The sequence below is a fragment of the Macrotis lagotis genome, chromosome X, assembly GCF_037893015.1.
Source record: "Macrotis lagotis isolate mMagLag1 chromosome X, bilby.v1.9.chrom.fasta, whole genome shotgun sequence".
Lineage (NCBI taxonomy): Eukaryota > Metazoa > Chordata > Mammalia > Peramelemorphia > Peramelidae > Macrotis > Macrotis lagotis.
In genome coordinates this window covers 288,035,471-288,107,559 of record NC_133666.1, presented here as the reverse complement: position 1 = coordinate 288,107,559, position 72,089 = coordinate 288,035,471, and the positions used below count along the sequence as shown (strand labels likewise).

The window sequence follows — 72,089 nt, the reverse complement described above, 5'->3', positions numbered from 1 at the left end:
TCAATACTAAATATGTATGCACCCAATGGTCTAACACCCAAATTCTTAGAGAAGTTGAAAGAGCTACAGGAAGACATAGACAGCAAAACTCTACCAGTGGGAGACCTCAACCTCCTGTTCTTAGATTTAGATAAATCTAATCATAAAATAAACAAGAAGGAAGTTAAGGAGGTAAATAGATTGTTAGAAAACCTAGATATGATAGACTTATGGAGGAAATTGAATGAGGATAGAAAGGAATATATTTGTTTTCTGTAGTACATGGCACTTACACAAAAGTTGATCATGTACTAGGACATAAAACCTAATGATAAATTGCAGAAAGGCAGAAATAATAAATACATCTTTCTCAGATCATAATGCAATAAAAATCACATGCAATACTGGGCCAAGGAGATATAGACCCAAAACTAATTGGAAAGTAAATAACCACATTTTAAAGAATGAGTAGTTCAAACAATAAATTTTAGAGAATTAATTATTTCATCCTAGATAAAGACAATAATGAAACAATATACCAAAACCTATGGGATTCACTCAAGGTGGCTGTCGGGGATATATTATATCTTTAAATGCTTACATAGATAAATTAGAGAAAGAGGAAATCAATGAACTAAATATGCAACTAAAAGATTAGAGAAAGAACAAATTAAAGACCCCCAATTAAATACAAAATTAGAAATTCTAAGAATTAAAGGAGAAATTAATAAAATCGAAAGCAAGAAAATTATAGAATTAATAAATAAAACCAAGAGCTGGTTTTATGAAAAAAAGCAATAAAATTGAGAAAACTCTGATCAACTTGATTAAAAAAAGAAAGAAAACCAAATTGCTAGTATAATAAATGAAAAAGGTGAACTCACCATCAATGAGGAGGAAATTGAAGTAATAATTTGGAATTATTTTGCCCAACTCTATGACAACAAATTTGACAATCTAAGTGAAATGGATGAATATTTACAAAATATAAGTTGCCCAGGTTAAATGAAGAGGAGATTAACTAGCTAAACAACCCTATCTCAGAAAAAAGAAATTCAACAAGCCACTATTGAATTCCCTAAGAAATAATTTCCAGGGCCAGATGGATTCACAAGAGAATTCTATCAAACATTTAAGGAACAACTGGTTACAATTCTATATAAACCCTTTGGAAAAATAGGTAAAGACAGAACTCTGCCTGACTCTTTCTATGATTCCAATGTGGTGCTGATACCTAAACTAGGAAGAGTTAAAACAGAGAAAGAAAATTATAGACTTATCTCCCTGATGACTATAGATGCAAAAATCTTAAATAAAATCTTAGCAAAACAATTACAACAAGTTATAACTAGGATAATACATTATGACCAAATAGGATTTATCTCAGGAAAACAGAGTTGGCTAAATTAAAACATTAGCATAATTAATTTTATCAATAACAAGCCTATCATAAATCATATGATTATATCAATAAATGCTGGAAAAGCATTTGACAAAATAAAGCACCCATTCCTACTAAAAACACTAGAGAGTGTAGGAATAAGTCAATTGTTCCTTAGAATAATAAGCAGTATCTATCTGAAATCATCAACAAACATCATATGCAATGGGGATAGCCTAGAGGTATTCCCAATAAGATCAGGGATGAAAGAAGGATGCCCAGTATCTCCACTGCTATTCAATATTGTTTTAGAGATGTTAGCTTCAGCAAAAAGAGAAGAAAAAGAAATCAAAGGAATTAGAATTGGGAAGGAAGAGACAAAACACTCACTCTGCAGATGACATGATGGTATACCAAAAGAATCCCAAAAAAATCATCTAAAAAACTACTAGGAAATAATTAGCAGCTTTAGCAAAGTCACAGCATATAAAATAAAGCCTCATAAATACTCAACATTTCCATACATTACTAGCAAGATACAACAGAAAGAGCTAGAAAGAGAAATCCATTCAAAGTAATCTCAGACAATATAAAATACCTGGAAGTCTACCTGCCAAGGCAGACTCAAAAACTTTTTGAAAATGATTACAAAACTCTTATCACACAAATAAAATCAGATTTAATTAGCTGGGCAAACATCAACTGATCATGGATAGGTCAAGCTAATATAATGAAAATAACAATTCTACCAAAATAAAACTACTATTTAGTGCCCTACCAATCAAAATTTCAAAAGAATTACTTTAATGAGCTAGAAAAAACTGTAACTAAATTCATATGGATAAATAAAAAGTCAAGAACTTCTAGGGAGTCAATGAAAAAAAAGTGCAAAAGAAGGTGACTTAGCCTTAAGACCAGATCTAAAATTATATTGTATTATAAAGCATCATTCATCAAAACTGTCTGGCATTGAGTGATGGATCAGTGGAATAGACTAGGTGCAACAGCAGGAAATCATTATAGTAATCTTCTGTTGGATAAACCCAAAGAGTCTAGCTATTGGGATAAAAACTCTCTCTTCAATAAAAACTATTGGGAAAATTGGAAGTTAGTATGGAAGAAACTTGGATTAGACCAACACCTCACAGCCTATACCAAGATAAGATCAAAATGGATACAGAATTTAGACATAAAAAATATTATAAGCAAACCAGAAGATCAAGGAATAGTTTACCTGTCAGATCTATGGAAAGGGAAACAGTTTAGAGCAAAGAAAAGATGGAGAACATCATTAAAAACAAACTAGACAATTTTTATTACATTAAATTAAAAATCTTTTGCACAGACAAAACCCCTCTAACCAAGATCAAAAGAAATGTAGTAAATTGGGAAACAATTTTTACAGCTAGTATTTCTGACAAAAGATTCATCTCTAAAATATACAGAGAACTGAGTTCTCTGTATATTTTCAAAAAAACATATATTTCAAAAAAACAAGCCGTTCTCCAATTGACAAATGATCAAAGAATATGCAAAGGCAATTTACAGATGGGGAAACCAAAGTGATCCATAGTCAGGTGAAAAATTGCTCTAAATCATTACTTATTAGAAAATGCAAATTAAAGCATCTCTTAGGTACAACCTCATACCTCCCAGACTGGCCAATATGACCAGAAAGGATAATGATCAATGTTGGAAGGGTTGTGGGAAATCTGGGATTCTAATGCATTGTTGGTGGAGCTGTAAACTCATACAGTCCTCAAGGAGAGCAATTTGGAATTATGCCCAAAGGGCAACAAAAATGTTCATACCCTTTGATCCAACAATATCATTATTGGGCCTATACCCTGAAGAGATTATGGAAAAGGGTAAAATCACTTGTACAAAAATATTTATAGCAGTGCTGTTTGTGGTGGCAAAGAATTGGAAATCAAGTAAATGTCCTTCAATTGGGGAATGGATTAACTAACTGTGGTATATGTATGTCATGGAACACTATTGTTCTATTAGAAACCAGGAGGGACAGGAATTCAGGGAAGCCTGGAAGGACTTGCATGAACTGACGCTGAGCAAGATGAGCAGAACCAGAACATTGTACAACACAACAGCAACATGGGGGTGATGATCAACCTTGATGGACTTGCTCATTCCATCAATGCAACAATCAGGCACAATTTTGAGATATCTGTGATGGAGACTACCACCCAGAGAAAGAACTGGAGGTTGAACAAAGACCAAAGACTATTACCTTTAATTTAAAAAAAAAAAAACATTATCTCATTATGTAATTTTGCTATCTCTTATACTTTATTTTTTTTCCTTAATGATATAATTTCTCTCTCATCACAGTCAACTTAGATCACTGTATACCATGGAAACAATGTAAAAACTAATAGACTGCCTTCTGCAGGGGGTGGGGGGAGGGAAGCAAGATTAGGGGAAAAATTGTAAAACTCAAAATAAATAAAATCTTTCTAAAAGTGAAAAAATTCGAATTGTGCAAATGAAAAAAAATAATTAAAAAGAGGGCAAATGAAAGCTAATGACTTTATGAGAAATCAAGAAACAGTAAAATAAAACCAAAAAAAAAATCAAAGAAATAATAGAAGTCAATATGAAATATCTCACTGGAAAAAGCAATTGACTTTGTAAATAGATCCAGAATAGCTAATTTAAAAATTATTGGACTACCTAAAAGCCATGATGGAAAAAAACCAGACTAGACATCATCTTTCAAGAAATTATGAAATAAAACTCCTCTGATATTCTAGAACCAGAGGGTAAAATCGAAATTGAAAGAATCTACCAATCACCTCCTGAAAGAGATCCCAAAATGAAAACTCTAAGGCATATTATAACCAAATTTCAGAGCTACCAAGCTGAGGAGAAAATATTGCAAGCAGCCAGAAAGAAACAATTCAAATATCATAGAGCCATGATCCATATAACACAATATTTAACAGCTTCCTTATTAAAGGATTATAGGACTTAGAACATGATATTCCAGAAGGCAAAGGAGCTTCAATTACAATCAAGAATCAACTACTCAGAAAAACTGAACACACTCTTTCAGTGTGTTTTAGATTGAGTGAAATAAGGGACTTTCAAACTTCACAGATGAAAAGTTCAGAGCTAAATGAAAATTTTGATTTTCAATTACAAGATTCAAGAGAACAATAAAAAGGCAAATAAGAAGAGAAAATAAGGGACTTAATGATGTTGAACTTTTTTATTTATACATAGGAAGATGATACTGGTAACTCATGAGAACGTTCTCATTTTAGGGTGTTTAGGAGTATATATAGACAGGAGACACTGGTGTGAGTTGAATATGAAGACTAAGAGAGGAATATGTTGGAAGAATGGAAAAGAGAAAGGTAGAATGGGGTAAATTTCTCATAAAAGAGATAAGAAAAATCTTTTACAGTGGAGAGGAAGAAAATGGAAGTGACAGTAGTAAATGAACTTTATTCTCATCAGAATTGACTCAAGAGGAAATAATACACACACGTGAGTATAGAAATCTATTTTACCTACTGGAAAGTAAGGAAAAGGGGATAAGGGAAGGGGGGTGATAGAAGGAAAGGCAGATTGAGGGAGGAGGTAGTCAGAAGCAAAACACTTTTGAGGAGGGACAGGGTAAAAGGAGAGAGTGCTAAAGAAACTAGGAGGGGGGAATAGGATGGAGGAAAATACAGCTATCAATATTAACTGTGAAAAAATTTGAAGAAAGTTTCTTGATAAAGGCCTTGTTTCTCAAACATATAGAGAACTGAATCAAATTTATAAAAATAAGAGTAATTCCCCAATTGATGCATGACCAAAGAAGTTTATTGGTTATCAACCTCTCCATACTTAGATTGATTGGAAAGCAAATTTTGTCATTTAGATTGATCAGAATGATAGAAATATTTTAACCTCGGATAGTCTTAAGAATCAAGGGTCGCCTCTCTGACATGGAATATCAGAATAAGATTGTGTGTAGTTAAAAACTTCATACTTTATACAGATGTGTCAACTCCTTCAGGACACTTACTGGTGCTCCTTTCAAGATTAAAAACATTAATATGACAAATTCATGTAAAATGAGCTGATGAAGCAAATGGCAACCAATTCATATCTTTACCAATAAAACCCCAAAATGGGGTCCTGAAGAGTCAGATATGTCTGAAAATGATACCAAACAACTTCCTGACTCCAGGCCCATCATTCTATCCAATGTTCCACTCACTAGTGTTTCCAGTCCTGTGGCATTATTCTTAATTATTTGTATCCCTTTAATTCACCATAATAAATAATTCTAATAAAAGTTCTAATAAAAGACATCATCATATAAATTGATATTAAAGCAAATATGTGTGTGAGAAGTGGCAGCATCTCAAAGAAATTTTTGTCACGATGGCCATCAAGTCCTTGGGCAAGCTTAAAAATGAGCTGCCCTTCCCGAAGGAAGATATGCTGCACAAACAACTCCATCTTGATGGGATGTTAAGTTGGGGAATTTAATTGGGGCATCTGAAAAATGTTCTTGATGTCTTTTTGACTCCTATACTTTTGCCACAACAAGAAAGAAAAACAAAAATATGTCTTTGCATCTATGGACTCAAAGGTACTCATTATTTCATTCAAAAATCAACCATAAGAAGAATAGCAAATGAGGGGAAAACAGTTTCTGATTAGTGCCTCTTTGAAAGGGTCAGAAATAGGTGTGTGTGTGTGTGTGTGTGTGTGTGTGTGTGTGTGTGTATTTGAAATGTATTTGTGTCTAATTATATAAATAGATAAATATAGATATGCATACACACACACACACACACACACACACACACACACACAACCATTCTAAAGTAGAGAGAAATTTATGGATGACTCATCCCTAGAGCTATGAAAAAATGTCCTGATGGGAATGAGGAGCCAATCATTGAGACCAAAGAAGAAGGAAAAAATGGCTAGAGTCCACATTAGAAAACTGAATAAAATTCCATGAGTGTTTAAGAAAGAAAGATGAGGTAAACAGTTTTGAAGGTCATCCTCTGGGTCCCTGGTCTAGATTCTTTTTTCCAAGAAGGTTAACACTCAGAGAACCTATTAGGTGAGATGATGCTGAAGACAGCAGTGTCTGAAAGTGAATAACCAGAAACAGATTTGTAAACAAGTGAAGATGGTGGAGAAAATGATCTCTTATTACCTAGAGAACAGAGACCTTTGGAGGCTCTGACAATAAGACAAACCTAAATGAAAGACTACTTTTTTGTCTATTTTTAAGATGCTAGTTCTAAGAAAAAGGTCTGCAAAAGTGATACCTGTTTCAAAGACCAGAGAAGTCCTTTTAACAACTCAGACCTAGTTTGGTGACCTTTCAGGAGTTTCAAAAGAAGAATCACAAACAAGTAACCAAGTGGACTGAAAAAAACAATTTGCCAGACATCATAGAATCTGAATTTGTACAGAAATACAGCTGATACAGTTGCTTCTCAGCATTCAGACAGGGTTACTCAAAAGGATAGTTATGCAGAAAAGCAGAGAGCCATGATCCTGGAAGCAGCTCAGTGGCTCATGAATAAAGTGATAAGCTTATTTGACCTCAGATATTTCCTAGCTGTGTGGCCCTTGGCAAATCATTTAACATCCGCTTGTCTTAATCTAATGGAGAAGGAAATGGCTAACCATTTCAATATCTTTACCAAGAAGATTCCACAGACAGTATGGTCCACAGAGTTACAAAGAGATGGTCACAAATGAATCATTGAACAACAACAGGGACCTTCCAATTTCAGCAGTATAAACAATATAACTGACATACAGAAAGAAGAATCAGACAACATACAGAAACTTTAGAATCAGCTCAAGGAGGAACAGCAATGCTAGGGACCCCAATGGGATACACTAAAGCCAGGTTCCAAGAATGGGAATATAAATTCCAACATCTTAGGGAATGACTAAGACAAGATGAAGAGGACTTGGACAAGTAATGGGACTAGGGTATGGGGTGAGGGCAGTGCTATTAGCATGGCCTAGTGAGGCTCCAGAAGTCTCAGCAAACAGTAGAAAAAGAAAAGGAACTAATTGAACTCCTAAAGAAATTGGGGGGAAAAACCATGTCTCTACTATTTACTCCCTGAAGAAGTAGAAATTCAAATCTCTGCGCTTTGGTGGAGAAATCCTTATCGGGACCATAAATTTTGGTCTTTGGAAATCACCTAAAAGTAGAAATTCCTTTAATTAACATTAGTCATATAACCAGTATGTGTCAGAGGTTGGATCTTCTTGGCTTCCAGACCTGCTCTGACCAATATATCAAGCTGTTTCTAATATGATAGCTTAAATTGTTGGCAATTTTTCAGTCTGATCTAGGAGCCAGAGCAAGATCAGGTAAATGGGTTTGAATCAGATAGAGAAAGAGAAAGTACTACTGCTAGAGAAACCAGCACATCACACAAACAGTGCTGTCAACTGTCTGCAAGCATTCTGAGGTGGGGGTCCTAATCCAGTAACCAAAGATCTTAAGCCAGGTCCCAACCATGGACCATCAAAATATAGCCAGGAAAGAACTAGCTCTCTTAGATAATTATATGGGAAGAACAGGCATGGCTATGCATTCCATGGAATACCAGGAACCACAGTATGAGACAGAACCAACTCAACAAATGGACATTCATGTCAGAGAACTGGCTATGCAGGAGATTTGAAACCAGTTTTATCTCCAGCATCCTAGTGGGGTTTGCCAGGGCCACAGTAAGGGACAGAAAGATCTCTCAATCAGAGATAGTATAACATCTGTCTGGCTAAAGGAAGAATAATCTGAAGGCCACCTGGACCTTGAGTTAGAAATCAAGCACTGCAACAAAATGGTAGAGTCAAATTCCAGTCACTCTATCTGGATCAGCAGAAGATTGTAGAAGACCTGGAACTAAGATCTTCCTAATTCATCCAAGAGGCCTCAAGGAGATTGGTCCAAGGACAAAATCCCATACCAATAACTTAAACTGCAAATGTCTTTAAAAGAAAAGAAATTTAACAAAAATAACAAACACATTGATGAAATACTATGAATTAAGAGAAGTCTAAGGGGCAAACCCCAGAAGAATAGAGTAACCCAACAACTACATGAAGCAAAATGAGACTAAAAAGATAAATAGTGGTCCCATTGTGAAAGGTTATAAAAGCTAAACTGAGGGTTTTAAAGTTTATGGAAGCAATAAGAAGCCCCTGGAGTTTATTAAGGCAGTGACATGGTCAAATCTGCACTTAAGGAAATACACATTAGCAGCAGTGAGAATGGACAGCCATGGAGAGAGAACGGAGACAAGGAGACCATGCAGAAGACATTTGCCATGATCTAGGCAAGCAGCTAGGTGGCACAGTGAAAAGAGCTCTGGACTTAGAATCAAGAATATTTATTTTTCTGTGAGTTAATATCTGACCTCAGATACGTAGTAGGTATATGACCCTGAACAAGTCACTTAACCCTGTTTGCCTTAGTTTCCTCATATGTAAAGTGATCTAGAGAAGGAAATGGCAAACCATCCCAGTACCTTTGCCAAAGCAATCCCAAATGGGAACATGAAGAGTCAGACACAACTGAAAACCACTAAATGACAAAAAGACAGGAATTAAGTCAGTAACTGATAATTGTTAGTGCTCAATCCCCGCCTCCTCCAATAGTCACATATCTACTTATCTATTTGTTATATCTTCCAGGAGAATGTGGGGCTCTGTCATAAGTCTGTTGCTCTTTTCTCTCTTTATATTCTCACTCAACAACCTTCTCAGTTCCCATGAGATCAATTATCATCTCAGTGTAGATGACTCCCGGATCTATATAGTTAGCCTAGAATCTCTCCTGAGCTCCATTCATTCACCAACACTTAACTGAACTTCTTTCTTTCAGGGGAGGGCAACACCATCCTCTTAATCACCCATGTCATCATCAACTCCACATCCTCACTTCACAAATTCAATTCATTGTTAAACTTTACTTCTCTCTCCTCAACATCTCTCACATATATCACTTCCATGGAAGCAAAGCTTTCACTTATGCTTAGAGAACTCAAGAAAATCATCTAAAAAACTACCAGAAACAATTAACAAATTCAGCAAAGTAGCATGATATAAAAAAACCTACATAAATGATCAGTATTGATGTAAATGAACAACAAAGCTCAAGAGTAAGAGATAGAAAGAGAAATTCCATCTACAGACAGCATTAAATACTTGGAAATCTACCTCCAAAGGCAAACCCAGAAACTGTATCAATGCAATTACAAAGCACTTCTCACACAAATAAATTCAGATCTAAACATTTGGAAAAAATGTCAGTTAATCATGGTTAGGATGAGTTAACATAATAAAGATGACAATTCTACCCATATTAAATTCCTTACTCAGTGCCATACCAATCAAAATACCAAATAACTATTTTACTGAGCTAAAAAAAGTAATAAAATTCATCGGGAGCAATAAAGGTCAAGAGTAGAAAGAGAACTGATGAAAAAAATGTAAAGGAAGGTGACCTCACTCTACCAGATCTAAAACTATACTATAAAGTGGCAGCCATCAAAACTGCTTGGTACTGATTAAGAAATAGAGTAATGGATCAGTGAATTAGGATAAGAACAAAAGAAACAGTAGTAAATGATTACAATAACCTACTGTTTGACAAACTCAAAGACATTAGTTTCTGGGATAAGAACTCATTATTTGATAAAAATTGTTGGGAAAACTGGAAAATAGTATGGTAAAAGCGAGACAGACCCACATCTCACACCCTATACCAAAATAAGGTCAAAATGGGTACAGGATTTAGACATAAAGTGTGACACCATAAACCAATTAATAGACTAAGAAATACTCTATCTTTCAGAAGTATGGAAAAGGGGAGAAATTTATGATCAAGTAAAAAGTAGAGTATATTATAAATTATAAAATGAATGATTTTGGTTATTTATAATAAATTTAAAAGGTTTTGCACTAATAAAACATATACTGCCAAATGAGAAGGAAAACAAAAGACTGGGAAACAATTTTCACAGCTAGGGGTTCTGTGAAGAGTTTCATTTCTAAATTATATAGAAAACTACATCAAATTTATAAGGTTACAAGATATTCCCCAATTGATAAATGATCAAAGAATATGAACAGTTTTCAAATGAAGAAATTAAAGCTTTATATAATCACATGAAAAATGCTCCAAAAAAGAGAAATGCAAATTAAAATGCCTATGAAGTGTCACCTCACACCTATCAGATAGGTTAAAATGACAAAAAGGGAAAATGTTCAATATTGAGAAGGTTATGAGAGGATTGTCACATTAATGCATTTGTTGGTAACTGATCCACCCATTCTGGAGAGCAATATGGAGCTATGCTCAAAGAGCTATAAAACTGATTCTTTGATGCAAAAATACTAATACTAGGCCTATATCCTGAAGAAATCACAAAAAATGGGAAAAGTCCCACATTATGAAATATTCATAGTAGCTCTTTTGTAGTGGCAAAGAATTGAAAATTGAATGAATGCCTATCAAATGGAGAATGACTGAATATATTATGGGTTGAACTTTAGAGAAGCATGGAATGAATTCAGGAGCTGATGTTGGGCAAAGGGAGCAGAACTCAGAGAACATTAACAACAATATTTTGAGTTAATAAACCTTGATGGATGCAGCTCCTCTCTGAAATTCAGAAAGCTCAGACAACACTAGGAGACTGGCTATGGACAATGTTATCCCCATTCAGAGGAAGAAAAACAATACAAAACAAAACAGTACAAAACCAAAAAATCCTACAGAATTTGAATGAACACTACATTCACTTTTTTAAAAATTCCTTTTATGTAATTCTTTCCTATCTCATAATTTTCTTTCTTTTTTCTTTATCCTGATTTCTCAAACTGAAAATGAATAATATGTAAACATGTTAAACACAAATGTGTATGTATAGTATTCACCTGACTGTTCAACTGTATGAGCTGAGAGGAGGGAGGTGGGAAGAGAGAGTGGAAAGAAATTATGTATGAATGAATTTTGAAAAAATTTCATAATATGTAATTGGAAAATTAAAATGTCAATTGAAAAAATTTTAAAAACATAGATCACCTCCTCTCTATTTACAAAGTCACAACCATAATTCAAGCCCTCATTATTGTAAACCTGGACTATTGTAATAGCCTTCTAATTATTCTCCATGTCTCAAGAGTCTTCATCTCCAAATCATCCTTCATGCAACCGAAAAAGTAATTTTCCTAAAGACTAGATCTATCTATGTCAATTCCTTTACCCCCTACTCAGCAACCTTCAACGGTTCCCTATTACCTCTAGGATCAAATATGGATTCCTCTATTTGACATTTGAAGCTCTTTGCTATCAGTTCCCAACCTTGTTTCAAATCAGTCCCCTGCATGCACTCTATGGTCCAGTCTCCTTGCTGTTACTCATAGACCTCTCTATCTACCATTTCCTTGCCTTTGCAAAGATAGTCCTCCATGTTTGAAATGTTCTTCCTCCTCTATTCTGCTGTATGGAATCCCAGTCTTCTTTTAAGATTCCTCCAAGAGCCACCTTCTTTGTGAAGCCTTTCCCGGTCATTTCCATGCAGAACAGTGGTTCCCCTTCTCACTGAAAACTTATCTCATATCTGTTTTGTATATGTTTGACTCTGGAGGAGAAGGTGAGGCTGGTGGCTTAGCACAGTAACCACTCACTTAAATCCAATTCACATGAATGTCATGGTATTCTTTAAAAATGAAGAAAAATGGGCCAAGATGGCGGAGAGAAGACAGGCACAGTTCTGAAGTCTCCTGATCTCTTCCCCATCTATCACATGAAACAAACCTCTTAAAAGAAATCCGAACCAGGAAATCCAGAAAGAAAAGCCAGGAGAGGAAAATCTACCTCAGGATTTGTCTCCCACAGCAGCCTTGACTGAGTACCGGCAGGTGAGGCTGAGCTCCGAGGGAAGATCAGCCCAGGATCAGCCAGACCAACAGCTGAATAGGAACCGGGAGTCTGAGGGCCCGAGAGCCAGACCTGCCGGATCAGCGGTGGGGCTGGATGAAGGCGGCTTGGGTCTGCGGGGAAGCAGTTGGTGCTGGTGTTGGTGCTATCCCCCTTGAGCTTGGGGAAGGGGCTTTGGGGAGAGGTCTGGTGCAGGAGAGCTGTGGACATCATCCCTGGGCTCCTCATCTGAGAAACTCTGAGCCCATGCCTCCATTGCACTGAGGCCTCCTCCCAAACAAATGCAAATTACTTCTGCCTCAGGCCCAGGTGTGTGAGCAAAAGAACCAGCCCAGCTGAGGAATCACCTCAGGCCAGGGTAAAGCCCACCATTGATTGAAGGCAAAAGAATTCAATAGCTCCAATTCCCTCCCTCAAGCAAAGGGAGAAGGCCTCCCAACCAATGTCACAGACACTCCAGAGAGGGCAACCAGCACCTCCTACTGGCCAGCCAGAGAAACTGCACTCAGTAAAGCCTTTAGAGATCCCAAGCCCAGGTGAACCAGCCCCACCCAACTCAAGGTCTTAGCATAATGAAGAAGGGTCAGGGAAAGGTGGATCCATAGAAAAATTCCGGGAAGGGAAAGAACCCAACCCAGAGAGACCTGGAACATTTGAGGAGAATACAATCTGGTCTCCAGCACTTAAAGACTTCCTTGAAGAAATAAGGAAGGAGTTTAAAAATGAACTGGAAAATTTGGAGGAGACAATTAATACCTTGCAACAAGAAAACAAAACCTTAGAAAGTAGAATTGGACAATTACAAAATGAGAACAATTCTCTCAGATCCTCAAATGAGCAAATGCAAAAAGAAATTAATTCTCTCAAAACCTCAATTGGTCAAATGGAAAGCTCTTTCAAAAGTAGAATTGACCAATTGGAAAAGGTTAATGAAGAAAACTCCTCCCCCCAAAAAATAATGGAGTCTATAGAAACTAATGACTCCACGAGACAGCAAAATTCAGTTAAACAAAATCAAAAAATAGAAAAAATAGAAGCAAATGTGAAATACCTCATCAACAAAACCACTGACCTCAAGAATAGATCGAGGAGGGGCAACCTGAAAATTATAGGACTTCCTGAAAACATTGAACAGAAAAAAAGCCTGGACTTAATATTACAGGATCTAGTGATGGAAAACTGCCCTGACATCATCGAATCAGAGGGCAAAGTACTTATTGAAAGAGTACATCGATCCCCACCAGAAAAAGATCCTAAAATGAAAACACCAAGGAATGTTGTAGCCGAACTCCAGAACTATCAGATAAAAGAGAAAATCCTGCAAGCAGCCAGAAAGAAACAATTTAAATATCAAGCAGCCACAGTAAGGATCACGCAAGACCTGGCTGCATCAACTTTAAGGGATTGAAGGGCCTGGAACGAGATATTTCGAAGAGCACGGGAGCTTGGAATGCAGCCAAGAAACTACTTTCCTGCAAAGCTGAGCCTTCTCTTTCAGGAAAAAAGATGGACATTTAACGAAATGGAAGAATTCCAAAAATTTCTGATGAAAAGACCAGAGCTAAACAGAAAATTTGGATATCAAACAGGAGGTTCAAGAGACACATGAAAAGGTAAAAAAAAAAAGGGGGGGCCAGTAAAAGGAAAAAAATGCAATCCAGCAAGTTGAAACTGGCTATATCCCAGCATGGGGGGGGGGGGGGGGGAAGGAGGGTAGAGACTCTCATAAATCCTGAGAAATGTAACTCTAACAGAGAGAATATACCTAGCCAGAAATAATGGACATCCATGACATATCCATGAGACTGATATCTAATGGGATGTAACTGGCTTTAACTCCACTGGGGAGAAAGACTCTAATAACTCTCAGGAATTTTGACTCTATTCAACAGAATATACTGAACTAGAAGGGACAGACACTCAGAATTTTCTATGACTTAGATAGAATGATCTAAAAAAAAATACACTACCTCCCTAAAAAGAGGGACAGGAAAGAGATGGGAGGAAGGAGGGGATTGAATGGAACAAATATCATTACACTAAGAGGTACAAAAAAGCTATGGTAATAGAGGGGAAGAAGGGAATAGAGGAGAAACACCTGAATCTTTTCATCAGACTTGGATTAAAGTCAACCTACACATACTCAGTTAACTTATAAAACATCTAACCTTTCAAGAATTAAAAGGGGAAAAGAGGAAGGGGGCATGGAGAAAGGGAAGGGAAGTGGGGGAAATAACAAAAGGAAGAGAAGGGAACAGAGAAAGGTGAAAGAAAGGGGAGGATGTGATATAGGAGGGCAAACACACTGCAGGGGGTGGTATTCAAAAACAAAATACTGGGGAATATGGATAAAAGGGGGGGAAAGGGGGAAAATACAAACAGAGGGAAGATAGCACAGAGGACAATAAAGAATTAGTAATCATAACCTTGAATGTGAATGGGATGAACTCTCCCTTAAAACGTAAGCAAATAGCAGAGTGAATTAAAAACCAGAATCCTACAATATGCTGCTTACAAGAAACTCATTTGAAGCAGAGAGATACATATAGAATAAAGGTAAAAGGTTGGAGCAAAATATATTTTGCTTCAGCTGAAGTAAAAAAAGCAGGGGTAGCAATCCTTATCTCAGACAAAGCAGCAGCAAAAAGAGATAGCATTAAAAGAGATAAGGAAGGTATATTTATCCTCCTAAAGGGTACCATAGACAATAAAGTTATTTCAATATTGAATATATATGCACCCAGTGGGACAGCACCCAAATTCTTAGAGGAGAAGCTGAAAGAATTACAGGAAGACATAGACAGCAAAACTCTACTAGTAGGAGACCTCAAACTCCCTCTATCAGATCTAGATAAATCAAATCATAAAACAAACAAGAAAGAAATTAGGGAGGTAAATAGATTGTTAGAAAAATTAGATATGGTAGACTTATGAAGGAAACTGAATGGGGATAGGAAGGAATATACCTTTTTCTCTGCAGTACATAGAACTTATATAAAAATTGACCATGTACTAGGACATAAAACCCTAATGATCAGCTGCAGAAAGGCAGAAATAGTGAATACATCTTTCTCAGATCACAATGTAATAAAAGTAATATGCAATACTGGGCAAAGGAGATATAGGCCCAGAGAAAATTGGAAACTGAATAACCTCATCTTAAAAAATGAGTGGACCAAAAAACAAATTATAGAAAGAATTAACCATTTTATCCTAGATAATAATAATAATGAAACAACATACCAAAACCTATGGGATTCATTCAAAGCAACTCTCAGGGGATATATTATAGCTCTAAATGCTTATATGAATAAATTGGAGAAAGAGGAAATCAATGAACTAAACATGCAACTAAAAAAATTAGAGAAAGAACAAATCAAAAATCCCCAATCAAATACCAAATTAAAATTTTTTTTAAATTAAAGGAGAAATTAATAAAATTGAAACCAAAAAAACTATTGAATTAATAAATAAAACCAAAAGTTGGTATTATGAAAAAAACAATAAAATTGATAAACCTCTCGTCAATTTGATTAAAAAAAAGAAAGAAGAAAACCAAATTGCTAGTATTATAAATGACAAAGGTGAACTCACCACCAATGAGGAGGAAATTAAAGTAATAATTCAAAATTATTTTGCCCAACTATATGCCAATAAATTTGATAATCTAAGTGAAATGGATGAATATTTACAAAAATATAAGTCCCAGGTTAAATGAAGAAGAGATTAAATACCTGAACAACCCTATCTCAGAAAAAGAAATTTAACAAGCCATTATTGAACTCCCTAAAAAAAAATCTCCAGGGCCTGATGGATTTACAAGTGAATTCTACCAAACATTTAAGGAACAATTGGTTCCAATCCTTTATAAACTCTTTGGAAAATTAGGGAAAGATAGAACTCTGCCTAACTCTTTCTATGAAACCAATATGGTACTGTTACCTAAACCAGGAAGAGTTAAAACAGAGAAAGAAAATTATAGACCTATTTCCCTGATGAATATAGATGCAAAAATCCTAAATAAAATCTTAGCAAAATGACTACAACAAGTCATCACTAGGATAATACATTATGATCAAGTAGGATTTATTCCAGGAATGCAGGGTTGGTCCAATATTAGGAAAACTGTTGGTATATTCAATTATATCAATAACAAACCTATCAGAAACCATATGATGATATCAATAGATGCTGAAAAGCTTTTGACAAAATACAGCATCCATTCCTATTAAAAACACTAGAGAGTGTAGGAATAAATAGACTGTTCCTTAAAATAATTAGCAGTATCTATCTGAAACCATCAACAAGCATTATACTCAATGGGGAGAGGCCAGAGGCATTCCTAATAAGATCAGGGGTTAAACAAGGGTGCCCATTATCACCACTACTATTCAATATTGTATTAGAAATGTTAGCATCAGCAATTAGAGAAGAAAAAGAAATTAAAGGAATTAGAATTGGGAAGGAAGAGACAAAACACTCACTATTCACAGATGACATGATGGTCTACCTAGAGAATCCGAAGAAATCATCTAAAAAACTACTAGAAACAATTAGCAATTTTAGCAAAGTTGCAGGTTATAAAATAAACCCCCATAAATCCTCAACTTTCCTATATATGAGTAGCAAGAAACAGCAGAAAGAGCTAGAAAGAGAAATTCCATTCAAAGTAACTTCAGACAGTGTAAAATACTTGGGAGTCTATTTGCCAAGACAGACTCAGAATCTTTTTGAAAACAATTATAAAACACTTCTCACACAAATTAAATCAGATTTAAATAATGGGGCAAATATCAACTGCTCATGGATAGGTAGAGCTAATATAATAAAAATGACAATTCTATCAAAACTAAACTATCTGTTTAGTGCCCTACCAATCAAAATTCCAAAAAATTACTTTAATGAGTTAGAAAAAATTGTAAGTAAATTCATATGGAGAAATAAAAAGTCAAGAATTGCCAGGAACTTAATGAAAAAAAAATGCAAACGGAGGTGGCTTAGCACTACCTGATCTAAAATTATATTATAAAGCATCAGTCATCAGAACTGTTTGGTATTGGCTAAGAAATAGAGTGGTGGACCAGTGGAATAGACTAGGTGTAAAAGCAGGACAGGATTATAGTAATCTGCTGTTTGATAAACCCAAGGAGTCAGGCCACGGGGATAAAAACTCCCTCTTTGATAAAAACTGCTGGGATAATTGGAAGTTAGTATGGAAGAAACTTAGATTAGACCAACACCTCACACCCTTTACCAAGATAAGATCCAAATGGTTACAGGACATAGACATAAAAAACAATACTATAAGCAAATTAGAAGATCAAGGACTCGTCTACCTGTCAGATCTATGGAAAGGGGAACAGTTTATGACTAAGGAAGAGTTGGAGAACATCACTAAAAACCAATTAGATTATTTCAATTATATTAAATTAAAAAGGTTTTGCACAGATAAAACCAATGTAATCAAGATCAAAAGAAAAGTAGTAAATTGGGAAACAATCTTTACAACTAATGATTGTGACAAAGGACTCATTTCTAAAATATACAGAGAACTGAGTCATATTTTTAAAACAAAAAGCCATTCCCCAATTGACAAATGGTCAAAGGATATGCAAAGGAAATTTACAGATGAGGAGATCAAAGCAATCCATAGCCATATGAAAAAATGATCTAAATCATTAATTATTAGAGAAATGCAAATTAAAGCTTCGATGAGGTACCACCTCACACCTCTCAGATTGGACAGTATGACCAGGAAGGATAATGATCATTGTTGAAGGGGATGTGGGAAATCTGGGACACTATTACACTGTTGGTGGAGCTGTGAACTCATCCAACCCTTCTGGAGAGCTATTTGGAACTATGCCCAAAGGGCAACAAAAATGTGCATACCCTTTGACCCAGCAATACCACTATTGGGTCTATACCCTGAAGAGATGAGGAAAAAGGGTAAAAACATTACTTGTACAAAAATATTTATAGCAGCCCTGTTTGTGGTGGCAAAGAATTGGAAATCCAGTAAATGTCCTTCAATTGGGGAATGGTTTAGCAAACTGTGGTATATGTATGTCATGGAACACTATTGTTCTATTAGAAACCAGGAGGGACGGGATTTCAGGGAAACTTGGAGGGATTTGCATGAACTGATGATGAGTGAGATGAGCAGAACCAGAAAAACACTGTACACCTTAACAGCAACATGGGGGTGATGTTCAACCTTGAAGGACTTGCTCATTCCATCAGCGTAACAATTGGGAACAATTTTAGGCTGTCTGCAAAGGAGAGTACCATCTGTATCCAGATAAGGAGCTGTGGAGTTTGAACTAAGTACAAGGACTATTCCCTTTAATTCGGAAAAAAAAACCCAGATGTCTTATTGTTTGATCTGGTTACCTCTGAGAATTCTGTTCTCTTTAAGGATATGATTTCTCTCTCATCACACCCAATTTGGATCAAGGTACAACATGGAAACAAAGTAAAGACTGATGGAGTGCTATCTCTGGGGTGGGGGTGGGGGGAGGGAAGCAAGATTGGGGGAAAACTGTAAAACTCAAATAATATCTTTAATAAAAATTTTTAAAAAATGAAGAAAAACAACAATAAAAACAATAATGATATATACTCAGATATGTTCGTGTTGTCTCTCTCCTTAGAATGAAAGCTCCTGGAAAAGAAATTAGTTTATTTTTATCTTTACAGCCAAGTGTCTATCATATCCAGGTGTTTCTGTTGCTTTGTGATTTGACTGACACACTCAGTTTTCTGTGATTTCTTTTTCTATCTCTAATACCTAGAATGGTGTCTTGTATCTAGCAGGTGCTAAATAAATGCTTGTTGGGGGAAAAAAATTGAAAATGAATACTGTTGAGACTATGTTGACTTAGTTTGACCCCAAAGGAGAATTCTGAGAGTGCACCTTCCTCTTTTCTTTATAAGGGCAGGTGATAACAAGTGCCAGAAACTACACATAACATTGGTCTGGGTTGGGATATTGATCAGTCTTAGTGAAATGACAATTTGTAACTTGTTTGTTTAATTACTTATTACAAGGAATGACACCTTGGGAAGGGAAGAGGAAGGAGATTTATTGGGAAGTATAAATAATGAAAAGCAAAATAATTCAATATAAGTAAATAAAAAATGTGTGCTAAACAGTTTGGGATAAAATTGACTTACCAAAAATGCAATTTATTGGCTGGAATCAAAGTCTCCAGAATCCAAATTTGTGCCCTTTCCATCTCTCAATAAATTTGCTTTCTCTACTACCCATTAGTAACTATTTTTATTCCTGCCTTCAGTTGCTACTTTCAATATACTTCTCCTTACTTGCAGAGCCTTCTTTACTTGTCTCCATCTAGAGAAAATTAGGCTTCACAGCCTCACCTCTCCTTTTTTTTAAAACAATTACTTGAAATGTCAAAGATTTCAGGGACATAAGATTCAAGGGAAGGGGAAAGGGAAAAGTAAAGAAAGGGTGTGGAGAAGACCAAAAATAGAAGCATTTATATGACAGATACTGTTCCAAGCACTTTTTACAAATATCTCATTTGAGAGGCAATCACTGTGTATGATCTCACAATCCTAAGGGACATTCTGGTCCTTTGAAAGTACACGTATAAGATACTGCTTATTTGTGATGTGACTAATGTATAGCAAGGAGCAGGAAAAACATCTCATCTGTGAAACATAATGAAAAGCAGCTTGAGGAGCAACAGATGCTGTTGAGAGAACCTAGAAGAAAAGCAACTTCTCAGAGTGAAAGGTATCTACTGCTAGTAGAGATGACTGCAGGACATTGTTTCCCAGAAATTAATTTGAATATGTTTTCAGAACTTTGAAGTTTTTTGCTGGGAAACTCTGTGGACTTGGGGTTCCTTGACCTAAGTCTGAAATGGATTGTCATCCTTGAAGAAGCCCTGACTTGAAGCACTGAGAGTCAGATTAGGAGTCAGTGACTGATGAAGATACTTAGGAAGAAAGACGAGAAAAGCCCATTAGAAAGTCATTTATAGAAGCCAAGACACCAGAAACCAGAACAGAAGACCAAAAAACTCATGGGGCTAAGAAGTTGCCAGCATTAAAAAGTTAACAGAAAATGGGTCCAGATAATTAGAGATTCTGCTTTTGATGAAGGGAGCTGATCTGATTGGAAGAAAGCTTTGTTATTTTTAAAAGAATTCACTTGAAGTGATCTGAAATAGTCATATTTTGGTCATAAACTGTACAGCTCCTAATTATTGTAATGTAATAAAGTTATTGTGACTCTAAAAAAAAAGAATTCACTTGAGGAAATAAGAATATTCTTATATAGATGAATGGTAGATTTAGGGAAAGGCTGTCTTGTTCTCTAGTACTATCTTCAGTTTTAAGAGAGGGGAAGCCCCTCAAAGGCTTATCCATATCTCCTACCATTGCCTCTATCTAGGTGGTTCAGTGGAAGGAGTACTGGGTTTGAAGTCAAGATGTTCAAATCTGATATCTCAGATACATATTAACTGTGTGACTGACCCTGGACAAGTCACTTAACTATTTTACCCCAGTTTTCTTGTCCGCAAAATGAGCTGGAAAAGAGCTGGCAAACTACTCCAGTAGCTTTATCAAGAAAATCCCAAATGGAGTCAAAAAGAATCAGACACCTCTGAAATGACTTAAGAGAGGAAAATCACCCTATCTATAGAAAAAAAGACCTGAATTATTTTGCCAATCTCAGAATTAAAGAAAATTGGTTTTAACTCAACATGTGTTAGGCTACCTAAGAGCTTAGGAATGGGAACAGACATGAAAAGCTCTGCAATAGCCTAACACTTCTTCAACAGTCTCAAGAAGAATAATAGAGAAGTCACTTTGTCTAGCAGAGTGGAGAAATTTTCACCCAGCTCATAGTGCAGACCATTTCCTAAGAGACCCCATTCAGAAACATGATTTACCTTAAAATCTCAGGTTTATGGGTGGATATTTTGATTATTCTTTTTTTCCTTCTCAATAGATCTTAAATGTTTCATGTTTAAGAATTAATAGATTAGTACAGTTTGGTACAGTAGGTTTGACATCAGGAAGACTCATGTTCTGGAATTCAATTCAGAAATTTACTAGCTGTGTGATCCTGGACAAATCACTTAATCCTGTTGGTCTCCATTTCTTCTTCTATAAAATGGCCCAAAGAAGGAAATGGGAAACCACTCCAGTATCTTTGCCAAGAAAATCCCAAAATGCAGTCATGAAGAGTTGGACAGGACTGAAAAATGGAAAATATTGGAGAGTGAGAGAAAAAAGAGTGGAGTAGTAGGAAAAAGTATAGCTGGTCTCATCCAACACAACACCTGACCAAGTCTTATTGGGCAATACAAGAAAAAGTGACAGTGAACTGCTTCTTCCAGACCAGCTCTGACAAAGAAATCAGAAAGAACTATGAACAATAGGGAGAAGTCTGTTAGAAGCACACCACAATGAATGTTCCAGAACCCAGAAACTTAAAGAGGCACCAATCTAGGTTAAGTGTAAAAACAGATGCTCACTGGCAGCTCTGTCAATCACTACTCAGTTCTTGTCTCCATCTAGAGAAAATTAGGCTTCACAGACTCACCAATCCTTTTTTTAAAACAACTAGTACTTGAGATGTCAAAGATTTACTTACAGGAAGGGGAAAAAAAGGGTGGGGAGAAGACTAAAAAGATCAAGGACTAACTGAGGAGAGGACCTGCTCCCAGGGGAGGTATTCTGGAGTAGAGAGTAGTAACAGTGTTACAGAGTAGGATCCTGAGCTAGGAAGAAGTTCAGAAGCCAGCAGTAGCTGAATGACTCTTACTCCAGGAGAAGAGCAAGGTCTCACTTTTGTTTTCCAGTCAAGCCTAAAGCTTGCAATGAAATAACTAGACTACAAACCACAGACCAATGCCAAGACTTTATTATTGTCTCTCTTAGCTTTCAGAGCTTCTTAGAGAAATGTAAGGGGTTGATTCCAGAAGCAGTTTACTACTGGAACTCCAACCAGGGGCAACAATAGTGTTGGTAAAGCACAAGCCCAGAGCTCAGACCAAGAAATTATCAGACTTTGCCTAAATCAGACCACTTTGGGAGTAAAAAAAAACCTGAAAACTGTCGTAATTAGCAAACCACACTGATTCCATCTTATGACTCAATTCTGAAGCTGGTTAAGTGTCCTATCTATTTGATTTTCTGTCTTGTGAGGAAATTTTATTCAATTTTTGGATTGTAATAAAACTTTATTACATTGTTTGAACCTATCCCTGAATAACTGGGAGGTTGGATTACTTCTACCTGTTGCTTAATGGGTCCTTAACTAGGGACCCAGCTTATGCAGCCCAGAAACCCAGACAAATCTGAAAACTGATGCAAGGAGTTTTCTCACAAATATATATTTAGGCACAACAAAGTGGCATTGTGGATAGAGCACTGGTCCTGGAGTCAGGAGGATCTGAGTTCAAATCCAGAAACAGACATATAATACTTACCCAGCTATGTTAACCTTAGGCAAGTCACAACTCTATGGCCTTGCAAAAAAAAAACAACAAAAACAAAAATATATACATTCCACAACTCATCTATCTTATCTGAAAACTGGTTTCATATGGGTCAATCAAGTACTGTTTCTTTGTTCCTTTGATTGAATACAAACAATTAGGTGGGGAGTGGGACACTTGTTTCTGGCAGGGAAATTGTACCTGTTTTCCTTTCCCTAATTGTAAAGCCCCTAATTAGTCTTTTAATTAGAAATCAAATTGCATATTTCTCTATCCTGGCTTACATCCTTTTATTTTGTTTCCTCCTGTTTTCAAAGTCCAGTGCTAAACTGAGGAGGTCTAGTCCCAATTTGTTACGTGACTGGCATTGCTTAATAAATCGATATGCTTAGAAGCTCAAAACTTCGCATCCTCAGTTATTTCTAATTTCACAAGTAATACCTCCTCAACTGAAGAAAATAATAGAGAGACTCAATAGGACAACAGATTATCCTAGACATTTCTCTTGAAATGCACAAAGCTTAGCCCTAATAAAATATCTAAAATCAAGAAGTGAACTGAAAGAATGAGCAAACAAAGGGAAAATCTCCCCAAAAAGAGGCATTTTGTGACAGAGCTCAAATATACTAACTCAGAAGAAAAAGTAAAATGCCAAGAGACAAAATCTCAAAGAAAAATATAACTTGAGCACAAGTCCAACCAGAATTTATGAAAAAGATGAAGCAAGAATTTTTAAGGGATAATAAACTAAATGAGAATGATATAAGAAAAAATGGAAACAGAAATGAGATAAAGAGGGAAAGTGAGGGGTGGCTAGGTGGAGCAGTGTATAAAGCACCAACCTTGGAGTCAGGAGTACCTGGGTTCAAATCCAGTCTCAAACACTTGAAAATTACCTAGCTGTGTGGCCTTGGGCAAGCCACTTAACCCCATTTGCCTTGCAAAAAAACATAAAAAAAAAGAGGGGGAAAGTGTATTTAACTAAATGGTAGCATAGACAATGAATGAAAATCAGGAAATGTTTAGTGAAGAATCAGGAAAACTTGACAGTAAAACTACTATAGTAAAAAATCCCAATTTACTCGTCTTGGGCATAGCTAAATCTAGGTAAAGAATTCATGATCAAACAAGAGTTAGAGGTGTTCACAGAATGTAAAATCAATCATTTTCATTACATAAAATTTAAAAGTTCATACACAAATGATACCAGTATAGCCAAATTTAGAAGAAAAGCAGATAAATGGTGGGGGAAAAACCTTTCAGCAAGATTCTCAGATAAAGGCCTCCTTTCTAAGACATATAGGGAACTGATTCAAATATTATATTAGAATAAGGTCCAACTCCAAAATGATAAGGTCAAAGGATATGAATAGGCAGTTTTCAAAGGAAGAACTATTAGCTTTCAATAGTCATATTTTTTATGTTCTAACTCACGAATAATGAAAAAAATGCACATTTTAAAACCCTGAGGCACTACCTCAAACTGAACAGATTGACAAAGTTGATCAAAAAAAAAGTGACAACTAATGAAGTGACTAGGGGAAACCTGATGAAACTATGAAATGGTTCAGACATCCTAAAAAGCAAGTTGAACCCAGGCCTAAAAGCTACTATATTAGGCATATCCTTTAATCTAACAATACCAATGCTAAGTCTATATCAAAAAGTCAAAGAGAAAAAGAATCCATATGTATAAAAACGTTTATAGCAGCTCTTTTTGTGGTGGCAAAGAAGAGGAAACTAAGGGAATTGTTTATGAAGTAGAGAATAGATGATCAATTTATGGTATATGTTTATAATTAATATTATCATATTATTATGTTGTAAGAAATGATGATGGTGTTAGTTTCAGAGAAATCTTGGAAGATTTTTGTGAACTGATACAGAATAAAGTCAGCAGAGCCAGAACATATACAATATCAATAATATTGTAAAGACCAACGATTCTGAGAAATTTAGGAACTTTGATCAACACAATGACTAATCAGTATAGAGAACTAAAACTAAAATATGTTATTCTCTTTCTGATAAAGAGCTGAGGAACTCAGGGTAGACTGAATTTTATTTTAACATGACTAATGTATTACTTTGCTTGATTATAAATGGTTGTACCAATAATTTTGTTTTCTTGCTTTCTTAATTGATGTGGGATATCCAGACACTGGAGATACAAAGACAAAAAGGAAGATATTTCAGTCATTTCCAAGGGCTCACCATATTTTTACCATCCTCAGTGTGAACTGCAAACTGACTTAAGCCCTTCTGCAACTTAGAACAACCATGCTCAAGGGATCCACCAGCCTCTGCCTCCCCAGCAACAGGGATTACAAATATGTGTCACTAATTCCAGCCCTTCCCCCCCCCAAAAAAGTCACTGCTAGATGGTAAAACTCATCTTTTTCTATGTCTACTACTACCATGTCTTTCTTTTATTTCTTTGAACCCCCTAATAGCACATTTTCCTTAGTACTAAAACACTCCCAATGGCTCTTTAGAAGTTTCTATCCTTGAATAATGGAACAAAAATCTTCACTGTAGTGATAAGGCCTAATACAGTTTAGGATAAGAAAAAAATCTTCACTTTCAAACTGAAAAGATTCCATTATTTGACAAAAACCAGTCCTACCCAAACTGACCTGGATCCACATTATGGCTAACCCTAGTCCATCTCACTCTTCAGTATCTTCTCAGCATCCTACCACCACTGCTCTTTAATTTTTTATCCTGGAGGACTCCATGAACACACCAAAAATATCATGATTCTGAATGAAGATTCTTTATATCCTAGTAAAAAAAATGTGAATATTAACACGTGTTAACTGGACTATTGCCTTAGAAATGCCCTTCCTGTAAATAGCCATATTTCCCCTTTCTTCTTCCTCCCCCTTCCCTTCCTCTCTTCCCCCTTCCCTTCCCTCCTCCCCTCCTCCTCCTTCACCTTCTTTCTCCTTCTTCCTTCCTTCAGTCCTTTCTTACTTTCTTCATTCTTTCCTTCTTTCTTTTGTTCTTTCTTTCCTCATTTCTTCTTCCTTTCATTCTCCTTTCCTTCTTTTCTCTTCCTTTTGTTCTTCTTTCTTTCTTTCCTACTTGTTTTCCTTCTTTCTTTCTTCCAGCTTTTTCTTCCTTCCTTCTTTCTTTCTTCCTTCTTTCCTTTCTTATTTCTTCCTTCCTTTCTTCTTTCTTTTTCTTTCTTCCTTCTTTCTCCCTTTCTTTTCTTCCTTTCTTTCTCCTTTCTTTCTTTTATCTTCCTACCTTTTTTCCTTCTTTCTTTCCTTTATTTCCTTCTTTCTTCCTTTCTTTCTTTTCTTCCTTCCTTTCATTTTTCTTCCTACCTTTCTTCTTTTTTCCTTTCTTCCTTTCTTTCCTTCTTCCTTCCTTCCTTCCTTTCTTTCTTTTCTTCTCTTTCTTTCTTTTTCTCCTATCTTTCTTTTTTCTTCCTACCTTTTTCATTTCTTTCTTTTTTTCTTTCTCCTTACTTTTTTCTTCCTGTCATTCTTTCTTTCTTAATCTCCTTCTCGTCCTTCTTTTCCTTTTTCTATTTTTTTCTCTGTTTCATCTACAATGCTCAGCAGGTACTCACAGCCAGATTCCACTGCTACTTAGCTCAGTTTTGTCCTCCTGTATTTCCGATCAGAGCTAGTTCACCTCCTTTTTGGATAGCCCAGTTGCTGGACTTTGTATAGAACCAAGTCAGCTTTATCCTGATTGTAGTTCAAACTCCAGCCTTCACAGTAGCAAGGATTGCAGATGTTCACAATTATTCCTGGCAGCAATATTGCTTTACTGAGTCTCTTGAGCAATAGCTTTCAATTCCAAGAGCCTTGTGACATTTGGGAGTCTAGAAGCCTAAATCAATAGGATGAAGGTTTAAAATACCATATCAAGTTATACAATAACAACATTGTAAAAGCAAACTTCAAAAGACTTAAGAAATCTGATCAATAAAAGGTTGGTGATGAAGAATGCTCTCTAACTTATGACAGAGAGGTGATGAACTCAAGGGCAGATATTTTTTAACCCAGTTGATGCTGGAATTGTTTTGATTCAATATACATATTGCTACAAGAATTTCCTTTTTTCTTTTTTTCTTTTGGTAGGGGAGAGGTGATAGGGAGGAAGGGAGGAAGGGAGGGAGGAAGGAAGGGAAGAAAATAAAAATTTACATGGAGCCTCTTATTTGCTAGGTACTCTAATGAAGCTTTACAAATATTATCTCATTTGATATTCACACAACCCTAAGAGGTAGGTGCTACTGTTAGAGAGAAAAGATGGATTTTCACTATTCAAAATATAAAATTAATTTTAAATGGTATTAAATAAAGTTAATTTAAATGGTCTTAAACCCTAGGTTCAGCCTGTTTGAGGTTTGTGACGTGATTTTTTTCTTTCATTCTTTCTTTCCTTCCTTCCATTCTTTCATCTACTCATTCATTCATTCAATCATTCAGCAAGCATTTATTAAGAGTCTAATATCTGCAATTAACTTAGTTGTCTAAAACAAAGCAAAATGAAAAAGAGTCCTTGCTTTCCTCAGGTCAACATATTTCTGCGCCCTCTATCTCTGTCTTCAAACAAAAACTAGAAAATTTCTGATTAGTCACTTAGCTGAGGAGAGTTTCATAGTACAAATAGAAAGTATATTTGATCATTTCTAAGGTCATTTCCAATTGTGAAAGTCTGTGAACTCCCCCAGAAAGAGCAAATCATTAATCATGCCCAGTTCAATCTTAGTCACATCCAAGGGATAATGAGAGCTGGCATTTATTTACATTACATTTTACTGTTTCTAAAATACTTCATATACATTATCCCACTAGATCATCTAAACAATCCTATAAGATAGTATTAAAGGTATTATTGTCCCCATTTTACAAATGAGAAAACTAAGGATTGGCTATGGTCCCAAGGTTAGTGTTTGGTAAAAGTAGTATTTAAACCTTAGGTCTTGAGATCTCAAATTGAGCTGGGGAGGGGGGAGGAGGGGGGAGAGGGAAGGAGGGGGGAAGGTTCCAGCCCTATTAACCTAACTCAACAATGAGGAGAAGAAATTATATCTGGCCTATATGTACCCTCCTTTTTAACTTACTTTGCTCTTTTCTGCTTATTACTTACTTCTGGTTGCCTGCCAGCAAGATATCAGTTTGACCTTCATCCAGCTGACCAGGGAAGATCTTATCACTCTACAACCTTATTATGCTTAAATGCTAAACACTGCTAATACAAAGGAAAAAAAATTCAAAAGCAATAGCTGACCTCAAGGAGGTTATGTTCTAACTGCAGAGACAATATGTTCATAAATAGGCATAAATGTGAATAGATGGACCTTAGAGGGAAAGGTACTAGAAGAAAAGAAGACCACTTGTGGACTGCCTCCTGCAGAAGGGTTAGTTGGAAGGAATCTATGGATGTAAGAGAAGGTGATAAGAGAAGAATACATTCCCAGAATAGGGGCAACTTATCAGGGAATGCCATATGTGAAAAGCAACCATAGAATATGGAGAGAGGGATAACATATAAAAATTATTGAAAGATAGGGAGGATCCAGGATGTAAAAAGTGTAAATGCCAAGCAAAGAAGAGGAAGTCTTATGATGATATCATGCAATGTTCCATCTTCTTGGAGTTCTAGTTGGGTTCCAGACAGGGTTGATAGGGCCCTTTGGTCTGAAATGGGATGGGACCAAGCAGAGTCATACCTACCAGTATTCATACTTTTTGTACCTCAGATAACCCCCCAATCAACAAACCAAAGCAACAGGGACATTGGAAAGAAACTTTGTCAAATGGTATTTTCCCAATTATCCAAACTTTGAAACCTGGTCTGTTTGCTTCCTCAGTAGAACATGACTCATCCAAAAATAATTTTTATAACAGCTGGAGATGCAATGTTAAAATTAACTAGGGCAGGATACCCTGGTCTCTATGACATTTCAAACACTGCCCAGAATGCAAAAGACAGAAAGGTAAAAAAAGTAGAAGAAATGGGCTAGGGAGGAAAGGAAGATGAAAGAAGAGCCACAAAAAAGGAAAATGTTTTACTTATGGAAATGAGACTTCAAAATGATGGGACTCCCCCAAATCACACCAGAGGCTGAGTCAGCACCAAATGATAAGCTGATGAAGCTAACTCATTTTACCTTGGTTTAAATACCAGGCTTCCTTATAGCTCTGTGGGTCAGCTTTATCCTCCCAGACTTCATTACTTTTCTCCTTAGAGTCTCAGAGCCTACAGGATCATTTCCACTGAGCAAGAACCTTGTTTTTTCAGGAGGAAGATTATTTCTGTGAGTTAGTTTTTAGCATGAGGAAAAGGTCAGACTCTTAACCATAAAGGAAAACTAAAGCCAGAATAGTAACTAGTAGAGGCAAATAGGTCTTTACCCAAGGACACCCACAAGGAAGAGTGCACTTCCTCCTCAATATTTTCTATTGGGAACTATATAGCGTAATCACTTCCAAGAGACCTCTCCCCTAATGCCACTTCCCTTGCAGAATCAGACTTGTTCTTTCTTATAAAATAATTACACCTGTGGTCAGATTGTCCTTTGGACCATGCCCCATCCCCAATACTGTGTTTCATCGCTTGTGAAAATAATTCCCCTTATTGCTCTGAATAAAAGATCACTGGGAAATAAATGTGCTGGTTCAAACTATTTATAAAAAAATTATACTTTTGAAGAAATGTTCTTGCCTGCCTGTTATCTGCATTTTCAGAATTCTCAGAGCATCATAACTATTTTTCTTTAGTTTTGCAACTCAGTTGGCACTATAGATAGAGTGCTGGGCCTCAAGTTAGGAAGACTCATCTTCCTGAGTTCAAATGGGGCCTCAGACACTATCTAGCTATGTGAACCCTGTACAAATCATTTAACTGACCTAATTTCCCCATTTGCAAAATAAGCTGGAAAAGGATAAAGGCAATCATTTCAGTATCTTTGCCAAGAAAATCCAAAATGGGGTCATGAGGGTCAAATCTGACTAAAACAACTGAATATGGTCCCATTGTCATTGTATCACCAGTTGAGTAAATTTGAACCTTTCAACCTTTTCTCTGCATGCCACCTTAATGAAAGTTCTACTTTGAAACAGCGTGTTAACCTGGAGATGGACATGAATTCACAAGGGCTATACAAGTTCAAACTGGAAAGACTATAATGGCAGCCCAGAGATGGGCAATTTGTCCAAGAGACAATCTGGAGGAGTTCTGACAGAGTCATCTCCAAAGTGATGTTGTTTTGGCCACAACAACTCATGGAGACTATTTCCAGCTAAGGGATATTTTACCCTATATGTTGTATAGAAACTATATTCTAAAATATCCTTGAAGCATATAAATAAGTTCTGAGTTCTTATGTTCTAGTTTGTGAATTTTATCTAAACTCTAACTCAGGAAAATATATGTGGTGTGAATGGAGTTTGTCCCTCATTCCTGTCCTGTCTCTAGGACTTCTAAAATGAAAAAAAAAAAAACGTGCTAGTCCTTGCTCCCTGAGAATGGCAGAAAAGAAAGACTCAGATTCAGAAAGAAACATGGTAGAGGCGAAATGAAGTCAGAGGGTTGGGGACAAGTTCCAATGATGACACGTACTAACTAGGAACTTGGATGAGCCTGTCCTATTGAACGTCTCAACTTCCTCATCTAGAATGTGAAGAGGTCAGATGAAATGACTTTTCAGATCCCTTCTAGTTCTAAATATATGCCCCTATGATGTAATGTCCGCAAGATTTGTTCTTCCTAATAATTAACAAGGTGTTCAAAAGGATTTGTTCAGAGAGATTTGGGAGCCAAAATGCCTGTGTTTCCTGAGCTAGAAAGTCTTCCTGTGTGACTCTGAAAAGAAATTACTTTTTATCATCTGCCTTGTTGTAAAAGCACATTAAAATTCTGTGCTTCTGAAACTAGGAAAATGTACCATTCTGCTTAAAAAGAAATAATGATGGTTAACATTTATGCAATACTCATTCTGTTCTAATCACAGTACTAAGTGTTTAAATTTATTATCTCTGGGGCAGCTAGGTGGCACAGTGGATAGAGCACTGGCCTTGGAGTCAGGAGTACCTGAGTTCAAATCCAGCCTCAGACACTTAATAATTACCTAGCCGTGTGGCCTTGGGCAAGCCACTTAACCCCATTGCCTTGAAAAAAAATCTAAAAAAAAATTTATTATCTCTGGGAAGTAGGTGGTGTTATAGTAAACTCATTTTGCAGATGAGGAAACTGAGGCAAACAGAGTTAAGTGACTTGCTTAGGGTCCGCAGTCACTGAGGCCAGATTTGACCCCAAGAAGATGAGTCTTCCTGACTTCAGGGCCAGCACTCTATGTATTATGGCACTACCAGCTGGTCCCTGGCAGGCTGTGCCATCTCCTAGAAGAGGCCTTTCTGATCCTAATCCCTTCATTTACTAGTACTCCAAACCCCTTTCCTATTAAAAATGATTGGCTATTCTTTTGCATAAGCTCATATTGCATTTACTTATTTGTGAATATATTATTTTTCATCTCAGAGAAGAAAAAAAGAGAAGGGTACAATAGAAGAGGAGAGGGGAGGGGAGAAAAAAAGAAGGAAACCTTCCCCTTCCAATCCCACCCACCCATCCATCCAATACTGTCATTTGTATGTTTTAACTTCTCTCATGGATAAAATGTTCCTCACTGAAGTCCAGAAAATCAGAGAACTGCTCCTGCCCCTTCCCCTTCTTAAGTCTCTCAAAGAAAGTCAAATTATTCTCCAGCAGCCAGTTTTCAGAAAAGAACCCAAGGAATGAAACTCATTTGCTTCATCTATTAGGGCAATTTACTTAGGACTCTGAAATCTTGTTCCTCAAAGAGCATCCCTGTCCCCACCCAAAGAGAGCATACCCATGGAAATCCCCTGAGTTGAAGATCAGAAGCTAAACCAAAATACTGTGCTCTTTTTTGTTCTTTTGCTTTTTCACATCTGAAGGAAAGAGATAAAATCAAAATGATAGTCCATTTAAGTGATAAACAAGAGAATTTAAAGAGACATGACCCAATTCAGTTCCCAATTAATGGGTGAAGTCAATAGAGGGAGGTGTGTGACTGTAATATTGGGAGTGGATTAGGTGCTAGTGAACTCAACAGACTGGTTTCATGAAGAACTCACACTCATGAATAGTTTGTATTGGATTTTTATCACCTAGTTTCTTATTTTTCCTAACCAGGTTCTTAAATTAACAATATTAGAAGGAGGAGGGTACCTCTTATTGTACAGCACAAAGATGGTGAAAGGATCATTAAAGTTTGCCCTCTCCTGATTTTTTGAGGAAAACCTCTCAAAGGCAAACCAATTACCAGGGCAGCTGCTGTCTATCCCAACCACTCTCTCCACTATTATTCCTCCATTCTACACTGTAAAATATTCTGTGGAGTCCCATCAAGTCTAGAAAAGGATCAGAAAGATCCCCTTTTGTTGAGTATTCCTCTCTCAGTTGAAAAGGAATTTCAATGACTGGGGCTAATCACAAGCCTCTCTTCTAGAACAGACTTCAGAGCATCCCACAGACTTCACTTCTGCCTTTCTGTTCTAAGAGGATGAAGAAGAAAGAGACAGACTAGCTCATGCAACACATGGACTTAGGTTGAGGATCATTTTTTTAAATCCTTAATGCTTTTTAGACACCCAGATCCCAAGTCCATGGTAAATCTACATGCCCTATGGTATAGAGGAGAAGATGCAGATTTCCTGGACCTAAAGTTTCCTATTTGTCTGACAGGCCATAGGATCATTTAGTCTTGGTAGGGACCTCAGGTCTTATTGGATCACAGGAGCATAGATTAAAAGGAAGAAGTCCCTGGAGGTCATAACTGAGGTAATAAACCTCACTATTTTACAAATAAGGAAACTGAAGACCAGAGAGTTAGATGGTTTTTCATGAAGACACACAGTCAACCAAAAAGTAAAAAAAAACTAAAATTTGAATTCTGGCCTTGACTTCAGATCCAATGCTACCTTCACCTACTCTAGCCCTCTAATTTTATAGAAAAAGAGACTACTGCCACAAAAATGTTAACTGGCTTACCCAATGAAGACTGAAAAATAACATGCCAAAGAGAAAAAGTGGAAAACTTATAAAAATCTGGAAAACTAACCTTGGTCTCCTCTACACATACTGAGAGTACTGTCTAGATCTCTCTTAGGTTCCTCCTGATCTTTGACTAACCTCTTCTCCTTAACCTGGTCAACATTTGAGTTCTGATAGCCAAGGACACCTATCAGTTGGCACCAGTTCTAATTATATACAATAGTAGTATCTACCTATCCTTTTTGTATGGTTTTGAATTTTACAATTTTCCCCCACCCTCCCTTTCCTCCTCTCCCCCCAGAAGGCTATCTGATAGTCTTTACATTGTTTCCAAGCTATACATTGATGTAAATTGAATGTGTTATAAGAGTAAACATAACCTGCCCCCCCCAAGAAGATGAGAAACCTCAAGAATAGAGAGAGAGAAAAAATGTACTTTAGTTTGTGTTCAGATTCCAACGGCTCTGTCTCTGGGGTGAGTTGCTTTCTTTATCATAAGTCTACCAGAGAAGCTGCTTCAATATTTTTCCCACAGTTGCTATTACTAGCTATATCTCCACTCTCTTTCTCCCACTCTCCTCTCTTCTCTCACTCTCTCATTTATTCTAGTCTCTCTCTCTCTCCATTCAACCTGGCCCTGTCCAAAAGTGTGTTGAATCTGAGTACCCTCTTCCTCAATCTTCCCTCTCTTCTATCACCTATTCTCCCCTTCCCTCCCATCATCCCCCCGTATCCCATCCATTTCTTCTCATTTTTCTCTAGGGTAAAACAGATTTCCTCACCCTATTAAGTGTATGTGTTCTTTTCTCTCTGAGCCATTTCTTATGAGAATGAAGGCTCACTCATTCCCCTGTGCCTTCCCTCTTTCCACTCTATTGAAAAAGTTTTTTCTTGATTCTTATGTGAAATTTCTTAGCTACTTCTTCGTCTCTTTTCTCTTCCTCCTAGTACTTTCCTTTATCACTCTATTATACCATTATATTCTGCTCCTTCCTATGTTCTGCCTATATATGCTCCTTCTCACAGCTCTTATAAATGAGAAAGTTCATATGAGTTATCAATATCTTCTTCCTATGCAGGAATACAAACAATTCAACATCATTAAGTTCCTCATAGTTAGACCTTCTTGTCCACCCCCTGTATGGTTCACCAGAGTCCTGTACTTAGAGATCAAACTTTCTGTTCAGCTTTGGTTGTTTCAGTAGGAAAGTTTGAAAGTCCCCTGTTTCATTGTAAGTTCATTTTTTCTCCTGAAAGAGGATGTGCAGTTTTGCTGCAGTTGATTCTCAGTTGTAAATCAAGATTTTTTGCCTCCCAGAATATCATATTCTAATCCCTATGACCCCTTAATGTAGATGCTGCCAGATCCTGTGTAATCCTGACTATGGAGTCTTGGTAGTTGAATTGTTTGTTTCTGGAAGCTTTTAGAATTTTCTCTTTGATTTCAGAGTTTGGGAATTTAACTATAATATTCCTTCAAGTTTTTCTTTGGGGATCTCTTTCAGGAGGTGAATGGTGAATTCTCTCAATTTCTATTTTACCCCCCCTGCTTCTAGGATCCCAGGGCAATTTTGCTGTATTATTTCTTGAAAAAGGAAGTCTAGGCTCTTCACCTGATCATGGCTTTCAAATAGTCCAATAATTTTTAAATTATTTCTCCTGGATTTGTTTTTGAGGTAGGTTGTTTTTCCAATGAGATATTTTACATTTTCTTCTAATTTTTGGCTTTTTGGAAGAGTTTTATTTCTTCCTGATTTCTTGCAAAGTCATCAGCTACCTTTAGTGCCATTTTTGCATTTGAAGGAATTATTTTCTTCAGAGAACTTTTTTATCTCCTTTTCTAGCTGGCCAATTCTGCTTTTTAAGGTATTCTCCTTATTTTCCTTTTGTTTTGCTTTTTCCATTAAGCCTAAACTAGTTTTTGACATATTATTTTCTTCAGTATTTTTTTTTTTGTATATCTTTCACCAAGCTGTTGATTTGGTTTTCATGATTTTACTGCATCACTCTCATTTCTCCTCCCAATTTTTCCTCCATCTCCCTTAATTGCTTTTCAAAGTCTTTTTTGAGCTCATACATAGTCTGAGCCCATTTTCTATTTCTCTTGGAAGTTTTGGATACAGAAGCTTAGGTTTTGTCATCATCTGAATATGTGTTTTAGTCTTCCATGGGACTAATGTAATTCTCTATGGTCAGATTCTTTTTTTTCTATTGTTTACTCATTTCCTCAGCCCAAAACAGCATTTCCAAGACTTTGGGGTTTTTTTTGTTGTTGTTTTTTTTTTACTTTTCCTAGAACCTGCTTTCCATTCTCATATCTGGATATGAAACTCTAACAGACAACTCCACGAGCATTACACTGATGTCCCTTAAAGTGACTTCCTTCATCTTCCCTAGAGATTTCTATTGTTACAACCCCATAAATTCCTACTCAGACTTGATCTTTCTATTTCTGATTGAGACCAAGATTACTCCAAAGGAGAAAATGAGGGTGGTGACTTTGCATAGTCCTCCCTCACTTAAATCCAATTTATTTGCATGTCATGATATCACCTCATTGCTGTTATTGTCCTCTTCAAGAAGGAAGGATAAAAAAACAACAAAATTTGCCTGAAGTAAATTCATTGGCCAATAACTATGGCTGATATGACCCCTTTGGGTGGGGTTTGGCTTCATTATTTCTTGTCCTAGGACAGTATTTAGCCTTAATTCCTCCTCAAAGTTGTGAGTCCAGCCGATAATGCATCTGCATCTAGACCATTATGTTCTTAAAGTAAGTATCCCCAATCCAAATATGACCCACAGATAGTCATTGTAGTGGAATAAGTCTAGGACTTAAGGTCAGAAGGCCTAGGTTTAAATAATAACTTTATTCACCAGCAGAATGAAAGTTGAGCTAAATGACTCCTACGATCCCTGTACATTCTGCTTCTATGACTGAACTTCTGTAAATAAATTTCAAAGTTCCTGACTTTATCAGACCTCCATTGTACTATTTCTGTGTGTCTTCTCTGGAATCTAGATTACTTACAGAAAGGAGATGTGCCAGGGTGGCTAGGTGGCACAGTAGATAAAGCACCGGCCCTGAACCTGGGTTCAAATCCGGTTTCAGACACTTAATAATTACCTAGCTGTGTGGCCTTGGGCAAGCCACTTAACCCCTGGCTGCCTTGCAAAAAAAAATAAACAAAAAGAAAGAAAGAAAGAAAGGAGATGTGCCATTGATCATGGCTTAGGTAAGAGGCACACTTATTTCCCAACTTATTTTTTGATAATCAATTCCCCCCCCATGCTGGTTATTCAAATCCCTTTATTACAGATACATAGATTGATAGATTATAGGTAGAGAGGTGACAGGTAGATATAAATATATATATATATATATATATATATATATAAATTATATAAAATAATACACATACAATGTGAGTATATAATAAATGTAGATACTGATATGTAGATATGTATACTATTATATCTATAATACAGTAACTATAATATCTGTATAGCATGGCATCTATCCTATATGATTTTTCATATTATATATATATAAAATTATATTATATAGACATATACTCTACATAATAGGTGTCTATTATGTATACACACATCTATATAGGATAGACATGATATGCATATTTCTATAGTATAGCTCTATATTTATAATGCATATATAGTGTATATGCACATATATCTATCTATACAGGACAGAATTCTACACTACAGCTATCTATATAGATAGGTATATATGTATAAATACACTATATATATATGTGTGTGTATATATATCTATGTAAAATAGATACAGACTACAGATATCTACATGGGTATGTGTATAGACTATGTGTGTGTATGTATGTCTGATAGATATATATGATAGATCTATGGGTAAAAACATAAGTATATACATATATTATATTTATGCATATATTTATGTATTGATATGTATATGATAGATATATATGTACTACCAAAATCTATGTAAATATCCACAGAATATCTCTATGTCCTGTATAGTATATGCACACATCCTTATAGCACAGTTATAGTTATATTCTTATAGCATAATTATATTCTACAGTTCACTGTTTAAACATAGGTGTGTGTGTATATATATATATATATATAAGATATATAGATATATATTAACAAAATCTATATTGATAGCTATAAGTATCTCTCTATATCCTATATAGTATGCATACACATATCTAGATGATGATGATGATGATGATGTTTATCCTTCATTCTCAAAGAGAACCATGATATCAACAAAGATGATGCCATGCCAAGCCCATGAATTGGATTTGAGTGAGGGGGAGCTGTACTAAGTTACCAGTCTCACTTTCTCCTCCAGAGCCATCTGGGTCCAGTGGCCAGATATGCATCAGGACAACTGGAGATAGCCCTGGATGCGAGGCAGTCAGGGTTAAGTGACTTGCCCAAGGTCACACAGCTGCTAAGTGTCTGAGGTTGGATTCAAACTCCTGTCCTCCTGACTCCAGTGTCCACTGCAGTGCCTAGCTGCCCAATCATATCTAAATAGGATATCTATCTATCTATCTATCTATCTATCTATCTATCTATCTATCTATATAAAATTAGATATCTACATAATTATATATAAACTATGTATATATTTATGGATAAATCTGTATAACTTTATAGTACATAGATAAAACTACAGCTATTTACTTAGTGAACATATATGCTATATGTATGTATAAGTACATAGGCTTGTATAAATATATCTATAGGATCAATATAGATATCTATATAGATATTCATATAGAATGCATGTATGCATATGGATCCACAAATATTTGTGTGTATATGTAGGTTATTGCTAAATGTGAGTGTTATATAGAATCTATGTATATATCTATGTGTATATCTATATCTATAATAAATAATGCATACATACATATCTTTAAAGAATACAGACATATGCTAAAGAAATCTATCATGTATCTAAATCTATCCTGTGTAGACATACACACATATCTGCATAGGATAGATATAGAGATATACAATATAGTATGATGTACAACTATTGGTATCATATTCTTTTTACTTCATTCTTCTATATTTATATAGGCACTTATCTATATAGGCACACATATAAACTGTGTGTATATTTATGTATGTGTATATGCTATGTGTGAGTGAACTAGGTAAGATCTATTCAGATATATATATAGTATATATCTATGATATATAATATAGACAAATCTCTATACAGGATATAAATACATATCTATCTATGGATACTATAGTATACATCTATACTTATCCTGGGAAAGATATAAATATTACATAGATACAGGTTCAGAAACAGATTTCAATGGCATCTAAAGGCAGAAGTTTATATTACACATACATACACTTTATAGGAGCAGGGACTAGACCTATGACTTTGTTAGTATAGTGATCTTCCTAGATGAAGAGTCCCCTTCTATGGATGTAGGTGTCCCCTTCTCTCTAACTTAATCCTAGAGCTTTGCCAGGGGCATTGTGAACTTCAGAATATGTCAGAGATGGTACTGGCATTTCAGTCTTCTGACTCCAAGACCAGTCTCTATCCAAAAAACCTCACTTTGTACAGTAATATAAAAATATAATAATATAATATAATAGTAGCATTATACTAGTATTGTAATAGTAATTATAATATATAATTAGAATAACTAGTAATTATAGTAATATACAAATATAATAATATAATAGTAGTATCCATTCATGCATTTAACTATCTATCTAGCTATCTAATCTATCTTATGATTTAACCTTAGAGAGGCAGTATGGAAACCATCTGACCAAAATAAGGGAACTGTCAGTTCTCATGCGAAAGGTTTCTAGAAAGGTTGTGGTCAAATCAGGGTTTATAAATCAAATTCAAATATTTTTTGTGTGATAAACAATATACTAATTACACAAAAAACAAAAGATTGTCCCTGACCTCAGGGGGGGTTGCATTTGACTGAATATATACATATACATACATATACATATATATGTATATATATATATATATATACATATATATATATATATATATATTAAGTTGACTCTCAAAGGGCACTAAGGAACTACTTTATTTTTTTTAAAAATCTGTGAAAGAACCTTAGGGAAGGCATATAATCTCTCTGTTCAGGCAAGAAACCATATCCTCTAGAGAGCTGCCAGGAACCTGAGAGTCTACCTCATTTTTTTTTCAGTTTTAACACTAAGGATCTTGTATCCTGAGCGGAGCACATGCTATGGCTATTTTCTCATTAGTGAAGAGATGAGTCACCTTGGTACTTGACTTGGAAATGCTGCCTCAGTGTGCAGCCAGTATGAAGTTAAAGGGGGACCAAAAGAACCCCCAGGAGCAAGTAAAGACTCAGGAGCCTCCACTTCCAATGAAAGCTGGTCGTCCTCTCTACTCACAGCAATTCACCAAGTATTCAGGCTTCCTGTTGCTGACACTTGCCTTCATTTCTCATATGTTTATATATTTCCTCCTGGCTGTGGTTAAGCAAGACAGAGTTAGTGTTGGTTTATAAAGCTGCATCCCCAACTTATTCTCTCACTCACACAGGCACAAGTTCTCACTGATTTTGGTTGTCTTCTCTCTCTCTCTCTCTCTCTCTCTCTCTCTTTCTCTCTCTCTCTCTCTCTCTCTCCCTCCCTCTCTCTGTCAGTCTTTTTCCTCTCTCTCAAAATGACAATTCTCAGTACAACTATTGGTATCATATTCTTTTTACTTCACTCTTCTTCTGGAGAAAGTGGCTTCGGACCGGATGGTGAGTCATTTTAAATTTTTCTTTAGGATCATGGGGTTCTGAAACCTTTTGGGGGGTTGTTTGGCTCTTTGAGAGTCTTGGGCACACATGGAGATTGATAAGAACCTGGATATGTGCTTCTGATAAGGACTAAAGATTTAGATGAACATTTGAAGACTAGATTATTCTGGGAATCAAGAGCATCGGAGAATGGTATTCATACTGACTATAATTTAATTCCTAAGTATCCAGAAGAAAAGAACTAGCTCTTCTGAAAGTTGATAATATTTCCTTTAAAGAAAGGATAGAGACCTATAACCTCCACAAGCAATAGATTTTAAGAGTTAAGCCCAAGTAAAAAACTTCATGCCATTTGCACCTTTATTCAATAGGACTTTAAGGAACTCCCAAAGTATATATGGACTTGGTGACAAAAACTACAATACTTGAGAAGTCTCCACAAAACCCTGAAGTTTTAAACAGAAGAGATCATAGAATATTGACACATGAAGGGATAGAGTTCAGTCCCTCCATTCTACAATAAACAAAAAAAAGTACAGAAATGTTGGACTGGATGACCTCAGATTCTCCTATCTAAGAAGTACCATACAATTCTCGCTTCTAAAGAAGGGCCAACACAACTAGAATCCAGTTCTCCTCTTTCCCAGGCCATTGCTCTTTCAACTGTAGCCCAGGGCTTGATTTTAAATTCTCTAGAAGATATTAGTTAAGGGGAAAAAACTGAACACTTTCATGAAATCAGCTTACCAGAGATCCTGAATAGATTAATTTTCTTTAACAAGCCATCATTAGTGAGTCTGAATGAGGGGGTGAGTCAGTGCTGTGGTAATCCTAATGCTGGGAAACAATAGATACAGAGAGATATTACCAATCCATAAGAATTTCAGCAAACAAGTAGAAAGAAGGAAGAAAACAGCAGGACTTTGGAGAACTTGTTCATATCAATTCATTCCAGTAAATTAAGTTCTTTTACTTTGATAGTTTGAAACATTTCCCAAGAGATAGAATCAAACCTACTAGCTCTAATGACTCAGCTTAAGATATTTTACATAATGCAACTACTGTATAGGGAAATCACTGACATTTTCTCATCACAGAACAAAAGTCATATAATTTTCATTTTTCCACAGTCTGATACATTATGAATCATTTCAGAGATGCTTATTAGTTCATAGTAAATGCAGTCTTGTACTTTGTACAGAAAATTAATACTGAACATAGAAAAAGCATATTAACATATAGTGTGATCCTAAATGATCTTTTTATGTGATCTTTCTTAAAACTGAGTTGTGACTCAAATGAAAAAAAATGCTGTTTTACTTAGAATATATTTTAACTTCTGTGGAAAGGAGAAAAAATACTATGTATTTCTTAAGAGGACAGTCACCTTACCTCTGAAACATTTTAATTTGGGTATGATCAGATACAAGTCAATAAAGTAATCAGTTCTTAATATACATTTCTTTAGCCCCTGTTACCTTCCAGGAGCTAAATTAAGTTCTAGAGACAAAAAAACTTATATCCTTAAAGAGGCTACAACATACATGAACATAAATGAATAAATATGGAATGTATACAAAATAAGTGCACAGTAATTGTCTAGGAAGTAGCTGGGAGTTGAGCCTGAAGTCAGGAAGACCTGTGTTCAAATTTGATCTCAGACACTTACTACCTATGTGACCTTGGGCAAGACATTTAACCTTTGTTTGCCTTAATTGACTGGAGAAAGAAATGGCAAGCCTCTCCAGTATCTCTGCCAAGAAAACTCCATGGACAATATTGATTGTGCTATGGCATGCAGCTGATAAGTAGATACCAACAACTATCAGATTTGAGAAAAGAGGTAATGTTGGCCTGAACCTGGAAGGAAGCAAAGGGCTTAGCAAGGTCTGAAATTTGGAGATTTTATTTAAATTACCCTCTGAGCATCAAAAACCTTTTCTGCCTCTTTGGATTTTGAAAATTCCAGTAAGATGGTGACACAGAATTTTAAGAAAGATCATTTAAAATGACCATTTAAGGACACAATATATGTTAATATGTTTTTTCTATGTTCAGAATTCATTTTTCTGTACAAAGTACAAGACTGCATTTACCATGAACTAATAAGCATCTCTGTGAAATGATTCATAATGTATCAGACTGTAGAAAAATTTTAACTATATGACTTTTGTCCTGTGATGATGCTATTTGCAAAGAAAAAATGAGAACTTATGGTTCAGGGATGATGTCCTTTTCACCCACTCAGAATTATACAACTATTTCAGATGTACAGTTTCTTCCTCAAAAATAATCCTTTTACATAAAAATACCAAGCATTATCCCCATTTTATAAATGGGTAAATTAAGGTTCAGTGAGGTAGAGAAACATGTCCTTGTGATATTGCTAGTATATGTTAGAACCAAAATGAAAAATTATAAAAGTCAAGAATTTGCTCCTAAAAACAAGCACTTTAATGAAAGGATGATAGACCCTATGTATAATGTAGCTAAATGAACTTGGGCAAATTAAGCTCCTTGGAATATCTTGATAATGCCAGAACTGAGCACATTAGAGAGCAATCTTAAAAATGCTCTGAGTTTGATACCTTTAGAAGGACCTAATCTAATCCATAGTGAGGTAGCTTTTCTTGAAAGACCTGGGTTTAAGTTCTGTCTCTGATGGAGCTATGGAAGCATGGTCATTGTAACTGTATGCCTAAAGTCAGCTCTCAATTCTCTAAGCAACTGTCTAAGATATAAAATAAAGGCAAGTTACTGATCTGCATTAGTGAGGGGAGGAAGTTCCCTCATGCCAATGAAATCGCAGGTCTGAACCACGCTGTGAACACCAATCCTCCCCCCCATAGCCTATCTTCCTTTGTGGATTAATAAGACATGTTATAATTATAATACAAGATAGAACCATAAAGGAGCAGATAGAATGATGAGAAAGAAAATTCTAGGACCAAAAATAAGGAAAGGAGGAAGAGAAAGAGTAACAACAATAACAATAATAACAACAACATCAAAGATAAGGAGGAAGAAGAAAAGTAGAAGAAAAAGAAGGGGGAGGAGGAGTCAGAATAGGAAAAGAGTGAGAGGTGACAGAGTAGAGGGGGAGAAAATCTTTGCTATCTGGGTAAGAAAAATATGAGGAGGGAGCTGATTGATTCTATAAATTCATGAAGTGTAGTTCATGTCAACCTATACCTGTACCTTTGAAACTTGGACAAAGTAAAGGAAGACAAACAAAAGAGAAAGCTGCTTCACATAGTGGTTAATAAATGTAAAGATCTCCTTATTCTAAGATGCATAACAAACATCCAGTAGAAGTAGAATCAAACAACTGTGACAAACTTATGAACCAGAAGCAGTGACAAATAAAGATTTAAGTATGCCTATTTTTAAAATTTGCATCAGGAAGAGGAAGGATACATGTCCCTTGGCCCTCCAATGGAAATTATGGCCCTGAGCTGAATGTTCTATGAATTTTATACAGTGTGATCATTCTTGGTTTCCTAGAGATTGTCTTACATAGAAATTATGTCTTCATGGGACCAAAATAGAATTTTAAATTTGAAAGACAGCTAAAATCAAATCCAACCTATATCCAAATAGGAACTCCCACTAGATGTTTAAAAATATCTAGCCAATGGTAATTCAATCAATGCTTGAAGACTACCAAGGAGGAAGGACCCACCACCTAATGAGAGAGCAAATTCCATTTCTGGATAACCCTAATCATTAGGAAATTTTTCCTGGCATCAAATTTAAATTTGTCTCTTTGTGACTTTCACCTATTACTCTAAGTTCTACATGTTAGGATCAACCAAAATAAGTCTTTTCCCTTCTCAATAAAATTACCTTTCAGATACTTAAAGACAGCTATCATGTCTCCCCAAAGTCTTCTCATTTCTAGGCTAAGAATCTCCTGTTTCTTAAACTGAATTCTCATGTGACATAGACTCAAGGTCTTCCCATTCTAAATCTAGGATATTTTCACCATCCCAGTTTGCCCCCCGAAACAAATTGTCACATCACAATCTGTCAATTCATCTTAGCTTCAACTAAGATCTCAGCAAGTGAGTAGAAAAATTAACTCAATGAGTCAAGAGTCTGGATCTATGAGGATAAGCATAACATACTGCTAGTAGAGTCAGGAAGATTTACCACCACCTCAGAAACTTACTAATTGTATGCCTAAACTGAACTCAGTCTGAATGTAGAAACACATCTAATCATTGCACATCTATTTTTTACTTCTTTCATCCACTCAACAAACCTTTTAAAAGTTTATTAAACAGCTAAGATACACACATATTATACTGGACATAATGCTAAGTGTGTCACCTGGATTGTTTTCTTTGTTATGCAAGTCATCTTACATCTCTGAGATTTTATTTCTCATCTGTGAAATATAGGAGGGTGAACAAGATGATCTATAAATTATCTTGTATCTCTAACTTTATGATCCTATATAAATATCACACATGAGATGCTGTGCTATGAATGGTGGTTGATACATTGATAATTAAAATAATTCCTTCTTTCTAAGACTGATAGCAAGTATAAGTAATTGATGACCTATTCATAAACAAATAGAAAAATAGATATAATAAGTAGAAGACAGCATGTAGTGTGACAGTCTTTTAAATCATGAAACTATTTCTGGGCACATATTAGACCTTTTTTAATTTCATCCCTCTTTCTCCTGGCATTCATTTATGATTATTTTATTGTTTTTTAAAAAAGCTAACTTTACCCTTTGGTTCCCCCTGAAAAGTTTCTTAACAAAAAGTCTACTCCCTTCTGGATGTCCCACATTTCAAATTAACAAAATCCTTCACTTGACTAATAATCTGTGTATTGCTCTCCAGAAGATTTTGGAGATGATGAACAAGATGACTATGAATTCACTTGCTATAGCCAATTGCAAGTCTATGGCCAACAGCACACTCTGACTTGTTTTTTCAATGACACATCACTCAACAGCACCAATTTGGAGCTCAATCTATGGTAAGAAACTATTATGGGCTTTTTGTTTTTGTTTGGGGAGGGGAGGTAAGAGAGATTAAAAAGCCTCTATTAGCATCTCTATGTATAATATTCCTTCTGGAGGGAAAAAAGATTCCTTATATTAATTCCATCTAGTGAATGCCCTTAGAACAATTCCCTTAGAACAATTGTTACTAGATACACACACACACACACACACACACACACACACTTACACACATGTACACATGTAAATTGTGTGGTCATAAATGTGTAGATCCTTAGTTCATCTTCACATTCTCTCCTTGGTAACTCTGTAGCTCCTATTTACTCCTTAGCTTAATATTATAACCTAGATACTAGGGAAAAAATGAGAAAGGGAATGTGTAAAAGGTAAGTAAAGGAAGTAAAAGATGGGTTCTTATATTCATTTAAGAGAGTTTGCTGCCATAGTTAACAAACCATCACGCAGATCATTATAGCTCCAATCCCCTCTGAAATTTTCCCATAACCACCAATTGGAGAACATTCTATTTAGCTTAACAGAGATTTACCTCTTGGAGGACAGATCCACTTATATGCTGTTAAAGTGGGAAGGAATATTTGAAATCATCGAACTTGATTCCATCATTTCTTAGAAAAAGAAAGCAAACAGATGAGTGGTGAAAGGTCACAAGTGTCCAGGGTCACAACACTAGTTGAAGCTGGAGCTAGAACTAGAACCTAGGTTTTTAACAATAGCAAAATTAACAAACAACAATTAATATTTAGATAGTGTTTTAAGGGATTGCAGAGCATTTTATCAATATTATCTCAATGTGTCCTCACAGTAGTCCTAGGCGGTAGGTATTATTGTTATTCCCTCTATTTCAGATGAGGAAACTGGGTCAGAAGTTAAATGATTTGTTCAGAACCACAAAGCTAATAAGTGTCTGAGGTTGGATTTGAACTCTGATCTTCCTGAGTCCAAGTCTAGTGCTCTATTTGTGCCACAGGTTGCATCTAGTCTGTTTTTCTAACTTAGCCAGCTGTATAACTCCTATAATAATGGCAAACTAGCACTATCCCATCCTTGCTGTATATCTAGATGGCCCAGTTATGAATGAAGCCCTAGATTTCTACTATATACGTGGCCATAAGTGGAAGGGAACTCTTTGCCTGTTTTTTTTTCACAAAATATTGAAATATCTTGATCAACTTTAGGAAATTTTTATAAAATCCTTCATATCCTCAAGCAATTACCCCCTTCAGTTCCTCTCTATCAACCCCAAATGTAGAATGAGCAACAGAGATGAAAAATGGAATCTCCATAATTTTGCAAGTCCAAATTAAAGAAGCTCAATCACAAATCCAAGCTGAAATGAATTAAGGGAAAACCATACCAAAACAAATTCAGAAAAGAAAAAACAATTAAGATTCTCTAGATGCTCTTTTGCCATATTGCTTTTCATCCACTGAGGGCTTCAGTGATTGTGTTCCTAATACAGCATCTTGATCATAGTAGGTGCTTAATCAGTATCTGCTTAATTAAATTGAATTTATATACAATCAAAGGTAGAATTGGGATCATATTTCTTGTTAATACTTTAAGAAAAACAGTAAAGGGAACCAAAACAATGTCCCATTTAGCTTGAGGTAAAGCATAAAGAACACAAATTCAAAGACCTGAAGTCTGCTCTGACACTTCCTAGGTATGTGACCTTAAAATGTCTCTTCACCTTTTTCAGCCTCAGTTTGCTGGCCTGAAGAAATGATTTATTCTCATCTCAACAAAGTTGTTGTGAAGATGATATGAGATAGTATAGATGGGAGCTACTCTTAGTTCAGTAGGAAGACAACTTGCTTTATCAAAGTATTTTTGAGTGTCATTAATATGTAAGCTATATATTTATATACAGGTATATGTTATATCATATATTATAAATAAATTTTATTTATGTATATATTATATATAAATATATATGTACCTACAATATAATGCTTATCTGAGGTTTTACTTCAAAGAAGACCATTCTCTACTTCAGAAGTGTAGAAGGTCTTAACTTTTAGCTCTGAAACAAGTCCAAAGAAGTGACATGAAATCCAATGCCTTAGAACTACTCAATCAACTACAATGCAATCTATGATATAGGCAGTCCCAACTTTCTGTTGCACTCACTTTTTTAATTATATCTGTTATTGTTGTTCATTTTCAAAAAGGATCAGTGATATAACTGGGTCTATGATTTCATTGAACAAAGGAAATTCATAGTTAAAAGGCTTTCTCTTCCAAGGAAAATTATCATCTCTGCAATTATTGGCAGGTTAAGTGACTCCCCCAGGATCATATATTTAAGATATGTATGAAGGGAACTTGAACCAAGGTCTTCATGGTTCCAGGGCCAGTTCTCTACCCACTATTCTAAAGCTTCCTTTGTTTCACATCTTACCTCCACACTCATTTAATTCTACCTAAATCAATAGCTCTTCTTCTCGAGGTCTTCATCTGTTTGTCTTCTTTTCATCTTTCATAATACATCTGTCTTATAGGGTTATTTAGAATGTAAAACCAAAATTCAGTATGAATATAAAGTGAGTTATTAGTAGTAGTAGTAGTACATCAGTCCATACTGGAGATGTAGAACACATTCAAGCAAATTAAGTGACTCTTGTGTGAATGTTTAATCAGCTTCTTACACATGCTTCCAAGAATACAGTATTAATATAAAGGAGAGCGGATGTGTTACATTCTAATTTAGAACACAACATACAGTGTAATAGTAATTCATTGCAAAAATGCAAATTCATTTTCAAGAAAATTTGTGAAAAAATTTCTTGGTATGGTGCATGTTAAGTAGTGGTTTGACTCTACTGACTTTTTTTTTAACTTTCCAACTGATGACTTTCAGCACTAGTTATGGGCACATGTGATCAACATTCACTCTACTTGCATTTCAGTGACTTGCTTTGTCAAATATTTACATTTAATTCCATATCATGTTTCCAGTATTTCTATACTATCTGTTTTTGGGGGTACAATGAAGGAATATATGAAAAAAGTATTTATCAAGTACTAGCTTCCAAACATTGTGCTAAATGTTTGTATAGAGATAGAAAAATTAGATAATTCCTGCTATCAAGGAAATGACATTTTAAAGACAACACAAAGGGGAGGGTTCAGCTGCAGGGCAGATGGAAAGACATAGCTCATGGGGGCACAGCAGCAGCAGAACTGATGACAAAGCCCAGGATCCTTTAGGAGGCAAGAGAATTTCATCCTATGGGGTGAGGAGGGGGCATGGCAGGAAACTTGAAGAGACTAGCTGACCACCATTGGGAAGCATGGAATGAGTAAGCCTACAAGTCAGAATCAGGGAAGAATTCTGCAGTCCCTTCAGAAGGAGTGGGGTTGGACATGAGGTCAGTGCCTGTTCAGGAGGAGAAAAATTAACGGAAGCATCGGCAGAAAGGTTAAGATGGGCTCTGAGTGACCTGTGGTGCAGAAAGAAGAGGATGACTCCACTTGGTGCCATCTCTAGTTGGTACCATCTCTAGGAGAACTGGATGAGTTGTGTTAGGGTGTGATCCTACATTGGTGGATAAAAGAATCACATAAAGAATCCACTCAAAGGGAAGTGTGCAGCTGCTCTCTTCCAATACAACATAAGCTTCAAATTTATTACACTGCAAATATTCTTACTTTATTAAACTAGGTTAACATTCAAATGAATTAAAGAGATAAAAATAACCCTGATCCAAGTTAATCCCTTTGGACTAAAAATATTATAAGTATAACTCCAAAGGTCCTTGATAGGTTCTATGAAGACATGACTGCAAATGAAATGTAGGAGAAGTGGGGAAGAGCATCTAGTTCTATAGGAACAACATTATCAAATGTGAGATCATTTCCAAACAGGGAAAAAAGCTTATCCTATAAAAAGTTAAAAATCTTTCTTTCCAGAAGCCTGAGATGATGAAAAAAATCATGAAGAATATCAGGGTGGACTATATTTGGTTGAACCTAGACAGAGTTTCATGGAAATGTGAATAGGGTGACATACTGTGAAAGATTCCAGAAGTTTCAGTAAATTTTATCTGGATATAAAACATAAAAGGATGAATGAATAACATTCACACTGGCCTGGATTCTTGTCCAGGAAGAAGTTTACCACATTGATCATGCCATACCATTTGCCCTTCTACATTGAAGAAGGCATTAGGCATCTCATGCTCCTTTCTCCCACTGCTCCTCCCTCCTCAATGTTGATGAGGTTTGATACTGTTTTAGCTTCCTTCAGAGTAAGATTGCCCTGCTCCTTCCTCTTCAGCAGCCCAGGAAGAGCTGAACTCAAATTCCCCATCCTGTCTCCAGACACTCCTTCCAGAACAGGGAGAAGACAATTTTTCCCTCTCCAAATTACTCTTCCAATTCACAGTCAGGCGCCATGTCAAAAGAATACTATGTGTGAATCATTTGGATGGTAGACTTAGCAAAAGAAGTGTAAATTAAATACTCAAATTCCTAAAAAGTTATCATGCCAGGATAAGGGGATTGATGAGGAATGAAAAACGGGAACCCATAATTTTAAAGTGGGTGTGAAAACAGTATTTCAAAAAGACCTTTGTTAGGATAATTATATGTGAATATGCCCATGCTTGGTCTTTCAGAGCCCCAAGACAGAGAATCATAAAAATCAACATACTTAGCAATTTTTACCTTGAAATTACATAGGATTTTATCATTATTTCCTTGATTTGCATAAATTATATTGCTCAACTATATATATATAGTGTTTTTTTTAATTTGCATTAGGATAATTTTAAATATTTCCCTACAAATAAGAACATTTAATTATTTGTAAGCATGTACTGCAATGATTTGATAGTGGGAGATTTTGTATATGAATGTGTCAAGTTCACCTCAGAATTAATTCCCAGACTTCATCTACCTTATAGGTAGGCAGATATTTCCCTCTTCAGAAGATCCAGGAAGCAATGAATAATATTCCAACTTGATTATACAAAGAATATGAGGAAAAAGAATATATGTAAAATCTTTGTCACACCCCAAACCTAAATCTAACTATTGAAAATAAACACTTTTTTTTGTAAAAGAGAGAGAGTATCCCTGATGTAATCCTCACTTTGTTCCACCCCTTTCTTTATTTCTAATCTAAGGGAGTATCATTTTCCTTTAAAAATAATGTTAAGGAGGGGCAGCTAGGTGGCACACTGGATAAAGCACCGGCCCTGGAGTCAGGAGTACCTGGGTTCAAATCCGGTCTCAAATACTTAATAATTACTTAGCTGTGTGGCCTTGGGCAAGCCACTTAACCCCATTTGCCTTGCAAAAACCTAAAAAATAAAATAAAATAATAATAATAATAATGCTAAGGCCAGCTGGATGGCACAGTGGATAGAGCACCGGCCCTGGAGTCAGGAGTACCTGAGTTCAAATTCAGCCTTAGACACTTAATAATTACCTAGCTGTGTGGCCTTGGGGAAGACATTTAACCCCATTGCCTTGCAAAAAATAAAAAACCTTAACAAAAAAATAAATAAAAATAAAAATAATGCTAGCTTGACAGCCAGGTGGTGCAGTAGATAGAGCACAAGCACTGGAGTTAGGAGGACCTGAGTTCAAATGCAGCCTCAGACACTTAATAATTACCTAGCTGTGTGGCCTTGGGAAAGCCACTTAACCCCATTGCCTTGCAAAAACATCATCATCATCATCATCATCATCATCATCATCATCATCATCATAATATGATAATAATGCTATCCTTTCTTCCTCTTGGTGTGGGTGGGGAACTATTGGTAAAGAATAGATTGCTAGGGGGCGGCTAGGTGGCACACTGGATAAAGCACCGTCCCTGGAGTCAGGAGCACCTGGGTTCAAATCCGGTCTCAGACATTTAATAATTACCTAGCTGTGTGGCCTTGGACAAGCCTCTTAACCCCATTTGCCTTGCAAAAACCTAAAAAAAACAAAAAAACAACAAGAATAGATTGCTAGGCAATCACTGTGTCACTTGGTTGTATTTAATTATTTTCTTTATAAAAGATGTTTCTGTAAGGGTGGAGGTTTTCATCAAAAAAGTCATATTAAAAATCATGAATAAAATATTTTATTGCCAAAAAAGCCTAACATTCTATGGAGAGTGATCACATTACATTTAAAAAGGAATTAGTAGTCATTTGTGGGCACCAGACCTGCCCTTGGTTTGCCCTGGCCAGAATTGCCTGTCACAATTATTTGTCTGGGTTTATATTCAAACCTATGGAGTAGACGAGGAGAATACAACCTCTCCTTTAGTTTTCGAATAGCTAGATCCTGGCAGAGTGGAAGGTGCCATAGCTCTACTGATCATTATTGTTGTAATGAATTCTTGAGTTTATACCGGCTCTCTATCTTATTCCATAGTGGTGCATTTATGTCCAATAAATGTGAGATGATGACAAAAAGGGAAACGGATTATTTTATGAAATCAAGATCTTTTTCACTTATTAAGTCTTCTACTATGTGTGTGATGCTTGGGGAAAAAAACTTGAATTGCAAAGCACTGACGATAACTAAAATAGGTAAGCTCTTTCACAGTGGGGAAGGGGCAAGACTGTAACTGGTTAAATTTCTGGAAATATTCTCTGTCATGATGAAGAATCCCTTTAAAATGTGCCTAAACTCACTAATTGTGAAAGTAATTTACATCAAGAGTTCAGATTTTTGATGAAGCCCTGAGAAGGTGATGATAGAGGTTGATCATATATATATATATATATGTATATATATATATACATATATATATATAATTATATAACTAGTTGATTATTGATTTAATCTGTGTGTTGACAAAGCCAAATAATAATAAATTACATTTAATTCATGCTTTAATTTGGCCTAATGGAAAGAAAGGTGGCTCTGGAGTCAGGGAAACTATTTAAATATCTGCCTTGTTCACTAACTATTTTGTGATACAATTCACCAGGCATTTGTCAACATATACTAAGCCTGTACTAGACCCTGGAAAAAGAAAAATCTAAAATCTAAAAATCCCTGCCTTCAAAGAGCTAACTTTCCACTAAGAAAAAAAAACTTCTCCCTGAAATTCTTCCCTAGTCCCCTCAGCTGAGAATGATCTCTCCTCCTTAAATATTCTTGGACAGTTTGGATCACTGCATCTTTATATTAGTGAGTGTGTGTGTGTGTGTGTGTGTGTGTGTGTGTGTGATGTGTGTATGTCTGTGTGCGTGTATGTCTATATGTCTGTGGGGGGGTGTATAAAATGTCCTTCTAAGTAGAATGCCTTGAGATTCAGAACAGTGCTATTTTTATTTTTGAGTTCTCAGCAGCCCAACTCAGTTAAGCAATTCATATTTGTTGAATTTAGTTTAGTTGAATTCATAGAAATGTTTAAGATCAGAATAATGAACTGGATTCTGTGGGCAAGGGTAGTCATTAAAAGGAAGGAAGGGGAGAAGAAGGGAGAAGCCCCTTGATGGATGAACTTAGGTCCTGAGACTTTTAGGGAAAAGCAGGCTTCAATTGGGTCTTGAAGGAAAAGGAGAATTTGGATTGAAAAATGGAGGGGCTACTAGCAATGAAATCAGGAGAAAAGACTATAACTTACTCTTTTTTGTTTTTGTCTGCATCTCACTCCTTGCTTTTCTTTTCTGATTACTATTAATTTGTCATATGAGTAGTGTTTTAGTAGAGATCAATTGTTTCAAAAACTGTGGTAGTTATTTGCATATGATATAATAGCTTTCCTCACACAATCACAGCAGAACTGATTCTAATGAACCTTCAAAGCTGGAGAGAAGTAAACTCAGTCATTATAGAAGATAAGTTTGTGCTTAATTGCTTTTCTATCTACCTCTAGGCTTGGTCAGATGCCAAACCTTCCCTAGATCCTATCTCTGTTTGAGATCAGTCCTGTAAACAGGTCACCCACCCAACAGCAACCACACCTTTGAGTAGAGTGAGTGGGCAACCTCTGGGCTGAAGCAGAAGAGGGAACCCTGCAAAAGGTCTTCAGAAACCCTGATCTCTCCTGCTCAGCTACCAGGCTTGGAAGACTCTTAGAGATGCTTTCTATCCTACTGACACTTTGTGTGACTCTTTTATGATCTTGATGGATGCCCATCACCCATCTCTACCCTTCCCTCTCTTTCAGACTCAGTTCAGGTATTACCTTCCCCTTGGGGGGAGTGATATTTGGTTTCATATATAAGTTCCTTGGAAACAGAAACCAATCTTTTTTCATCATTATATCCCCATTGATTCAAACATAGCAGCTTCTCATTTGGTCACTAAGTTATTTATCCAAATGATTTGAAATATCATATTCAGATGAGGAGTCAGGGACCTAAGAAGGAAGTTTAGTACCTGGGAATAGCTGGCCTTAGAATAAAGACATGCAATCTGGTGCAGTCCAAATCTTGACTGAGTGAGTAGCATAGAAGCTGACCTCAAGCTAAGATACTGTCCCCAGTCCATGGTCTGTAGTTTATGGAAGAATAGGACGGAAAAAAGAAAACAGATCATTCCATATATGTTATTTCACTTTTCTGGGAGGAAAAATGTGAGGTCTCCGATGGCTTCCTATTTTAAACTAACTCTTCATGCTAACAAGATGTTAAGCACTGTTATTGTTGTTTTCCTTTTTGAAGATTGCAACTGCTTTTGGTATCCTCTAAGAACAAAGCCCAGGGTCTAAGATTTGGCACTTCTGCCCTAGCTATAGCTCTTGGAGGGCATGAAACATGGTAGCTATAAGTGACTGAGCCAGGGTCCCACAGCAATAGCAACAGAACAAGAACTCTAGGTCAGACATCCACACCACACCACTCTGCTTCCTATGCCATGCAAACATGGGCATTGAGAGTGCATCAGTATTGAAGAACCTGATTCCAGCTGCCCCATTATTGAAACTGAGATGGTTTGCTGTCCCTTTGAGACCAGGTAGGGGAAGGTAGGAAGGGGGCATGTATATCAAATTGTATATCAAATATGTGCCAGGTAAAAGTCATTAAACAATTTACAAATATGATCTCATTTGATCCTCACAGTAACCCTGAGAGATAGGCAGGGATTAAAATAGGCCAAGAAATCTAGTGGGGTTCAGAGAAAGAGGAGCTCTAGAGAAAGGAACTGCCTTTTTTGTGTATTCTTCCTAGCTCCCCATGTACTGACTTTTTTTGGTTATCATTTCTAGTGAAGCCTCAAGCTCCTTTTGACATAAATATCACCTACCGCAAGGAAGCAAATGATTTTGAGCTAAAATTCAATACAACCCAATTATGGAATGAATATTTAAAAGAGTTAATGCATGATATAGCCTATCACCAAGAAAAGAGTGAAAGCAATTGGATGGTAAGTGGATGAACAGCATTTTTGAAAGACTTCTAAATATCCAAGATGTGTGGCAAACATGAAAGATCTCCTATTTTTCCTCCTCTCCTTGCTGTACTTTAACCTCAGCACAACAAATAGACAGAATTACTACATGGTAGATATCAGGGCCAGGTCAGTTCTTAACATAAAAGTCTACTGTTTAGCTATTGCCTTGCAAAAATTAAAAACAAATGTCTACTGTTTCCTTCTCTTATCTATAGAGACAAAGGAAGGTTTTCAACACACTATGGAGGAGTCTCTGATACCAAGCGGAGAGAAGTTGGCCTATGGCTTTCTCTCAAATTTAAGTTCTCTTCTATTGTATGGCTTTAGGATATACAGTTATGGTTATGACTTCCTTTAAACAAGGTAAATGTTGAATGAGACTTTCCCATGATCAGGATCCACTGGTGAGGTTTAGTAGCACAGAAAAAATCAACCAGCACCTCTCCCTCTGTTGTTTTTAGTCATTTTGGACTCTTCGTGACCCCATTTGGGGTTTTCTTGACAAAGATACTGTAGTGATTCATTGCCTTCTCCAGCTCATTTTAACAGATAAAGAAACTGAGGCAAATAAGGTTAAAGGAACTGCCCATTCCATTGAACTAAGTGTCTGGGGGGAGATTTGAACCCATGAAAATATCTTCCTAATTCCAATCTCAAACTACCTAGCTCTCCCTCTAGTCTGTAACTGATACCATCTTTCTCCTCCAACCTGAGGAGTTGAAAGATTCTTTTAAGTACGACAGAGAAACAAACAGATCTCCTGCTCCTGCTCCCTGAAAATAACTTATCTCCCTTTCAAAAGGCTTCCATTATTCTATAATTACAGGGGGAAAATAAATATTTCTGGGTTTGCAGGGAATTGCTTTCAATTGAACTCAAAGGGTTCATTAACGAAGTTAATGAAGTTACAAAGGTCTGTGGCTCAAAGTGGCTCCTCCTAGCCAAATCTCATATTATAAACCCAGTTCATTCTCTCCTTCCTGATTGTTCTTCTCTTTAGTTTTTGTCCAAAAATTAGAGACTCTGCTACCACAGACTAAATATTGTGCCACTTTTAGATCTCTAATTAATAAACTGGTTTTAGCAAAGCTGTCAGTGTCTTAGCCCTTCCATTCTCTACAGCTCTCAACTTTAGGAAAGATTTATGTCCATATTCTTATATTTTCCCCCACCCCACCCCCAAATCAATTCTCTTTTTCCTGGTCCCTTCCTGATCTTTGTCCCTTGAGTCTTGCAGGAGAAAGCCACTTCTGTCTCTAGCCTCCAAAAAAATTCTCCTCTTGCGTTTCAGGCTTGTCTATCTATACCTTCCTTTATCTAATATTCACTTCCCCTCATAGATCATCCACTTCAAACTAAACTTCCATAACTCTAACTGCTTAACCCTGACTTACCTATTTCTGAATCAAGTAGAGACTCTCCTGCCTCCATTTTCTCATTCTTCAAAATGTATTACTTCATTCCATATAAATACCACCTTTTTGTTTTATCAAGAAATGTTCCTTTTGTTTGGCATTTTAGTTCAGAATATATTTCAATATCTTAAAATTTTTACTTGTGTTCTCTGCTGGCCCTACCACCACATACCTGATTCTGGACTTCAATATAACTAATTTTGAGCATCAGTAGTAGATATGTCCTGGGCACAGTCAATAATGACCACTTTTCCCCTGCCCTCCCTTTCCCAGAATTGACCCATCCCCAACTCCCAGCCCCAGGCCTTCTCTTGAGAAATGACTTTTGAGATTCTTCATTGCACAATTATTTTAGAGAAAGATTAGAGAAATACAGTACATAATAGAAATTGTATCCACTCAAACAATAAGCAAGGCAAACCCTATCACTACAAAAAAACAAGAAATAGTCCCTGAATATTTCCACTAAGTCATAGCCTCTCGGGCTATGACTTAATACCTCTCAGGTATCTTTATTCTGGAAAAAATGATATTGCTTCTCCCTTCCAAGCCAAGATCATCCCTCTATCAGTTTTGCATCCTCACCATCAACAGCAGCCAGGTCCATGGTTTTCTGGGGAGAGGTTCCTTTATGTTTATATATGTAATAACCTAACTTTGACTATCTTCCATTTTCCTCAGCCTTCTCTTCTTTAGTACAGACAGTAAGTGATGTGATGGATAAAATGGATATCCACTTTTCCTTTTCACCTGGCCAAAGCTAAATATGAATAGAGTAGATGAACAACTATATAATGTGATGTGAGGAGTTTGCTCCACCTGACCAGTATGACTTGCTAAAAGTTAGAGACCTCCTAAGAAGTTGATCTTCAAATGATAAATACATAAGATTACAACTTGACTGAATTAAATTTGACTTCTAATACTTTGTTAAAGTTGATTGTAACCTCCTATTTCTTCATCATGAACACGAGTAATAAAAATTATATCCTTTACTCTTTAGCATTTAAGCTCACCCTATAATCGTGTAACACTTCTGGAGAGAAAACTACAACCAAATTCAACATATGAGGTTAAAATACGATCACTTCCCAGTGGAAAATATTTTAAAGGGTCCTGGAGTGATTGGAGCTCCACTGTCTATTTCAGGACACCATTGAGACCCAAAGCAGGTATGCGATGACTGTGTTCTATGTGTCTATCTGTAGCCTATCTTTTGGAAGGAAAGGAAGGAAAGAAGGAAGGAAGGAAGGAAGGAAGGAAGGAAGGAAGGAAGGAAGGAAGGAAGGAAGGAAGGAAGGAAGGGAGGGAGGGAGGGAGGGAGGGAGGGAGGAAGGAAGGAAGGAAGGAAAGAGATAAAGAGGGAAGAAAAAGGGGAAGAGAAGAAGGGAAAGGGACAGGAGAGGAAAAAGAGGGAGGGTAAAAAGGAAGGAAAGGAGGGAGAGAGAAACAAATGAAAGGCAGAAGAGGGAAGAAGGAAGCATTTGTTAAGAATCTGCTATGTGCCTGGCTCTAGGAGGCGGTGTTATTAACAGACTCATTTTATAGTTAAGGAAACCAAGGCAAACAGAAGTTAAACTTGCCCAGGGGTCATACAGTTAGTTTGTCTGAGGTCATATTTGAACTTAGGTCTTCCTGGCTTTAAGTCCTGTGCTCTGTTCACTATGTTATCTAACTACTATTTTAATAATAGCTAGAAGTTATGTAGCATCTACTATGTACACTCACAGCACCTTACATAGATACTCAATAATCATATATCGGTTGAGAGACCCAGATGGCATAGTGGGTTAGAGCACTGGACTTGTAGTAATAAAGTTCAAATCCTGCTCCAGACATTTATTAGTTGTGTGAACCCTGGACAAGTCATTTAACCTGCCTCAGCTTCCTCATCTGTAAAATGAGAATAATAGCACCTACCTCATAAGACTGTTATAAGAATAAAATAAGATAACCTGTAAAACTATATAAATGCTGGCTAGAATTTACAGACAGAATGTTAGTTAGAAGCAATAAATAGAGAGATGATATATAGATATAGAGAAACAATTGATAAATAATACAGATATAGTTAGAATTGATAGGTGATATAGAAAAATGATAGATATATAGTGAGTGATGATATAGAAAGATGAGAGAGGGAGAGAGAGAGAGAGAGAGAGAGAGAGAGAGAGAGAGAGAGAGAGAGAGAGATATGGATGGATAGATAGATGGAAAGAACATTGAATTGCAGTAGGAAGAAAAAGAAGAGGAGGAAAGAGACAAATGACCTCCCCTGTCCTGGGCATTCCATTTTCCAGGTGCTATATATATTAATCTGTTTTTTCTTATAACTTCTCTAGTAGAAGTAGCTAAAATCTAAAGAAAACATCAAAAAAAAAAATAAAGCCTGCAGACCAAAGTTAGCCAACTCTTGAAAATTTTAAACCTCTAAAAGTCACTTAGTAGTTGTATAACAGGAGCATGTGTCCATTTCACAGAATCCTAAAAGGAACAGAGTCCTAGTGTTAGGTAGAAATGAGGAGTAACTGACTCTATTGTCCTGTGGATGATGGGAGTTAACAATAGCTCTGATTTGACCTTCCTTTTCCCACTTTCCAGTTGCCATGCTAGCAACTTGCCCTCTCTAGATTTCCTCAGTTCACCAGTAATCTCAGTGATTTTATTAAATAATCCTCCTCATGTCAACTTCTTAGAATCCTTAGCAGCCTTTAAGGTTCATTTCATGGACTATCTCCTAGGAGGAACCTTTCCTGATTTTCCACTCCATTAGCCATCTCTCCTTTCTCAATCACCAGTGGATAGAATTATCAAACAATCAATGAGCATTTATTAAGCACTCACTTTGTACCTAGAAAATGATAAGCATAAGAAATGCAAAAGAAAAGCAAAAAGGGGGAAAAAAGGGAAAATGAAAAAGAAAAGAAAGAAAAGAAAAAGAAATCCTACCCTGATGGAGCTCATTTGCTACTGGGAGTGACAACAAGTATTAATTATTTTGCCTATCAAATCGCCCCAGTAGAATGTAAACTACTTGAGGACAAACACAATGATTCATATTGTCTTTGTATCCCCAGTGGCTAGAATAGTGCCTCGTATGTAGGAGGTACTTAAAAATACTTATTGAATTAGAATGGATTGCTCAGACTTTCTGAATTTTTTTATAATCAGCCCACAGATTGTCCTCACCCCTGGGAAGTTTCTTTGCTTATTACATATTGGGGGTAAGATGGGAAATGTCTTTCATGATTGATCTTATTCGATATTGCAAGTTATAGTAATTTCATCACTGAAATTTAATGCTATTTGGTGAAGCAATAGCTCCCCACAAAATTCAGAAAATCATTTTATCTTGGGACTATGGGTACATAGTTTAACATGTTTGTTTAAAGAAATATATTATAATTCATTAATCTGCAAATCCATCCTAAACATAAAATAATATAACATAATCAATATTTATAGCATAATTATAATATTAATCTTCATCATCATAATTAGGATGATTATTATTGTGATGATGACAATGCTGATAATATTGAGGTGATGATAATGATCATTATGGTGATAGCAATGTTGGTGATAATTATAATAATGATAATAATGATGATGATATGATGTTGATGATGATGATAATTTTGATGATGTTGGTGATATTAATGATGATGATAATGAAAAAGATAGTAATAGTGGTAGTGATGATAATGTCTTGGATATACTTATTTTTTAGTGCAGTTTCCAAAACATGGTATCTATGAAGACACTGTTATGCTACTTCTCAAAGTCACATTCAACTATACTTGACTTTTTTCTTTTATTACTGTCCCTCTCTCTATTCCTCTATTGGATGAATTTTTGCTTTTGAAAGGCAATGGGGTTAAGTGACTTGCCCAAGGTCACATAGGTGATTATTAAGTATCTGAGGTCAGATTTGAACTCAAGTTCTCCTGACTCCAGGGCCGGTGCTCTATCCACTGTGCCATCTAGCTGCCCAGGTGAATTTTTAAGAATGAAAAACAAGGTTAGGCTTGCATAACAAAATATTCCCACATTGGCCATATTTACATTGTGTCTCTGTGTCTGTCCCTATCTGTCTCTGTATCTCTGTGACTCTGTCTCTGTCTATCTGGCAAATTTTTTTCTGTTTCACCTTCAGTATTCTGGATACAGAGACAGATACAGATAAAATAATAACCTTTTTCTTGCTTTCTAGAGAAGCTGAATTTTGTCATGCTCGTCATCATCATCATTCTGAGCTTCTTCTTTGGGATCCTGGTGTTTGCAATTTGTTTGGCATGGGAAAAGAGGTGATATCTTTTGCTCTTTCAGAGAGATTGAATTAGGGCATCGTAGCAATTGAGAAGTCAGGGCAGCTAAGTGGCACAGTGGATAGAGCACCGGCCCTGGAGTCAGGAGGACCTGAGTTCAAATCTGACCTCACACACTTAATACTTACTTAACTGGGTGACCTTGGGCAAATCACTTAACCCCACTGTCTTGCAAAAGTCAAAAAGAAAGAAAGAAAAAGAGAGAAAGAAAAGCCAACTGTTTCTATTTATTCTCAAGTCCAGTGATATTTTTCTGGTTAATGAATCAAGAACTATAAAGCACCCTGGAGTTTCTCCTTTTTACAAAGAAGGAAATCAAGAGGTCAAATAGGATAAGAAAGTCACGGAGGTAGATTTAAACTTCTAACTCCAAATCCAGCAAATTTTCAATCAAAGTAGCCTGTCTCTCCTCAGTCATTTCTTAGGAAGTCAAAAATAGTAAATAAAGCATAGGATGAATCTAAGAAAAATGAATACTTAATGTTATCTCCTTAACAATTATTTCTGGGTGATCCCAATTATATGGGTCATTTGGATTCCCTGTCTGCATGAAAAATATCATGTTGTTGATCTTTGCTCCTTCACTGTGTCCCTTTTGCAATGGTCAGTTTACTGTTTCCTTTCTGCAAATTCAGCCCTAGTGAATTTGGCACCACCATAGGATGATAAAATTGAGATCATTTGGTCAGTTAGTCTTCATTTAGTAAGCATTTATTATCTGCCAGACATTTTGCTAAGTTCTGGAAATATAAATACAAGCACAAAGACAGCTCCAACTTTCATGAAGCTTATATACTAATGGGGGAAGATATATAAGAAGAAGATGAAAAGGCAGAAAAAGATAGAGGAAGAAATAGCTCTGAGGGATTGTGGTAGAGAAATTAAGTGGGTCCTGAAGAGAAATGATGGTATGGCTGGTCTGGACAATTGTCTTTAGGTGGAGGGTCTGGGAGGAGAAGCCTGCAGGGTTGGAGCACACTTCCAGGGTGAGAGGTCAAGTCCAACAAGGTTCAGAGGTTTCTAAACCATGTTGGAGAAAAGAGTGGAGCCTGTAGAGTATATCATCAAAATCATTATTTTTCTGAAGATAAAACTGAGGCCAAAGGAAATGAAGACTTGTACCTAATTCCACAAATCTCGGAGACCCCAAATCTCTTACTTTTATTGATTTGGTCCAGATCTGGAATTTTATCAATGTAGGGAAATCCCAAGTAGAGACTTCTTCCAATTCTCCAATTCTGAATCCAATTCTGATTTTATCTTAGAGGGTTGTCTCGGAGGTAATTTTGTGATACAGTGAAGAGAGCTCTAATCTTAGAGTCAAGAAGATCTGAGTTTAAATACAACTTGAAACATTTATTTGTTGTGTGACCCTGGAAAAATCACTTTACTTCTGGTTGTCTCAGTTTCCTCATCTGAAATGTGGGATCAATAACTCTTACCTCCCAAAGTTATTGTGAAGATAAAAGGATATATTTGTAAAACACTATGTAAACCTTAACACTAGATAAATATTAGTTGTTATTATTATTATTATTATTATTATTATTATTATTAGGTAGTTTACTATGGTCTATTGATGTTTCAGATCTGATTCCAAAACTGGCTATCTATCCACTATACCTCTTATGAATTTTGATTCAATAGGAAATACAGCTGCTACACCATATTGCATCTACTGCATCTTTAATACAAACATTTTGTTATTCCAGAATTAAACCTATTTTATGGCCCAACCTCCCGGACCACAAGACAACTCTGGAACAGCTGTGTAAGAAACCACAAAAGGTTAGAATCTTTCTGAAATTTTTAGGACATTGGACAGGTAGAACAGAGCATCCCAAGGGAAGGATTATAGGGTAATGGGAAGAAGAGTATGAGGTCTTGGCCCTTTTCTGACCACTCCCTAACGACTGGAAAGATGCTACCAACAAGTTTTGGGGGAAGATCATAAGATGCTAGTCTCATTCTCTTATCCCTGGATTTCTCAGGCCTCTAGAGCATGACCATAGCATGAATAAATACAGGACCTAAAAGAGCTATAGCACCTCCAAAGACCTCACTATCAGAGAGAGAGAGAGAGAGAGACCAGGGGAACACTGGGCTTCCCAGAGAGTTAGTTTGGAAAAGGGAACAAAAAAAATCACTGTCCAGAGTTTATAACTTTCTGAAGGCTTGCATCCTAAAAACACTATACCTTATCATTTGCTGAGGGGCATTTCTTATATAGAGAGAAAATAGATCCTGATCCACTTTCAGAAAGAATGACTTTCAGGACCTCTTAGTTAGCATATTCTAGTTCAATGTCTGAACCTATTACTTCTTTTCATTTCCAGAATTTGAACAGCAGTTTCAATCCAGAAAGTTTCCTGGACTATCCAATTCATAAAGTGGATGGAATTCAAGCTAAAGAAGAGGTGGAAGGTTTTTTGCAAGTTCCACTCCCCACAGAGAAGATTGGACTCAGCCCTGACTGGCCATCTGAGACTAGCATTATTCCACCAGTAGTTTATGGAGGAAACTCAGCCCCAACTTGTCTGTGTGGTAACTTCAATACATGTGATCTTTCAAGGGTCATGACCTCAAAGTCACCTAATCATCTGGAGAATTGCAAAAATGAAGCTCATTTCTGTGGGGGTCTACTCCTTAGCTCTGACTCCAGAAACAGTACCTTACCATTCCCTTTTCCACTCAGACTAGGAGTCTTGGCTCCTAATCCAGCTGCCCAAGGACAATCCATCAATACAAACCTGAGATTAAATCAAGAAGAAGCTTATGTCACTATGTCCAGCTTCTATCAAAACAAGTGAGTCTCAAAAGATTCTTGATTTGGAGCTTCATGGTCAACAAAGACAACAAAGGGAGTTGTTTTGAGATCCTATTTTCCAATATGAATCTAGTCTTTGATAATAAGACAAGATAAAAAGAAAGAAAAAATAACTTTTCTATTTGTAATGCTTCTATGTATACCAAATTTGGAACACCTCATTGACCATTCCATCATTAAGTAATGTTTCCTTCTAACAAGACTAGAAGGTCTTTACTATGATTGTTATTGGTTTCAAAACCACATTATCAAGCTATTCAATTCTTTAAAAATGGAAGAGGAAGAAAAAAAGAGGAAAGGGAGAGGGGAGCATGAAATGGAAGATGGGAAGGAAGGAAAAGAAGAAGGAAGGAATGAAGAAAATGAGAGACAAATGATGGATGAGGCCCACAAATATAAACCAAGAATACCTCTCATAATCAGAAGCTGGCAAAGTTGGCATAGAAATGGAGACTGTCAAAGAGATTGTACCATTCTGACTTTTCTCCCAACTACTCTGAACACACAATTTGGCAGTTTACCATTTAACCACAGATAGCTTCTGACAGTGGAGTCCACACTCAAACCAGACATTCTATAGCCGGAGAATATACTCTAGTCCTAATAAAGGAGAGAAACAGGTTTTTTTCTGGTTCTCAAGAATCCTGTCTGTAGAGTCCAAAGATAGAAAAATACAAATGTCTTTGGAGATTGAAACACAGAGTCACCAAATTGTAGCTCTGAAAGGTTCCTTAACAATCATCTGGGTCAAATTTTTCACCCACTTCTCTACAGTTTGAGGGGACAAAACAAAATCTTTTCTATTTTCCTATAATAGTCCTCAACTTGAAATAGATTAATGGTAGAAAAATAATGATTTCTGAATTACCAAGAGTATGGAGTTCACTTTAACCTCCCATTATCAAATCACTACCATTTTAGCTATTAATGGTTCTTGGAAGAAATCTCATTGCTAAGCCTGGATGTTAGAACATTTCAGTACACAGAGGAGATAAACCTACATGTCAGCATTAGTGAGTCATCAGTCTGCGTTTATCCACAAATTATTCTGACCTTCCACAAAATTAGGAAATGAACAAATGCTTCAAGGAGCATGCTATATTTATTGATAGTTTATAAATTCTGGCCATGTTAGGGATATATTCATTGGATTTCATTGGGACTCACAATTTGAGGACACCTTAGAAACATGTTTGCTTTTACCTCTTGTTTCCTCTTAGGTTAGTCAAAATTAAAGCATATGAAACAAGTTACAAGCATAGAAGGAATATCACAGATATAGGAATTAGTCCTATTCTCAAGGACTGAGATTAGAGCAGCTAGCTATTGCAGATCTCCATTTGCTGCTATCCCTTGTCTCTCTCCTCTTAGGACCATCCTTTAATATAAAGCAGAGAGGTTTAAAAAGGAGAGGTGGAACTAGGGAATTAATATTGTATCATAGATCTAGGGCATCCTCTCCCCTAGCTAGTTTAGTGTCATGAAGATGATATTACTATTTTACATTGCTGTCTTGCTTTGTACAACAATCTATTATTTCAGTTGGTCTTAACAATTCTATGAGATTGGTATTATTATTCCCATTTGAGAGGTGCAAAAAACAAGACACAAAGAAGATAAGTAATATTGTCAAAATCCCACAAATTGATAGTAGAGTCAGTCCAAGACCCCAGGAATAAGGGTTTCTTTTATATAAGTAATGCATTGGAGCCGAGAAGAAATGCACTATTTTCTGGGCTGAACACTGCACCAAAAAACTTCTAAGCTATCCTCTCTCTCTCTCTAACATTTCATAATTCTATTATTTCATAGAATATATTATCATTGAAAATGTTGAGCTCAAGTGAAAATAAACACATTTGAGAGTGGACATATGCCTGTAGTTCTTACTGCTGGAAAGGTAGATCCTTGAGATTGGGAGTTCTGAGTTACAGTAAAAAAGCCAACTGGATTCTGTCCTGTCTGTAACCAATATGGTGAGTCCTTCATGAGTCACCAGGCTGCCTAAAGAGGACCCAGGTTTGAGATGAGTGGGTCTAGGCTTCTATGGAAAGAAAAGAGAGGGGATGGAAGAAAAAATAAAGAAAAAAACCACATTTATTATAAAAAATATGATCATTACATGTATACTTGCTGCTAATGCTTGATGCATACTCCGACTTGCACTATACAGCATTTAAACATAAAGAGTCTCTTTCCCTGTTGAAGCCAAGTGTCTCACCAAGCTTTAACAGACTTTTAAAAAGAAGGAAGTCTTCAGAACACATTTGAACAGTCACTTCTCTAACCAGATGGATCTGCACTGAGCATGACTAGTAAAGAGATTTACAAAGCATCGGACTGATATTGGTCATGGTTAAGCTTTATAAGAAAGAAGGGAATGAGCCTTAACTTAGTTTGTTTTTGGTGGGAAAGGAATGAATTATTACTGATTTTTCGCTGCCTGATCCCTTGTCCATTGTTCCTGTTTGGTTTCCATGTGGGGATCTTCTTCCATGGATGAATGGACATGAACTTGATATTACATAAGATTGGAAGTTTCCTGTACCAATATGACAAGGGACAGAATGACTTGGAGCTAATCATTTGGTGATGAATGATAGTCCAAAGAAAGGTTTTGAAATTATTACATATCAAATAAAACTGTTATAAACCCAGTGGATTTACAAACAGTTATTGGTTTTAAAAAAAAGCCTTATAGTTCACTACTTCAAAGGTCATGGCTTGGACTCATGTTTTCCATATGTATATACATTTTGCAGAGCTGCTAAGTATCCAAATAAACAACCAATATATGTTACTATGGTTTATTTAATTAAATGATATAAAATTAAATTGTTACTTTATGTGTTCTCTATTAGCATCAGTAATTAAGACCTCCTTGGAATAGACTATTACTATAACCATTCTCTATCACTGGCCTAGGATCCTGAAAACTATTACCCCTTATAAGCTTGGGTTTTCAGGCTAACATATACTCTTTTTTTTACCATATGTATGTGTCCAAAAATTTGAGTTCTTATCAAAAGGGAGAGGTAATATCTGAGCTCTGACTATATCATCTGAATGCTTCTCTTGAGCATGGAAAAAATTCTAGGCTATGGCTGGGCACTTTTATTTTTCTAAGTAAATAAGTTGTTAAATAGCACTCCTGAATATTAGCTTCACTAGTTACTAATGATAACACAAAATATTGGCTAGTGCTACTTATCTCATTAAGACACAAATCTGAGTTATTGTAGCCTATGTTAGCTGAATACAAAATGGCAATGTAAAGAATGTCACAGAAGAACAAGTCTTGCTAAGCTGATAAAGTTTTGAGTATGGGAACATTGATAGACCATATATTTTTTTTAATGCAAAGATATATACATCTATCCTGTCTTTTCCTCTGGGATTGCCCTACAAATGCTGATTCCCCCCAGTGAAGTTCCACCTGCATGTAGTTTCTGCCTTTGCTCCTGAAACTTCTTGGGAATATAACATTCAGCCTACATACCTAGAACCTTTGTTTTGCCCCTGTGTCAGCCCCAATTCAGCCCCACTACCTGTAATTTCCTCCCTCCTGAGCTTCCCAAAGTGTCCCATATCAGCCCCATCCAGACCTCAGGCCTCTGCTCTCCCACCTTCTTCCCCTTCTTGTCATCTCAAGACCTTCTGCAATGCTCTGAATACCTTTCCTAGACCAGATCCACTTCAAATTGCTGATTCCTGCCTCCTCTTCAGACTGTAATGCTCCATTCTCTGCTCTTCCCTATTGTGGAGTGGATCTTAAAGAACCCAGCAGCAGCAGCAGCAGCATCTCTCACAAGACTGAGCATCATGAGAGAATTCTGAGGAGTTTGATTATCTCTCCCTCAGTGAAATTTCTCCAGTCATAATATAACAATATATTCCTGAGTATTTATACTCTCATCCCATCCCACATTCCTGATCTGTCATTCTGAACTTCAAGATGTCCTGCTTCTGGTCCACCACTAAGTTCCATGCCCTCTTCCCTACTCCCTTCCTACAACATCGCCCTCCAAATCAACCCATCACCTGTACTCTCTAAAATGACAAGTCCATAAGCCAGAAACTTGCTTTTATCTTAACTTTTTCCTTTCTCACCTATTCCATTTTCATATGCGCTCTGAAAACTGACTCTCTCCTAATACTAGCTGGTTGTACCTTACTAGTACTGGTTGCACTTTCCCACATATCCCCAGCTCACTGGTCATGGTGAGGGAGTTGAAACTCTTTGTTTCCCTCCTTTGAGGTTCATTCAATCATATTTATCCCTCAATTAAGATTCTGGTAGCTTTTGTCTGCCAAATTAGGGCACTCTCCTTCCTTGCTTAGTGAGTTAAGTACTGGGTTTTTTCTCTATATCAATTCGCCTTCTCACATCATAACTTTAAATTCTCAGTTTACTCATTTCCTGTTCCTCCACCCTGTTTCATCTACAAACTGAGGTGGTCATACCTTTTATACTTCTATGTTCTTGAACAATGAAATTCCTTAATTTGATTATAATCCTTTATCATTCCACATTTTCATCTTCTTTACAATCCCTGTTCTTCACCCTCATAATGATTTCTATTCCTCCACCACTCAGTCCTTTCCTAGGCCATCACCCCTGTACTGACTATGCTCTCTCCTTCTCCCTATCTTGATCCCTAGGTAATTCAATTTGATTCTGTACTCTCTTCTACTCCACAGACCCTTGCCTCTTGATTCTATTGCTACTCATTCCCTGTTGATTCTCAACCTTGGATTATTCCAACCATTTGTTTCCTTTCTTATATTCTTATGCTACTAAATGGAAGTGGAGAAAAATCATAAAATTCTTTTGACAAGGTACTATATATGGATTTATGGTACATAACATCAACTGGGCCCTCAGACAAAAAAAAAAAGAAATCATTTTATACCTGCCTAATTGATTTATTCTTCCACTAACCACACCAGGTTTTCCAGACCTTTTTATTCATTCTCAGACCTGCCATGATTTCCTCATTGTCAACTTTCTTAACAGAGAAATTTGTCTCCTTTGTTTTCACTGAAAAAAATTTGAGGCCACTGAGAGTTCCCTCTTCTCTCCATCTCATCTCACTTCACTCAAATAGCTTCTGCCACTATATTTCTTCTTTCCTCTGTCTCACAAGAAGAGGAGACCCTTCTCCTTGCCAAAACTAATATCCCTAAAGGCACAAATGATCCCTTTCCTTCTTATCTTCTTCAGCAGATTATCCCCATTATCATTCATAGTTTCACATTTATCTTCAATTTCTCCCTATCAGCTACTTCCTTGCTGCTGCTCATTCCAGCTATCATTCTATATCTCTCATTCCTTTCATGGCTAAAGTTCTTGAAAAGGTTGTCTATAATTAGTGCTTCTACTTCACTCTTTTTTTAACTCTCTGTTCAACTGAAATTGTTCCCTCCAAAGTTATCAATGATCTCTTGTCAAACCTAATGTCTTTTTCTCAATCTTCATCCTTCTCAACCTCTTTGCAATGTTTGACACTACTAGACACCCTTCTTACTTTCTCTAGGTTTTCATGAAACTTCTCTCTTCTAGTTCTCTTCCTGCTTGTTTTCTTTGCGAGATCTTCATTCAGGTCATTCTGGCTAACCATGGGTATCCTCTAAGACTCTTTTTTTCCCCTCTCTTCTTCCTATACACTATTTCACTTGCTCTTCTCATCAGTTCACATAGGTTGAATTATTACCTCTGTGAAGATTATTCTCTAGTCTATTTATCCAGCCCTAACCTCTCAACTGACCTTCAGTCACATATTTTCAACTGCTTATGGGATATCTCAAACTGTATGTCCTATAAACATCTTAAAAATCAACATGCCCCAAATGGAACTCATTATCTTTTCCCTAAAACCCTCCTTTCTTCCTATCTTTCTTATTACTATGAATCCTCTCACTAACTAGATACAATCTAATATTTTTCTACTTAAGTGAAATTATTATTATTAATTACTTAATCTCATCTTCATTTTCCTGACTCTACTTTTCAAAAGAAAATTTGAACAACTCTTGTATCAGTAATACCCTAGATTGTAAGCTCCTTGAGTGGGATTGTTTCTTTATGTTTATATTCCCAGTGCCTAATATGGTGTCTGTCACATAGGAGACACTTAATAAATGTTTGTTGATGTATTTATTGCTTGATTTAAAATCCCAGGTTTATATTTAATTCCTTGACCTTGAGGTGAGAGTGTTCTTGCTGTTTTTAATATGGCTCTCTCAGATGCTTAGCCTCCTCTCTGCCTTGTTTACAGCACAACAGAATATGAAAATTGGAAGGTACCTTGGAAGTTCCCTATCTAATCCCACTTGAACAAGACTCTTCTCTACCTGACAAGCCATCTCCCAGAGTTTATTTGACAACTTCCAATGAAGGGCAACCCATCACCTACCCACCCCACTATTAGTGCCCATACTACTACTTCTAGATAGCTCTATTTTGGGGGGGTAGGCAATGGGGTTAAGTGACTTGCCCAAGATCACACAGCTACATAATTATTAACTGTCTGAGATCAGATTTGAACTCAAGTCCTCCTGACTCCAGGGCCAGTGCTCTATCCACTGTACCACCTAGCTGCCCCTTAGATAGCTCCAATTTGATAGGAAATTTTTCTTATAACAATCATACATCTTGGGGGGTGTCTAGGTGGCGTAGTGGATAAAGCACCAGCCTTGGAGTCAGAAGTACCTGGGTTCAAATCTGGTCTCGGACACTTAATAATTACCTAGCTGTGTGGGCTTGGGCAAGCCACTTAACCTCGTTTGCCTTACAAAAAAAAACAAAAAAACAATCATACATCTTCCTCTTAACATTATTCCAAGGCCTATCCAATAGAGGTTCAGTGTTTGGAGGCAAACAAATCAAATCCTTCTCCCCACTTTCTCTTGAGCTTCTCTACAAGAAAAAGTGTTGGAAGAAACCTTTACATATCACCTAATCCAGCCCCTTTACTCTGCAGATGAGGAATTTATCCAAAATCATACAAGTATGAAAAAGTTCTCTTTAGCTCATATAGGGCTTAAAAATGCTTGTTTCCTTTTTTGTGACAGAGGAGCTACCACTCTTCTTCAAGGTTCCTGGAACTAGTGCACTCTTTGGCACAGGATTAGAAGATTCATTTTTCTAAAATTCTAAATTTTTAAATTTTTCATGTCAAATCACTAATTGTAAGAATGTATCTTATCAAATCATTTGGGAGCCTCCACTCAATTTAACTATAAAAACGTTGCATGGAGTTAGGGTGATAAGACTCCCTTTCTGTTCCATAATGCTCCTGGTTGTCATATAACTAAAAGACATGGACAGAAGAACTAGATAAAGCCACCCAGATATAGTAATAAAACATTATTTCCAAATTCTCCCATATACAACTAAAAATCTCAACACCTTCTTTGGATCCTGACCAATATATGTCATTTTTTTTCCCTTTACAAAAGTCTTTAGAAGGTAAAACACATGGAGCTGGAATTAGCATGAAACTAAAATTAACTTCTTTTAAATTAATAGGTTCTTAGGGGTGGCTAGGTGGTGGAGTGGATAAAGCACCGGCCCTGGAGTCAGGAGTACCTGGGTTCAAATCTGGTCTCAGACACTTAATAATTACCTAGCTGGGCAAGCCACTTAACCCCATTTGCCTTGCAAAAAAAACCTAAAAAATATTAATAGGCTTATCAATTTGTTATTCAAGTGGTATATCTAGGGGAAGGCAAAGTGCTATGAGAATGGAACAAAGCCTGGGTTTAGTTTGAGTTGATATTACACTGAGAGGAGAAATGAAGTGATAAGTCCAAAACAATGGATGCATTTTAGGGAAGAGAGAATTAAATGTCAAACTACAGGACAGACAGAAGATATCAGGTGATATTGGAGCATCAGAAGGGGTATGGAAATTTCTATAAATTTAGAAAGATATTTAAGAGGAGGGACCTGTTCCTGGTCAAAAGGGAGGAGAGAGGATATGGGTAGAAAAGCAACTTAAATTAACCAGTATATTAAGCATCAATCATGAGTGAGGTATTGTGGCTCCTGGCTTCATTTATTGCCTTGAATTGTTAGATAAGTGAGCCTGTGAAATCAATACCATTTAAATTATAAGCTACAAAGAAACTATTGTTTTTCATTTAGCAGAAGGAATTTCATCATCTGGGAGGTCCCCTAAACTGATGAAATCACAGATCCAGTCACAATCTATTTGCTAAAAGATTTTTTTTCAGAAACAACAGATATAATATTTTAAACCTGGACCATGCCTTAGAGGCCATATTATCCAACTCCATATTTTACAAACATATACTGTAGGAAATCTTAGGAGAGAGATTTATTTCTGACTAGAACAATCTGACAACCTGAGAATCAATAAGACTTTGATAGAGAAATAAAAGAGGGGAGGACTTTTATAAACAAGAAAAAAGTTTGAGCAAAGGTTGCTGCATAATTTTGCCTCTTGCTGGCCCAGAGTCTTATTTCTCTGGATAGGTGCCATTTTAGGAATTACTTAACCGCATCCTCCCTGAAAGTCAACCTAGACATTTTTGTTGCCTTTTGGGCATAATTCCAAATTGCTCTCCAGAATGGTTGGGTGAGTTCACAGCTCCACCAACAAAGTATTAGTGTCCCAGATTTCCCAAATCCTTTCCAACATTGACCATTGTCCTTTCTGGTCCTAACAGCCAGTCTGAGAGGTGTGAGGTGGCACCTCAGAGATGTCTTAATTTGCATTTCTTTAATAATTAGTGATTTAGAGCAATTTTTCATGTGACTATGGCTTGCTTTGATTTCCTCATCTGTAAATTGCCTTTGCATATCTTTTGACCGTTTGTCAACTGGGGAATGACTTGTCTTTTTTTTAAAAAAAATTGACTCAGTTCTCTGTATATTTTAGAGATGAATCCTTTGTAATAAATACTAGTTGTAAAAATTATTTCCCAATTTACTACATTTCTTTTGATCTTGGTTACAGTGGCTTTGTCTGTGCTAAAGTTTTTTAATGAAATCAAAATTATCTAGTTTATTTTTAATGATATTCTCTGTCTCTTCCTTGGTCATAAATTACTTCCCTTTCCATAGATCTGACAGGTAAACTATTCCTTGTTCTCCTAGTTTGCTTATAATATTGTTTTTTGTGTCTAGATCCTGTATCCATTTTGATCTTATCTTGGTATAGCGTATGAGGTGCTGGTCTAATCCAAGTTTCTTCCATACCAACTTCCAATTTTCCCAAAAGTTTTTATCAAAGAGAGAGTTTTTAGCCCAATAGCTGGATGCTTTGGGTTTATCCTTTGATCCAGTAATACCACTACTGGGTCTATACCCTGAAGAGATCATGAAAAAGGGTAAAAACATCACCTGAACAAAAATGTTCATAGCAGCTCTGTTTGTGGTGGCAAAGAAATGGCAACTGAGGGAATGCTGAGGGAATGTCCATCAATTGGGGAATGGCTTAATAAACTGTGATATATACATATACATATATATATGTGTGTGTGTGTGTGTGTGTGTGTGTGATAGA

The 72,089-nt window shown here is 36.3% G+C and overlaps 1 protein-coding gene across 2 annotated transcripts; it reads left to right on the top strand.

Annotated features, from left to right (window-relative positions):
- Positions 1–39,197: 39,197 nt before the first annotated feature.
- Positions 39,198–66,237, top strand: IL7R (interleukin 7 receptor). Of its 2 annotated transcripts, none has more exons than XM_074208270.1 (8): positions 39,198–39,627; positions 44,490–44,625; positions 51,011–51,168; positions 53,802–53,959; positions 56,405–56,573; positions 59,615–59,708; positions 61,442–61,517; positions 62,066–66,237. In XM_074208270.1, exons 1-8 carry the CDS (start codon positions 39,546–39,548, stop codon positions 62,537–62,539), a joined length of 1,347 nt encoding a protein of 448 aa, XP_074064371.1. In that variant the 5' UTR covers positions 39,198–39,545; the 3' UTR covers positions 62,540–66,237. The 2 variants fall into 2 exon arrangements, with proteins under 2 accessions (XP_074064371.1, XP_074064369.1); XM_074208268.1 differs by having other exon boundaries at positions 39,200–39,627; positions 44,487–44,625.
- Positions 66,238–72,089: the final 5,852 nt, after the last annotated feature.

Coding starts and splice junctions, on each gene's coding strand:
- IL7R (XM_074208268.1), top strand. CDS start 39,546: ATGACAATTCTCAGTACAACTATTGGTATCATATTCTTTTTACTTCAC. Junction 51,169..53,801: donor ACTGACGATAACTAAAATAG/GTAAGCTCTTTC, acceptor TATCATTTCTAG/TGAAGCCTCAAGCTCCTTTT. Junction 53,960..56,404: donor AGAGTGAAAGCAATTGGATG/GTAAGTGGATGA, acceptor TTTACTCTTTAG/CATTTAAGCTCACCCTATAA.